The following is a 72,089-nucleotide window of genomic DNA, read 5'->3' on the forward strand; positions in this document are numbered from 1 at the left end:
AGTGTACTTACAGCAGGTTCCTGTGTACCTCAGAGCTAAAATCAGACGCTCCTCCTCAAGGCTGTGCTGTCCTACTCTGTGGTGAGACGTGGATTGCACGTGCTGGACAAGGGGAACATCACAAGACATCTAAAGGCCCTATTCCATGGAACGATGATCGTCCGATATCGGCCGCTAATTGTCCCGTGGAATAGAGTGCAACGATCAGCCGACATCGTTCATGTCGGCTGATCGTTGCAGTCGCTTGTTTTTCAACATGTTGAAAAACAAGCAACTGATATAGCAGCGACCTGCTGCCGTCGCTCCGTTGAATAGGAGGTTGAATAGGAGCGTCGGCAGCAGACGCTGCTATATCGTATGGGCTGCCCGGACGATCAGCGATCACCCGGGAAGCCCTCCCCCCCACAGCTCCCCGACGCCCCTCCCGCACTTACCCGCTCGCTGCTGCTGCGTTGAATAGCGGCGGCAGCGAGCGGAGAATGAGGAGCAAACGAGCTCTGAGAGCGCTCATTTGCTCCTCTAAACGACCCGTGAAATAGGGCTTTAACTCTGCCGAGCTCCCCACCATCTGCCTGACCAGGAGACATCTCTTCCCTGGTCTCTTCTTATGCATGTTTATCAGCAACATCTATCAGTGATATACACCAGTAAGTTCCAGGCATCCAACACATGCATCATTTTCATCAATTATATGGCAGATACCTGGACCACTTGTACCTAACCACTAACTGCAAAACTACTATCAGCAGTACAACAAACTACTAACCAAGATATCTGTTGTACCTATCCTGGACCTGACTAACGGGCTACAAGCAATATCACTACTAGCTCATATCAGGACCTGCTAATATGGTTATCATCGTTCCTCCACCTATATGAACATGGCATCTGTCTAGAGATCTCCTTACTGAGGACAATATTGACAGCATCTCCACATCATTCCCTAATGAACCTATGCACGCCACATAGGGGAAAAGCGTCGGAAGTGGAAACCTGTGAAGGATCTCAGTTATCTTGCATTGTAGAAATAAATATACTCACTTGAGCCACATCACCTCATATGTGACTCTCTGACGTATACTTACCAGACGGAACCATTCAGATCTTCTGATCACACATCTTCAGACAGTCTGCACCTTGACTCCACGACTGTCTAGTATAGGGCCAGATACCGCCTGGCTAAGGGACGCCTGACCCAGCGGTCCTCGATATACGTTAGGTAGGGTATAACAGGGCTACCTCACCGACAGTACCCTAGCCTATTATAATCTTTTTGTACTTCTACTGCACAAATTTGGAATAATTATATATATCACTTCATTGCACTTTATGCTTATATTACTAAAGTCGTTTTTTTGCATCAATTAGGTCTACCACAATAGTCATTTCTCCTGTTCTTTCTTGTTTGTATACTCAACTTGTGGAGATCGCCACCATATCCATACAGCTAGGTACTCTTATTCTTTTCTTTTACACGACTCTGTGGTGAGTCTGTTCATAGACATGTGACCATGCCCCCCACCCAGGCTCAATGTTAGACACAGGGCATGTTCACATGCTCCTCCATGTCGGCCATCTTATGGACAGACTCACCAGAGAGCAGGACAGCACAGTTTGGAGGAGGGGAGCCTGATTTTAGCTCTATAAGGTACACAGGGAGCTGCTGTAAGAGCAGTGAGTACACTTACTAATACTGTATATTGAGCAATTTTAAATAAATGGGTTAAAAAAATGCCCATAGGACCCGCTAGGACTAGAGCGGTAGAAAGCCACTATTTGGAGGAAAAATACTCACTAAAACCCCTTTAACAAAAATCAATAGGTTGTATCTTAAAGGGGTTTCAGTGCAAAAAATGATTGTCTATCCCCTGAATTGGCCTTTTATCACTGATTGTTGGGGAGCCAATAACAGGTATCCCCACTGGTCAGCTGTTCAGTGGGACTGCAGCAGCAAGATCTGAGCAGTCAGTGGGGCTGGAAGCACTAACTAGGCATGACCACTATTCATTGAGAAGTGTCTACTGCTTCCTGCCCTGCCAGAGGCACAGCTCTCCTGAACAGCTTATTAGTGGGGGGTTCTGGTGTCCAGACCCTGCCGATCTGCAGTTGACAGAGGATTCCCGAAGATCAGCAATTAATCCTTTTAGCCAGGAAAATTTACATATATAGCAGCTACTCTCCATTAATTTCAATAAAGAACATGGTAGATCTGAAATTGTGAACGGGAATCATGGGACTCCCAGAGGTGAGCTCATTCTGAGTTCCACACAATCTGACATGACTATCAGGAGGTGATGACATACCTTATCTATATGTAATCTCTCCTACTGGGAGTAAATACCCTCTAAGATATTACTATTTGTGCAATACTCCATCATAACATTGAACAAATGAGCCAAGGCTTTATTATCCAACATAAAATAAATTAGTAGTGAAATGTATAAACATCAGTACGCGGCTCACCTCCCTTATCATCACGTCTGACAACCACAAATTAGAAGGTTTTTAGGTCCAAGTCCGGAGATGGCCGGTCCATGAAAAGGATTTCCTTTCTAAACAGTACACCCGCAAGGCCAGGAAACCTTAGACTGATCATGGAGGTTACACATTCATATACGGCTGCTAACATTCATTTAAGGTTGAGAGGGGTGCATGTAATGATGAAAGCAGCTTGTCCTCAATGTATATATCCCTTAGTAAGAACATTTTAAACAGTTTTGGATGAGGTCCATGAGAAACACTGAAGACTTAGTTATAGAAAGCAGTAGGTCACATTAGGATCTTTGACAAGAAACATATTTTTGCAGCAAAATTAAGTAAAACATTACAACAGCAGATTCTGGCGGAGGATTTATTGGCCACCAGACAAGCCTTTTCCTGACTCTCAAATCTCATGTACAAATTAAGAAAGAAAAACAAGCAGATTTATAACATTACAGAATCGACAAGAAAACCTAACAAACACGTAGAGCGATAGGTTTCCAGGCTGCGGTGCCGCTGTAGTAATGGAGAATAAAAATTATGAAATATATTGTACAACTTGCACAACCCTTGTATAGTTGAGTGTGTACAGTAAATCTCTATCTATACATGTGGACATTTTGAAGGCTGTTATGATAAACGTAGCCCTGAGATGGAAAACAAAGTGCAGTTAGGGTAAGACAGTGGAAAACAGTTACTGTCATTGACTCAGTATTCTTAAAGGGGTTGTCCACTTTTGATAAATACTACTTATTCGAATAGCTCCTTGTCACTGTTAACCCCCTTTATGCTCAGTGCTACCTGAGGAGAAACCTGCCAGTAAGTGCTCCATTTCCCTGCAGCGCCACCACAGGGTTAATTAAGTATTGCACACAGTGTTCATTCAAATGAATGGTAGTTCATGAACAAAAAGCCCTTTGTAGATGCTCTCTATTCTGGCCAAGAGATAAGGAACCTTAAAAGGGAACCGGTTATCATGCTGTATGATCCACAAGTCATTAGGGTGGTCCCTGGTTGCTTCTCACTGCCCTTAATAGATCTCTCCTTGTTGGGGGTAATGGACATTTAAATGTAAATATCCTCTACCTAAATCAGGTAATGACCCTCTATGCTCTAGTTCCTACTGCCCTCTTCTAGCAACGCTTCTGGTCGATAATCAGCCTGTGTAAAAGGCCCTTTACTATGTAGGCAAATCTAGGGAAATTTAAGAAGTTGGACCTAATCTTCAAGGTCACACCTTCAGCACAAACGAATGATATAGTGTGAACTCACTTTTGTTACATTTTTTTAAGGCCCCCCCCCCCCCCCATACACCTTAGGCTTTAGTGAGCCTTACACACCACTAGCGGCCAATTGGGGTGTCAATCTAAGGAATATGGGGGGTCTCCTGACTATCAACCAATATATATCAAAAAGGTGGAGATCATGCCTGACCCCTTTGTTTTGGGAAAGTTGCGGCAAGTGCACTCTCTCTCTCTCTACACCTTACCCCTCCCCTCCCTGTACAGAATACAGGAATACTCGGCCATGCTGAACGTTCCTGTATGTGGGGAGGACAGGCACCAGTTGGGGCAGATAACTGACAGCCAGACAATTGTTCAGCCATTAGTTATTGATGGTGTATAGGTGCCTATATACTTGTATACTGTACTTTACCAGTCTGGGTTACGCTCAGATTCTTTCACAAGGTCTTGCCCTCTTCTGCAATCATACCAAATTAGCGTTGTTGCAAAGGGGGAAGGATGCTGGGGGTCCTGCAGTCCCGAATGCAACTATGTACTTTTGGCTTCGCAGTTGCAGAACCTAAGGGGATGGCATGTGACAGATGCTGGGGATCCTAATAAGGACCTTCTTAGGGCCGTATTAGACAGCCCGATATTTCAGAGAAAGCAGGCATCAACCTGTCAGGTCAGCCTTTACTTGCTCCTCCTTCCCTACTTCCTGTCATGTGCCTCATGGGGTTTTGGCCTCTGTCGGATAACGTAATGGTAAAAAAAACAGCTATGTTTGGTAGCATTCTGTTTATGGAGCCTATTACACAGCTCTGTATCAGACTTGAAGGCTTTATCATATGGAAGAGGTCCAACAACATATAAAAAATCTTTAATGCTTTATTGAGGAGATCAGATTACATAAATATGATGTTTCAACCCCATGCAGGGTCTTTGTTGAGACTTGACAAAGACCCTGGATGGGGTCTAAATGTCGTATTTGTGTTAGCTGATCTGCTCAATAAAGCATTGAAGATTTCTTTTGGATGCTGTTGGACCTCCTCCATATAATATTGCCTATACCCACTGGAGGGATTGTGGGTTCACCAGCGTGCATCCTACTTAACAGGCACTCCTGGGTCCATTGGTGCTCCTGTATGTATTTCTTACTATTTAAAGGCTTTATCAGACACTCATGTATTATTACACTGAACGATGGGTGGGCAGCAAACAATGATTTTTAAACCTGTTAAATGTGAACAGAGCCAATAACCAGTCACAACCGCTTATTTATCACACTCATAAGAAACACTACATCGATGAAAAGGGATATATTTATTTCAAGTGATATAGCCAAATGGTGCATTGCAGGCACACTAGCAAGGAGAGTTGTTTTCTTTATAAATTAGAACCCACCACCCACATATAATATATTAAAAAAAAAAACACAACAAGAACTTTGGGATTTGTCATATTGTAGAGTCACAGATGGAAGCACATGGTTACAGCAGACTTGTTAGTATCAGCAGTTCACAAAACAGTCTTACACCACATGAGATTCAGCACAAGGAATCAGCAGGCACTTGAGACATGGAGACAAAAAACAGTGCAGGAACAACATGGTCTCCAGGAAAATTCACGGAATAAGCCATCATACCTTGACTACAGGCACGGTGAGATTAAAGTTCACAAACAGAGATCTCTAAAAAGGTAACAAAAACGGTAAAATCCATTCCAATGCTATAGTATTTCCCCCAAAAGTGGCACTGAAAGTAAATGTGCAATATATGGCAGGGACAAGGAATGGTGGCAGGAGGTCAGGATCAAGTTAACTCACAGTGGTCCAGCTTTCTTTGCTTGCAGACAGGCATTTATTGCATTGCAGCAAAGGTTTTAGACATGAAAATACTGTATTTGCAGAATCTTAAAATCAGATAAAACACCAAATTGTATGTCTCACTAGAGGTGTCTGTGCAAGCTGTAGCACAAGAGCTCATATTACTTTGCTAGTAAAACCGCTATAAGGGCAAAAAAGGCACTCCATGCCAAATGTGGCATGCTCTCGTATAGTGACTGGTGTCACAAAGTTCCAGAGAACGGGCAAAAGTCAATCCTCTCTCACTTTGGCTGCAGTAGAAGAAAGTTCTTGACTTCTTTTGGGAATGTGTTTCAACATCTTACTGCATTGGCCCTACAGACCTGGTGGAATAAAAATTAAAAAAAAAAAAAAAAAAAAAGGAGGAGGTTGTGCATTATAAGACATGAAAACTAAAACGGTAAAGCTGTATGCCTTCCAGATTTCCTTCCGCAAATCTTTGCGTTGGCCTCAGACATCAGTGACAGGCAAACTGGCATCATCTAGGTCAACAATCCCCGGCTCAAACAAACCAATGGACATGGTGCTGGGCACAGAATGAGTCATTTTGCTAGCCTGGTTTCCTGCAGAGAGAGACGAGATCTTGGGGTGTCCTGGCTGGTTCTTGTTAATGGGGCTAGAGTCATCCCTGCTCCGATAAGGTGGCCCGGGGTCAGAGTGTTGAGCTCGGGCGGTCGCGTGAGGGAGACTGAAGGAGCGAAAAGAGGAGTTGAGCTCGGAGTATGAGGTGGGGGTCTCCTGCAAACAAAATGGAGTAGGTGATGACACAGTAAGAGTTATCAAGTACATGTTAGTAATAGCCATCAGCAAATCAGCCAGAACGTGAGTCAGCAACTGTAAAATGCATGGTCGGCTGGTGCATGGGCCAGATTACTCTCTCCGGTTCTTACAAGATGTGGCTGCAACACTTGCAAATCTGCAGAAAACACTTTTACAGACATGATGGAGCGTAAGACACTGAACTGTTCTGCAAACCTTTAACTTCCAGTTCAAGGCACCCTGAGGCAAAACTGCAAAAAGGCAGGTTAAGGTTATGAGTAACAGATGACTATTCGCATTTCACTCTGTATTTTCACAGGATGAGGCATGCTCTGTCACTGTCTTAACACGCGGCATGCAAATGTTCTGTAACAATACAATGCAGTATGGAGCTATGCACAATGTGCACCTTGGGGCTGATGGGTTTTAGTGGGTGAAGTTATGTGGATGTGAGGTGGGTTACATGGTAAGAGGCAGCTATTAGTATTGTGGGCATGCTCTGCTGCCCATGTACCTCGGAATACAGGGATTTGAAAGCCGTCTGACCTGTCGCATCTGCGGGGAGACAGGGCAGGGTGGGAATTAAAAACACCTTAAAGAGAATGAGAGTAAGGAAGAAAAACAAGAGGAAGAAGAGATGAAAGAAAAACTGATACAAAGAGGCGAAAGTTGCAAAGAGATAAAAGTAAAGCTCAGAGGACAACTACAAAAGAGAAAGAAAGTTAAATTTACTAGAGACAATTATTACTTTCTGAAAATAAGAAAAAGATTTAAAATGACATGTTTACAGAGGTGGGATCTTCCTGAGCAAACCAGAAACTTCTTTTAAGCAAGTCTACCGAAAGACTCATAGAAACAGAAGATTGTCATCAGAAAAAGACCACTTGGTGCATCTAGTCTGCCCTTTTAGTATTTCTCTTCTTATCATCGTAGGTCAAACATAGGTTTATCCCAGGCAGGTTTACACTTGTAGATTTACCAACCACATCTGCTGGAAGTTTGTTCCAAGCATCTACTACTCTTTCAGTAAATAATATTTTCTCATGTTGCTTTTGATCTTTCCCCTGACTAACCTCACATTGTGTTAGTTCAGTTTTTTTTTTTTCTAAAACACTTCCCTCCTGCACCTTATTTAGGAGGGAAGAGTTTTTAGAAGAAACATGAATGAAAAGTTCAGAACAATAGTCCTAAAGGGTCTGTCCACCATTGCAACTGATTCCATATATTTAGTTTTAATGCATGTATTATGATGCAATTTTGCAACAGTTGTGCTGTTTACAGCTGCTACGCAAATCTATTTGACTCTAAGGTAACAGACTACAAACAAACCCAGTGCAGTCAGGTCCTGTTGTCCTATTGTTGACCTGTCCTATTACTGATAACCTAGCAAACGTACATTCACAATATTCAGTATGACTGAATCATACTACACAGGGTTTGTATTCTGTCACCATCGGGTAACAGACATTGAGAAGTTTCTTAGGTTTTAATTTTAGATGACAACCCAGTTCACATGTCCCTGCTAGAGACTTTGAGTCAGAGTAGGGACCTGCTGTAAAGAGCAACTCCTACACTGGTGGGCTTTATGCAAACAAGTACTGCATGTCACCCATTCATTAGAACAGACATGTCCTTTATTTGGCCGCCGGCAGCTTCCTATGCATTATCTGCTGAACTCTTGGATTTCTTCATTTTAGAAAAGTCTTGTCCATATTCCACGACCACTATAAAAAGTGCAAGAAACACATGCACACAGTGCAACTACCATTTTTGCATCTGTATTCGTCCAAAGTCCTGGCCTGACCACACGTCTACTGACACATACTGAAAACATCATCAGGGTTTACGATGCTTTCAGTTTGAGTTATTAGACATAAGACTGAGCTGGGGGTGGCAACCTGCACAATACTGCATACATAGTATGATATCAGCCTTGGTTGACTTCTTTGTGATGCCCACAAGGTCATGAGGTTTTATTTCCTCATAGGGAAACACTGAGGTTGTGACACCAAAACAACTTTACTACATCAATGCCATATCAGTGTGTCGTCATAGCTGTATATGGCCTTAGGACAAACACATTCACACAAGAGAAAATATAACAAATATACATGCTACTACTCCAATAAAACCCAGAATCCTGTGACAGACTGTAAATTAATAATAGATGACTAACGCCACATCACAGAAGTACCCACTTAAAATACTAAACCAAACTCCATGACTTCGAGCCAAAAATTCAGAGAACTGCCGGTTTCTAAAGAGGCTGCAGTGTTCCAAAAGACGACCGCACAATCCACTAGAAATTCTTGTAAAGTAATGAATAATAGTGACCTCGGCAGATCAACTCCACCCACTGAACTTTCATTCCCAGAAGACCCAAAAAACCATGACCATTTCAGTAACTGACACAGCATTGTGGGTATCTGTAGGTTACCATCTGGCCAACCGCAAAATAACTACTAGATTATAATTTTTCACACCCACGGGCACATGCTTGGGAAGACTGGCCATGGAATTTTCTCAAGACTGTAAGAGCCGTACTTGCAGTGGAAACAGAGTTACACTTCATGGCTATAAGTAACTGTGTGTTCTGCCTTCTAATCTAACAGTAGCCCCCATGTACTCCAAGAGGATGGAACCTACAGAGGCTGCAGATCTGGCCGGACCCCGCTGTGCTACAATGGCACCAGATATGGCTCGAATCCAGCTGTGCATTTCTTCAGGGCTGTCTGCCTGTTGGAAAAGTAACAGAAGAGAGAGAAAAATAAATAATAAGTTAAAATCAATGCAATAACACAATATTATACACTTGTAAATTTCAAAAAAGCTAAATAAATCAATCAATCAATCATTCTAAGAGCTCTGAATTCTCTCCATAGACACCAAATGGAATGATAAGATTATTGATGTCAGCCCCCACCACTAGGTGAGGCATAGGTGGTTACGGAATACTGCCTACAAATATAGTTAAGGTACCTGATGGGTACTTATTTTTGTTCCTTTTGCTCCAAATCAACTCCTGCTCCCCTCAGAATTCAGCTATATGGCCGCCATCTTCTCACCCTTTTGGATGAATGCTGAGGGGACCATTTGTCGGCAGAGCCACAGCTAAAGAACTAAAGAGGAGCACACAGTTGTTTTAAACAAATTCTCTCCCCACTTGATAAGTCTATATAAAAACATATTTGGAAATTAAAAACTATCGCAAATTGAAAGAAGGGCACTCACCGTTAAAACGAAAAAATGTATTCCATATTCTCTAAAACATCCACGGTGTGTATACCATTGTGTATCGTGTGGATCAAGTCCATGTTTTAAAGAATATGAAATAAAGATTTTTTTTTTATGGCGAGTGCACTCCTTTTAATTCTCTATAGTTTTGGATTATGCACATAGTATGACTTTCTAGGAGTGGGCACCCCGTAATAATATTTTTACTCCCTGTTGTAACCATGGCTCCAATGTGAGTGTATCTCATTTTTAGTATATTTGGAAGTCACTTCTCAAAAATGAGTCTTTTTAGCCCATAAAAGCATCTTCAAAATTTTGACCACTAGGTGTCTCCCTTCCCTCCAATCTGCTGTCTGACCACTGAAGATGATCCACACTGTGCCTGAAAATTAAATTCATTTAATCTCTAACCGCCCATTGAGTTCAGGGCAGCTGCCCCATATGTAAACAGCAGTGTACCCTACTGTTGTATATGTCCACAGTGCCAGAGAAATAAGAGGGGAAAAAAGTCCTGTATATGTACTACTAGCAAACACTCCATCTCTAATTCCACCCCTGAAATGGAGAAAAACAGAAATATCTGTGCACCATGGAGAGGACTCTCAGGGGCTCAAATGCAGCTTTATAAGCACTAAGATCACCCTGTCACCCTGGATTTAATAATATCACACAGGCTTTTAAATATACTTTGAAACAACAGGTATGCTGTAACTATTTCCCCACCTAATTAAACTTTTCCCTCCCTTTTTGTTGCTCTCTATGGGTTCAGCAGGTTGTCACTCCAAGGACTCTGAAGGGGGGGGGGGGGTGTTACAGATGTATTTATGAGATGTGCCCCTTCAGCTGATGACTGACAGCGTTACAAGGCAAGTAGCAGGGGGAGGGCAGGGGTGAGCCACATCTTATGAATACAAGTCTCCTCCTTTATAATGCTGGAACTGGACTGCAACTATAAACTACTTTATGAAGCCCTAAGAGAGCCCAACAGAAAGGGACTGAAACGTTTCCTCTAGTAGCGTGGCTGGAGGTAAATATACAAAAAATAAAGAGGTGAAAACGATAATTATAATAATATTATTAAGGCAATAAAACAGACATTGTTGTAACTTAAATGTAAAAAGTAAGGTAAACATTATTTGCATTAGACTATGCAACATACTAACATAGGTTAAGTTGCCAGACTTGTTTAGCAGTGATGGTGGGGGAACAATGAGGAAGAGCTCTGTACGTTGACATGCCACAAACCCAAACCAGAGGACAGACACCTCTGTGGTGTACACAGTCATTTTCTATTGTACACTACAAGAACGTGACCTTGGGTAATTTGTTGCAGGTGGCTGAGTGTTCTTTGTAGACAGACATGGTAACTCCTACAGTATATTATTCTTTTGCATGTGCGCAAAGTCAGGCACAGACCCCATTGGCATTAACCAGTGTTGGCAGCCAATTTGGGATGTAGGCAGCATACGTAAGTGGATGGAAGTTTAAAAAAAAAATTGTTCCACTGTTCTACTCCTGATTCAAATTCCACTGCATATATAAAAACGAAAGGTAATCAACCACCATCATATACCCTGGACATTGATGACATCTCCCAATCCCTTATACATTTTGTAGGGTGATCTGTGTACACACACTCAACTGTAACTCCCCTCCCTCTATAGGTTTAACTTGAATAGAATGTACACCGCCATGTTTTCAGGTCCATTCTGTGCAAATGACTTTCTAGAAACTTTTTTAGAGTGTTCACAGCTGCATTTTTCAGAATCTTGAAGTCCACTCTATGAAGCAAAAGAGCGCCCAGCTGGCTGGGGAGTGAGGTGTATTTCACCCAACTACAGCTCATCAGCTGGTCTCAGGAGAGAGACCCAATGTAATCGTTAACTTTTGACACATCTGACAACAATACAAAAGTAAGTTTATCTGACAATGATTAAAATGAAATAAGGACAACTAAAACTCTCCGAAGCTTATCTCTGATTATACTAGGGAAAAAGACTGATACAGACCCGGATTTCTCCAAGTGTGTAAAACGGAAGTGTAAACTACCCACAGCAACCAATCACAGCTCAGTCATTAGCTCTGGTATATTGTAAGCCAAGTTGTGATCGGTCACTTTAGGCAGTGTACACCAGTTTCAGCTTAACACACTTTGATAAATCTGAGCCATTTTTTCCTTATTTACATAAAATCTAGCTTGGTCTATAATGATATTCTTAGGCCCAGTAATATTTCCAATAGTTCTATAATTTTTAGCATGTTATCAACAGAAAAACATACCTGTACATAAAACGTCCGAGAAGTTGTCACTATCTCAAACAAGTTGTCCCTCATCATTATGTCGCTGCAGGGAAAAAAAACAAAAAACCTGTTGTCATACAACATGGCTTATGTTATAAGACTTAAAGGTATTTTACTATGAAGGAACACAACATACGGTAGGTGCTACAGGTAACATCATGACAGCGCAATAAGGTGGGCCAACAGGGGCGTAACTAGGATTCATGGGGCCCCATAGCAAAAAAACTGTATGGGCCCCCCTTTCCCAACATACTCACCTGGTGCAGCGCATCACTCGAGCGCCAGGGAGCTGTGAGAACAAAGGAACGCTGCATCGGGCAAGATAAATATGTGTTTGGGGGCTCTTATGGCTGTAGGCGCACAGCTGCTTGCGGCAACGTGTTCTCAGACCTACAGGTACACATGTACCCACATGGCCGCTAGTGTACTGTGCCACCTTCTCCCCCTCGTGTACTGCATTATCATCTTATCTGTTGCAGAACTACAACTCCTATTATGTGATGTAGTCTTGTATATTACCCCACACACCATACTGGGAGATGTAGTCTTGTATATTACCACACACCATGCTGGGAGATGTAGTCCTGTATATTACCACACACACACCATACTGGGAGCTGTAGTCTTGTATATTACCCCACACACACACCATGCTGGGAGATGTAGTCCTGTATATTATCACAAACCATGCTGGGAGATGTCCTGGGACACTGCAGGGGGGGAAGGGGGCCTGGGACAATGCATGGAGGGTGGGGCGGGTGAACAGTGCCGCCGGACCTGGGGGAAAGGGGGGGCGCTGCTGTGGCTCGGCACTTGCAGCACTCGGGAGGCTTTAGGCTGAGCACCCCCCCACATGCACAGTCCACCGAGTATACATGTTTTTTTGAACGGCATTAGGCGAACTCCCTCCTAACATCAGCTACCGCAGTAGTGGAGAGTCACGAGGCCCATATATATTTATATAAAATGGTTGCTTGGTTCTGCCGAAATTGGCGGGTTCAGATTATTTTCTCTGAGTATAGGGCTCTATTACAAGGGAAGGAGTATGGAATGGTTATGTCACCTTTGCTTGCACTCCTGCACCTTCTGCACCTCTCTCAGCTGTATCATACGAAGTGGATCTCTATCCTAGGAGAAAAGCAGAAAAATTTTAAACTACCAATTCATAGCTCAGCAAAGTAGAAAAATATTTCAGCCCAAAGCAAATGTCACATGGTTTTATTCCTACCATATCAGACTTAAAATATCCTATTGTGTTCTCATCTAGAAGAAAGAATCTTCTTTTCCAGGTCTTCATCTATATTGGAGACAAGAAAGGTAAAAGAAAAAGCTGTTTTATGTCATTTTTCTGCTTGAAAAAAAGGGTATTTTGCACCATAAGGTGTTACCCAGGATTAGAGAAAGCACAGCTATTTTATTTATTTTTGCAACATCAGCACCACGCCTGTACTTAGGTTGTGTGTGGTATTACAATTTAGCTCAATTCACTTCAATAGAACAAAGTTGCAAAACTACACCCGACCTGAAGACAGGAGAGGTGCTGTTTGTAGAAGAAAGCGGACATGTTTTTCTAAGCCTGGATAACACTATTAATGGCACATCAATAGGGATCCCCACTAATCTTAATGGCTGGGTTCTTTATTCAGAATCTTGACCACATTATATTAGGCTAGGTTCACACAGCATTTTGACATCTATTTAAAGTATCCATTTTATGGAAAAAAAGCAGATAGCAAAAATTTACATTTTAAAACGGATCTGTTAAATGGATGGCAAAAACGCAGTGTGAGCCCAGCCTATCAGTACAGTACATTGGTGGTCATTTACGTCAATGTAACACTACAGTGCAATAAATCACATGCTCCTAGAACTAGTTCTCTTCAACACAATCTGCATCTTACCACAGCTCCTTGCTTGACACAGTACCCGGCCTTTATAATGCCACCTTCTGAGAGCCGATAAGGAGATGACAGCTGACTCTGAGTGCGTTTCAAGTTGCTTCTGTCACAAGTGTTGGCACATTCACTTATATCATGCTATAAGTAAAAACAAAAATACATTTTAAGGATTTCCAAAAGGTATCAAGGCAGCCATCTGTAGGAAGGAACAGAGCATCTGATGGTTCAGAATACAGCGTCCTGCAATTGTACTTGTACTTCAAGGGTGAAAGTTTTGACAAGTTCAAAATAATTGTCCAGAATTAGAAAGGAATCTACTTTTTCCTTTATGGTTCAATAGTTTTTATTGAATTTTTTGACAAATTTTCAAACAAAGCACCATGGTAACTAGTACACGCAATGGAAGTGTGCATGATCAGATACTTAGGGCAGCACTCAAAAGGTTATACGCATGTGACGGTGACCAGCATTAACATAGCAGAAAGAACAAATTAACAGAGACCTATGTTTTTCAATAAATGGGGGAAAAAAAAAAAAAAGTCACAAGTAAACAAGTCCTACTTTTTCTTTTCAAGAACAGCACCACTCTATTGTAGGTCATTTCCATAATAAATATATGGATGAACTGTGGATACAGGCCACGGAAAAGAGCGGCACTGCTTCTATAGGAGATGGACTATTGCTGCTAACCCCTTTAAATAGGTTGAATGTCCTTACAATAATGCTCCATTGATTTCAATAGGAGGCTGTATGCAGATATGAACAAATGTAATTTTTATCTTTCTGTGCAATTTTTTTTCGACTTTTTTTTTAAAATCAGATATTTCACAATGTGGGGCCGACGTCAGCAGGAGATTTTTTTTTTTTCAAGCCAAACCATGCTGATTTTGATATATAGAAAACGGCATGGAATTCAGTATCAAAACAGCGTGGATTTTAGTTGTGTGAATTTGCTCTTAATATGGTCCGGATTAAAGATGGCGGCACTCCATGAACAGGTGACAAGATGTATACTGTGCCCATTATAACAAATGCTGTAGTACATATTACTACCTGCGTTGCGGTGATAATAGGGACACCGCCAACTATCTCAGTCTTGTATGAGATCTGCTTCTTGCTGCTTGAATACTCCAGTTGGTTGTGCGCACTGTCGGCAGGACACTGTTGGTCACTAGGTTTTGGTACCTACGGAGGAGTCAGAAATAGTTTTGTTTATTACCAGTATCAGACAGAAGACAACAACAACATGAAGAGAAATACATTTTGATATTTTTGTTATTCTATTTGTTATTTTGATTGCTTTTGTGAGATACCCTTTGGAATGAATACAGTTTTTGCAATTTTTGCAGGGTCATCTCAAAGAGGTCTCAATGTATATACATATGTAGACATTAGCTTTTACAATTAGATGCATCATAAAGATGCAATGTATGAAGCTCTAGCACTGAGCTCCACCAACACTGCAAGGTCTTGTAAGGTATTCTACATGCTGCATTATGATATAACAATAATGACTCAGTTAAGACACGTCTCCACAATTTAACATCTCACAAGAAAGTGTTGATTTGGAAGCCAATCACATTAGCTTGGGAGGAAAGATGGTTTCTGGCAGGAAACCAGGCCTCCCACGTCTTTGTGCTTTTTATAGGCATTGCTACATCTCGAGATGGGATGTAAATACAAGAAAAACCATCCTCTACATTAAAGAAGGCGGAGGAGGCGGCCACCCATGGCAGAAAACCTTCCACCAGTCATTTCTAATGTAAGATCAGACAATCATTAGTCAGTCAATAATATACATTATATATAGTACAGAAATATACTGTATTTATAAAATCGCAAAAGGTGAGTCGCTCCATCAGATGAAAACTGCTTCTTAAAAAATTATTAAGGTCTAGTTTCTGGTCGTGTCTCTCACTAACACCCGTCTAGTCTGTGTATTCCACTGTAACCACACTAATGTAATGTTCTGCAGCAATACTGCAATGTGACATTATGGGGGACATTTATGAAATGTCCGCCCGAGGCGTATGCCAGGGAGAAGATGCAAATTTGCCCCTTCTTCCTGGCGTACACCGGCCGTATGCCCCACTTGCCTGATGGGGGCGCTGGGGGAGCTGTGACAAGGCAGGGAGGAGGCGTGGTATCCTCCTGTGCCACACTTATCATGATTTAGGCCTGCTCGCAGGCGTAAATCATGATCCAAATTTACACCTGCTGGAAGTAGGGATGGACGATGCACAGAAAAAAATAGATTCTACTATCGATTTTCAGGGCATATTATCGGTTAGATACCAGGATTTCCTGGTATTCGATACTTTATGATAATAGAGTATACAGCAGAATACATGGCACGCAACAAGCGGAGTGCCTGCCATGTCTTCTGCGTGGCCCCCCCCTGCTGTCTCCTCCTCTCGGTAAGGAGGAGGGGGGGCTGTAGCCTGCAGATTACCCTGCCACCCAAATCCAGGTCACCCTGCCCTGACAGCAGGAATAGTGCAACTTCAGCCCCCATCATCCCCCTGATAGCTGGTGTGTGTTACATGACTACAGCCCTCACCATCCCCCTGATAGCTGGTGTGTGTGTTACATGACCACTGCCCAAATCATCCGCCTGATAGCTAGTGTGTGTTACATGACTACAGCCCTCACCATCCCCCTGATAGCTGGTGTGTGTGTTACATGACCACTGCCCAAATCATCCGCCTAATAGCTAGTGTGTGTTACATGACTACAGCCCCCATCATCCCCCTGATAGCTGGTGTGTGTTACATGACTACAGCCCCCATCATAGCCTTAAATAGCTAAAGTATTACTGTCCATACCTTCCTGATCACGCACGGTAAACAGAGCAACCGCAGAAACCACCAAATTCAGTACCACACAAAAACATGGTACTAAATAAAACTACAGATCACAGCGCAAAAAAAAAAAAAAGCCCCCTCACCCCCAACCAGACAGGCTAAAAGATAAAAAAAAGTGTTAGGAATCAGAATAGGGCAATTTTTTTAAGCCCATTTATTTCAAATAATGTAAATTTTATTTTTTAATAAAATTAAAGGAACATAAATTAGTTCGTACGGACCTGATAGTCAAGGGGGGGGGGGGGAAGCATTTTCTATTCTTGTGTTTTATTATTTTTTTTTATATAATTTAAGTATCGAATTGGTATCGAGCATTGGAAGAAAAAAAAAAAAAAAAAAAAGTTTGTATTGGTATCGAACTCAAAGTTCTGGTATCGTGACAGAGGCGTGCGCCTCTTAGTGAATCCTGCCGGGGAAAAGGGGGCGGGGCCTAATATAGGACCGTCGTACTTGTATACCAGTCTTCATAAATCCCCCCTACATCATTAACATCAAGCTGTCCATGAACTATGGCTGGTTCCACTCAAATGAATGGGATGATGCTGCAGGTCATTACACAGCTAGTTGACCAGGAGCGCTGCTGTGCAAGGAGAGAGAGAAAAAAAAAAAAAGGAATGGGGAACAGTACCAATACAGTGCTGCAGCCCATTTTCAGAATTAAGGGGCTCGAAGGTCAGACCTCAGTGATCACAGTGATCTGCCATCACTAGAACCTGAAATCACTTTCATGCTGCCTGAACCACAAATCAGGGTGGTCCCTGGCAGCTTTTCCCCATCCCACCATCCTTGACTGATCTTTTCCTGTTCGAGTGTAGGAACAGATCCATCAATCAAATCAATCAATCAAAACTGGTGGGCAGGCAGAAGCCACCAGGGACTGTCCCAGTGTTTCAGGTAGCATGACAGTGATGACAGGTTCACTTTATTAGCAGATAAAAAGAATACATGGGACTCAGGAATTTACAGCATTCATGAAGAGTTGGCACCAGCTTATACGGGACGCTATATTCTGCTTTAATAAAAGAGAATGAACCACAAGAAATAAACAGAAAGGGGGCTCACTGTGATTTTGGTAGCTTTGTTGAGGACGTTCACCCATTCTACTAGGTCTTGCTGATCGTTGGCTTGGAGGAAGTATTTTCTCATGCCGGCATTTATTACTGCAAGAAAACAGACAGCATGTAACACAGTGCCAAGACTTCTAACCATAAGGGTGCTGTGCAGGACAGGTACACTGTATGAATATATAACCAATGCTGTTGTATGGGAGCTCAAAAAGTGGATCGTCACTTGGTTTTACTGAAAAGCAATTTACAGGATGGGTCCCAGCCATAAGGAAAGGAGTGCCCTCAATAAATCATCCCTGTATTTCACAGACAGGTGCATTCCTCCCTTGCATCATATACAATGCAGAAGTCCTGTCTGCCAAACCTTTACTGGACTGCAGCACAGTGACAGGGCCAAGACATAAATCTGAGCCAACAAGCAATCTTTATATGAGCTCAGCCTAAGAGTATTAACCCTTACTGATCCTACAGGAGAATAATAAAACATAAGAAAAGCAGATGTTAAACATAAAATGCACAAAAAATGCAAAAAAAACCCCAACATATAAATGAATGAGATGTCACCGCATATAAACTGCTGCCTTGGTGACAAATGAGATGGATAAATGTTTAACAGGAAGGCATGTTAGGAATGGAGAAAGGAGGGGGAAAAAAAGCAGGAATTCAGAGGACATGTCGGGATCTGTCCTCGAGGGACATGCCAATTTTGCTAGGAGACACAACACAAAAATACCATGATACCACATATAAAACCATAAGGCTACATTCACGCAATTGGCAGTTCAGGTCATCAGACCTGCGGTCAGGCTAAGACCTGCGACTGTAGAGGCTTCTATATTATACTTCATATCCCAAAGTTAAAATGTATTCTCCAAAACATGAACACAGTTACATTTACAAGACCCATCAGTGTGGTGACAAGGTGATTTAGACCGTTGAGAGTCCCGTCCGCAATGCATAGCTGTTTCTCTCTCTCAGGGAGTTGAGACCAGAGCTGGGCTGTTTGCCTGCAGTACTCACACAAGGACTTCCTTTGCCTTACTTCTCTGGTCAACCATAAGACAACACCACCTCTTGCAAACTTTACTGTACTGACCAGTGTTGGGAAACGATTGGCAGTACAGGAACATAGATGGTATGCAGGGAGAGAAAGTGTTATTGAGGCACTGACTTTGAAAAGTGTTGAGAAAACATGAGAAGAAAAAAAAACAAAAAAAACAGAACCAGTGTCACAGCAAAGAAGGCGGTATCTGACAAAAGCACCTGTCCAAGTAGTGAACTGCTGATAATGACAAAAAGAGTGCACAACTTTAAGAGTGGTCAGAGGTAATTGGGAAGCCTCCATTTTACCTTTCAAGCACAGCATGGAGCCTCTGAAGGGTTTAATTTACATTCTTCTGCTCTTAACACTAGCAAAGCGTTAGTTCACTTCCTGTGTTATATCTTAATCCCTCTGCTGCTGCAGAAGAGTGTTTCTCTCTGGAGTAAGGTGTAATTTTTAGTAAATTAGGTGATTTGCAAATGTTACAAATCACCTAAACTATTTAAAAGGGGTTATACAGAATTAGAAAAAGCACAACTACTTCCTTGCAAACACAGCACCACCCTTGTCACCAGGCTGTGTGTGGTATTGCAATTCAGCTCCATTCAAAGCAAAACCACACTCAAACTGAGAACAAGAGAGATGCCGTTTCTGGAAGTGGCAAAGTTTTAGAAGCCTTGATAACTAGAGCTGAGCGAACCTCGAGCATGCTCGAGTCCATCCGAACCTGAACGTTTGGCATTTGATTAGCGGGGGCTGCTGAAGTTGGATAAAGCTCTAAGGTTGTCTGAAAAACATGGAAACAGCCAATGACTATATCCATGTTTTCCACATAGCCAATCAAAGCTAATCAAATGCTGAACGATCGGGTTCGGATGGACTTGATCATGCTCAAGGTTCGCTCATCTCTATTGATAACCCCTTTTAAAGGAGGCAAGTGGTTTCAAATAAGAATGACCATTCACGCTACTAATCTTGCTTATGTTTTTAAAAGAATACACCCCACTTACAATGGGAACTGTAAGACCCTGTTGTTGTACATTTCCATGTGGAATAGCAGAAAGAACAGCACAACACTGAGGATGGAATAGATCAATGCTTTCACCAGAAAAAGCTTTTGCACAACGCACAGAAAAACAGTACACCAAAACCTACACAAAAAGCATTGTTAAATCCTCCCGAGTCCTCGGTAACGGCACCCCAGCATTGTCATATCATATGTTTGGTGAAACAGACATATCAGGAGTCTTCATTGGTATGAGGAATGAACATGGGAGACAATGGATCAGAAATGAAGTGACCAGACGTGGGAGGAAATAATAGGTTCCCAGCTAAATTAACCAGCAATTAGAGCGAGGCAGTAATGGGGATGAGTCAGATTTCATTTTCAGCTTTCAAAGAGCGCTTTCAAATGAGAACCACTGCTAAATATAAGCCTGCCCGTGTCCTCCTCTGCCTTCCTTTGTACTTCTACAAGTTCAGAAATGCAAAGCACGGTTTCCTGTACCCATTAGGTTTTCAATGCTAATTTCGAATTGGGGAATCTATTATAAAAAAACATTAACAAGGCCTCCATGCACAAATCTCTCATCTATACAGGGATGCAGACAGTATTACAGCTCAGCATCCCTGGCCTGGGTCACCTTGTCATTCACTCCTTTCCAAGGGAAGGGCTGCAGCAACCTGTCATACACTCTATACAGATACATTACTCAACACTTCTAAAAAAGCCAGTGTCTCCTGCAATAGGTGAGGACACCAATACACATGCTGTCATTTCGAAAAGATAAAGAAAGAATAGACATAGTATATGGCATTTAAAGGATTAATAGCAACTTAAAAAGAAAAAAAAAACTTTTTTCACTTGTCTGCTAGTAGTTTCTTCCGCTGCAGTTCTCTGGGGGTTAGGATCCCAATGATCACTAGAGTCAGGAGAAACGCTCGAGTATGTGCTTTCCTCCAAGTCATGCTGCTCATTGTAGGAAATGGGCCCCATAGACTTACCAGAGAGTTCATCTTATGCAGCGAGATAAGAAGAGAAGCTTTCAGCCAAGTGCTTATCTGCACTTGTCCTAGCAAATCGGTGGGGGTCTATAGATCCAGAGCAATCAAAACTTTTGACATGTCTGTGTCATATAAAAAAAAAAAAATATATATATATATATTTAAAGTCTTGAATTTTTGGAGGGTTCCTTTTCTCAATAGCAAATCTCAGCTCTCTCTGAAGATGTTCAACCTTATTGAGACAAGGTCAGCAGAAACAGTCCACTTTTTACTTCTTAACTATTCTCATGTTGTTTGGGCCCTTGTCCTACTGTAAGAGCCATTTTGACAATTCACCAAGGTTTCTTACCTTTGTAAACTGTATTTGTACATGTAAAATACTCCGATTTCAATGTTTCTTATGCAAGGCTTCCAGTGTCACAGGTAGCAGTGCAGCCCCATAACATTTTGGTTGGGTACACTTTTCTGTTCACTTCACAGTCCATAAATATAATGCTAGTATGCATCGCTGAAGAGCTCTTAGTCTGGTTACATCCATCCATAGAACCTTTCCCCAGGGATTGTGATTTGTCTATGTAACTTTTGGCTTTAACCTTTGTACAAATTTTGTTAAAGCGGTAGGGTCCTCCTTAACCTTCACTACAGAGCCCTGGTGTATGGTACGGCTTAAAATCCATCCAGATGATGCCAGATCAGGATAAAATTCTTCGGATGTTGTACAGGATTTTTTGCCATATATTTAGGGTTATCTTATCAATTTTCATCTATCACATCCTGGAACATTATTCACTATTACATGAGAAGAGTATTCTACAGGAGCCTCATCCAACAGACCAACAAAGTAATGCCTGGGCCTCACCCTAATGATAGTAATTACATTCAGTGGATATCCTAAACAAACTTAGCTGTGCAGGACTCAAAAACGTGGTCACCTGAGTCCAGCACATACAAGTTATACATACAGGAACTGGGTCAAACTTAAAGGGGTTATCCAGCGCTACAAAAACATGGCCACTTTCCCCCTACTGTTGTCTCCAGTTTGGGTGGGGTTTTGAAACTCAGTTCCACTGAAGTAAATGGAGCTTAATTGCAAACTGCACCTGAACTGGAGACAACAGTAGGAGGAAAAGTGGCCATGTTTTTGTAGCGCTGGATAACCCCTTTAAGCAACAAATTATATTCAGCCCAATAAAGCCAATGGGTCTGTTGAGAACACATGACAGAATACACCAGCAATCCTTTTTTTGACAGTTTATGGACATACATCTGTGACAATATAGTCTCTTATGCAACACTTCAGCATCACCCTGTTGGCAATGTTTAAAATAGCAGCAGACAAAAATAGAGCTTATCGGAGCAAAAACTAACCATGTCTGGTTCACACATTTACTATGAACTGAACTTGACTGCGACTATTTCAGTGACGGGCAGCAAAGTTTCGGCAGTGAAAAAAGCAGCAAGACAGCAAGGAAGCCACTCAGGAAGAGAGGAGAATGAGGCACATCTATACAGGAAGCTAGGACTCAAAATAGCCATCTCAAGAGGGTCGGCTGGATAAAATACTGCATCCACAAACTACACAACAGCAGTCAGGATGCTGCTCGTCCACAGCCTGATCAATGCGCATTATGCATCTAAGAAAATAAACCTTTCTGCTGAATGACTTGTTCTAAAGGACACAGCAACTCCAAAAATAGGCCCATTTCTCCGTGAAAGGAGAGCTCAGATTTTCCAACCATCAGCCTCCATCCAGGAAACCAATGCCGAATAGATGCTGAATCAGAAGGCCACTTATTTGGCATTACAAAATAGAATTTATTTCTCTAAAGTGCATATGCTGCAAGTAAATACACTATTTCTAAAAACATGAAATGGGTTTTAGATTTATGGCATAAAATAATAGGACAATGAGCTAAAAATACTTTTTTCCTGATAATTAATATAGACTAGAAAATGTACCCGGCGCTGCCCGGGTATAAAGTGTCAGTGTGTTAATTAGATTTGTTCTAAGGTGCCCAGGAGGCCAAGCTAAAGGTATTGTTTCATCTGAGTTAATCAGTGGAATTAGTGTATACCTGTAGTCCATAGTTGGAGGGGTTCTGTATACCCACAATGTATAGTTTTTAGGGGTCTCGCATATCTGTAGTGCATAGTTGGGGGGGCTGTATACCTATAGTGTATAGTTGAGGGAGGTCCTGTATACCTGCAGTGTACAGTTGGTGAAGGTTCTGTATACCTGTACTGTATAGTTTGGGGGTCCTGTATACCTGTAGTATATAGTTGGTGCTGTATACTTGTAATGTATAGTTGGTGGAGGTCTTGTATACCTGTAGTTTATAGTTTGAGGGTCCTGGATACCTGTAGTGTATAATTGGTGGAGGTCTTGTATACCTGTAGTATATAGTTCGGGGGTCCTGTATACCTGTAGTAAATAGTTTGAGGGTCCTGTATAACTATAGTATAGAGTTGGTGGAGGTCCTGTATACCTGTAGTGTATAGTTTTGGGGTCCTGTATACCTGTAGTATATAGTTGGTGGAGGTCCTGTATACCTGAAGTATATAGTTGGTGGAGGTCCTGTATACCTGTAGTATATAGTTTTGGGGTCCTGTATACCTGTAGTGTAAAGTTTGGGGTCCTGTATACCTGTAGTATATAGTTTTGTGGAGGTCCCGTGCACTTGTAGTGTATAGTTTTGGGGTCCTGTATACCTGTAGTGTCCTGTATACCTGCAGGGTTGTATTTACCCGTATGGCAGTGTTATTCAGTCACAGTGTGTCGGTATTGGTCATGTCTGGTATGGGGGTGTTATCCAGTCACAGTATGGCGGTATCGGTCAGGTCTGGTGTGGCGGTGTTATCCAGTCACGATATGGTGGTATTGGTCAGGTCTGGTATAGCGGTGTTATCCAGTCACAGTATGGCGGTATTGGTCAGGTTTTATATGATGGTGTTATCCAGTCACAGTATGGTGGTATTGGTCAGGACTGGTGTGGCGGTGTTACCCAGTCACAGTATGGCGGTATTGGTCAGGTCTGGTATGGCAGTGTTATCCAGTCACAGTATGGCGGTATTGGTCAGGTCTGGTGTAGCAGTGTTACCCAGTCACAGTTTGGTATACCTGTTGTGCCCTGTATATACATGTACTGTATAGATGGAGTAGGGGGTCCTGTATATACATGTACTGTATAGATGGAGTAGGGGGTCCTGTATATACATGTACTGTATAGATGGAGTAGGGGGTCCTGTATATACATGTACTGTATAGATGGAGTAGGGGGCCCTGTATATACATGTACTGTATAGATGGAGTAGGGGGCCCTGTATATACATGTACTGTATAGATGGAGTAGGGGGCCCTGTATATACATGTACTGTATAGATGGAGTAGGGGGCCCTGTATATACATGTACTGTATAGATGGAGTAGGGGGCCCTGTATATACATGTACTGTATAGATGGAGTAGGGGGCCCTGTATATACATGTACTGTATAGATGGAGTAGGGGGTCCTGTATATACATGTACTGTATAGATTGAGTAGGGGGCCCTGTATACATGTACTGTATAGATGGAGTAGGGGGCCCTGTATATACATGTACTGTATAGATGGAGTAGGGGGTCCTGTATATACATGTAATATACAGATGGAGTAGGGGGTCCTGTATATACATGTACTGTATAGATGGAGTAGGGGGTCCTGTATATACATGTAATATACAGATGGAGTAGGGGGTCCTGTGTATACATGTACTGTATAGATGGAGTAGGGGGTCCTGTATATACATGTACTGTATAGATGGAGTAGGGGGTCTACCAGTTATTACTGTGGATGTTGTGAGGCAGCTTCCCTAGCAACCATTGCTCCCTGTGAAAATGAAAGCAGTAATCCTATTGGTTGCTAAGGCTCCAACTGCCGTGTCTGCTGCAGCTAATTATATCACCTGTGTTTGCAGTGCAGGGCTCCAGATGGCGACCAAAATGGTCGCCAATGCGACTGATGTTTTGCAAATGGCGCCCAGATTTATTAATCTGGGCGCCATTTGCGACTGGCCCCGGCGGCGGCGCGCTGTCTCTTTAAGATGCGCGGCTGATGCGCGGCTGTCGGGGGTGTCCCGTCCTATCCCCGGCAGCGCGGTACATCAGTGAGCTGCCTGGGGCCCTGACTTCCGGCACAGGAAGCGCACGTCAGAGACGCTTCCTGTGTCAGAAGTCACAGCCCCGGCGTACAGGAGCTCACTGATGCGCCGCGCTGCCGGGGATAGGACGGGACACCCCCGCCAGCCGCGCATCAGCCGGGGACAGCGTCCGAAGAAGAAGAGGATCGCCGGGGGAGCGGGTTGTCAGGTGAGTTTGTGTGTGTTTTTTTTTTTTTTTAAATATTGCTTAGCTTAGAGGAAAGGGGGGGCATCTATAATGGGGGGAGAAGAGAGCGCCATCTATAATGGGGGGAGAAGAGAGTGCCATCTATAATGGGGGGAGAAGAGAGTGCCATCTATAATGGGGGGAGAAGAGAGTGCCATCTATAATGGGGGGAAGAGAAGGGGGGGCATCTATAATGGGGGGAGAAGAGGGGCCATCTTCAAGGGGGGGAGAGGGGGCTAGCTATAAGGGGAGGGGGTATCTATAAGGGGGGGAGAAGAGGGGGCATCTATAATGGGGAGGAGGAGGGGGCATCTATAATGGGGAGGAGGAGGGGGCATCTATAATGGGGAGGAGGAGGGGGCATCTATAATGGGGGGGAGGAGGGGGCATCTATAATGGGGGTAGAGGGGGCCGTCTATAAGGGGAGGGGGTATCTATAAGGGGGGAGAAGAGGGGGCATCTATAAGGGGGGGAGAAAAGGGGGCATCTATAATGGGGGTAGAGGGGGTCATCTATAAGGGGAGGGGGCCATCTATAAGTGTAGGGCAAACTGGCTGCAGACACTGGGAGATAGATATATGCACAATTATTATTATCAGGGCCCCTCAGGTGTCTGTATTGTAGGGGGTCACTTGCATTAGTCACTAGGTGAGAGATATATCTATCTATATACACATCTTGTGGGGGTCACTATGGCTGCAGTCATAAGTCTAGCTCAGTATGTATAGACTGTTGCAAGCTTTTAAAGGGAACCTGTCACCCCCGGTGACGGGGTGACAGGCTCCCAACCCCCCGTTAGAACCCCCTATACTCACCTCATCGCGCCGGGTCCCGCTTCTGGAGGTGGTCAGGTCACGGAGATCTCAGCCGCTGCAGCCCGGCGCGCACACTGAGAGATGAGTCCAACACTCATAGAGAATGACGGAGCGCTGGACTCTCCCGTCATTCTCTATGAGCGTTGGACTCATCTCTCAGCGCACGCCGGGCTGCAGCGGCTGAGATCTCCGTGACCCGACCATCTTCAGAAGCGGGACCCGGCGCGATGAGGTGAGTATAGGGGGTTCTAACGGGGGGTTGGGAGCCTGTCACCCCGTCACCGGGGGTGACAGGTTCCCTTTAAGATCAAGTTCAGAAGAGTAAGCCTCATTAATAGGCTAGCCAAGTGAAGCTGAAGTACTGAGTCAGACTGGATATGGTTGTCAAGTTGCAAGTTTCCATGTTGAACATTTTTAAACTAAGAAAAGAAAGAATCTAAAGGAGGAGGAGGCTGCCGCGGCCTCTGCACACAGTAAGTCCCATGTAACATAACATTTATTTTACATGGTTTAAAATGTTGGCGACCAAATATTCTATTTGGCGCCTAAATTTTTCAGGTTAGGAGCCAATGGCTCCCAGGTAAATTTTTTAGTCTGGAGCCCTGCAGTGAGGAGATTTTCCCATTCATCTCTATGGGGCGCTCTTTCCCCTCCCCCTCCCCTCCCCTCCTGTACATATGGCGGGGACGGGACTTTCGCTATAACCTTCCCGGGCACCCAATGTATCTGCGGGCCAAATTTGGGGTCAAACGGTTCAGGCGTTTGGAAGTCTATAGAGGACAGACAGACAGACAGAAGGACAGACAGACAGACTTTGATTTTTATGATATAGATATGAGACCCACTGTGCAGATACATAATGCTCTGCCGAGTGCAGAGCATGTAATACCACAGATCATGTCCAGTTGCTATACCCTGTAAAGTGTCCCTGTCATTTATAACAAAAAAAAAAAAAAAAACACGTTTGACATGTCTTGGAGACATGATGTCAAAAGTTTTTATTGGTCAGGTTCTGGGATGCTGACACCCCCACTGATCGCTAAAAAAACAGGGGAAGCAGGTAGCTAGGTGCTTAACTCCCAGATCTCAATCTTTCTGCAGAAGACAAGCTCCACAGACTTGGGGTCATATTACACAGGGCTGATGGGGGCCCAATAAATACTGTAAACGAGCGCCGATCTGCTAGATCGGCGCTCATTTATTGGGCCTATTACATGGCCTGATAATTATTTAGGGCTGCACAGACATCAATACCGATGTTCTTGCAGCCCTTGCTTAAATATTACCTGTCCATGCTCCAGGGCTTCTGTTGCGGTCTGTTTTTTCGGGTCCCACACGTTGCAGCTTCAGAGGGGCCTCGCTGAGCCGACAGGCCTCTCAGCCAATCAATGGCCGCAGTGGTCCCGGAGCATGGACAGGTAATGTCTATTGTTTGCAGAATTGTCAGCCGTGCATCACTATTATACATAGCGATGAGCGGTCGGCGGCCGATGATTTTAGGCTTGGACATAAAGCAACGATCAGCCGATGATTGTTTCATCGTCTGATCGTTATCTCTATTACACTGAGCCATAAATGGCTGGATCGGGCTGCTTCAGGCCGATTATTGCTCTGTGTAATAGAGCCCTTACTACAACAAGATGAAGTGAGCCAGGGAGTGAATGCACTTCCCCAGACTCATTCATCACTGGGGGTCTGAAAAGTCACAACAGGCCAATTAAACCATTTGACAGGTCTCTCTGAGAAATATAAAACGTCTTTGCACAATGACAGGGAAATGGTCTTGACTTGAAATGGTCTTGTATAAACCATATAAATCCTCTCCCATGTTTAATAGAGGGTTAAGAGAATTGAGATTGGTAACTTACCAAAGCAAAACTCAGCCTTTGGTCGAAGTTTGGTGGCATCGCTCACCTAGGTATAAAGAGGATTAGGTAAAGTAAGACTAATGGAAATTACAGGGATCAGTGGTTTGGTTTCCTTGTAAAAAGAAATTTTTACCTTTGAAATGTAGGTGAGCTTAAGACACCCTACAGAAGGGGAACCTGCAGGGAGGTTCTGTAAAAATAAAAGGAACATATTAGACAGAAAAATCATATAAAAAGTCTCAGCAAACAGGAAATCCTTAACAGAAAACCACATTCTTGTTAACATATATTTGAATGTTGAAAAATATTTCCATACTGAGTAATGGGCACGGTGTGTCGGCCGCTGGATACAGTCTCACCACATTCCAAGTAGAGGCTGAAGTAAAGCCACCATGGAACAACAAGTCTGATGGGACGGTCTGGGAGTAATAGATGACCGACGCCGCGGCTCACCTGTGGATTGTCCATGTACCATAGCAGATTATTCTGGCTGGTGTCCAAGATGAAATATCTACGAAGAAACTTTCCGCTGTTTTCATGTTCCTCGATGTCCAGGAAGCCACAAATGCGGTTCTGACGATCCACGTAAGGCATGTCTGGACTGGAACATTACCCTGTGTAAGAGGAGGCACAGCAATGGTCAACACACTATGGAACCTTATTACGTAAGGCACAATAACATATACAGGCCACACTGTGATTCCCGACTTTATTAAAAGGAGGAAAACATAAAAAATATATAGACTTTCAAGAACCACCAATCATTCCAACCTCAAAGAAGCTTGATGTCATTCTACACGTCTTACTAAGTTGTCAATCTGCACTTTTCTCTTGGGTGTTCTGGGACAACTGCTACTTGCCATAAGAATCACTGACAAATAAGCTGATCACAAAGTGTCCTCCTTCCCCACTGGCTCCCGCAAGCAATTATACAATTAGTGGAATACTTGCAGTATTTGTTCAATTAAACTGCAGCGCCACCACAGGGGAAATGAAGCATGACACAGTGTAAATAAAAATCAGTATACAAAAAAAACAAAAAACAAACAGTCTGTGGCGCTTCATTTTAGAGCCAGAAAACACAGGACTAGCCAGATATGCCTCTGGGAAGTGCCCAGCCGAGGGGTGGCTCCTGTAGGGAAACCACCAAAACCACTAAATTAGGTGGCCCTATAAGCCAATATAATGACAAGGGAAAAACCAAGGCCAGGTATCCATCCACAGACAGCTGTTTTAGGGCATTGCCCCTCATAAGTGTGGGGCAGACTTCTGGCTAGGTGGGAGCAAAGCCTAGTAGAGCCATACGGGAAATAGATCACTGCACCTAGGATTTCACTGTATTAAGCGCTGTAACTGGCAGCAGACAGGGTTTTCTTTGGCTGGTCTCCCTGAGATCTGTGATCTGTTTCCCATATGAATAAAAATCAATAGCCTTTTTAGGTAAAGAAGGAAAGGGGGGGGGGGGGGAAGGGAGACAACTTTTGAGGCTCTTGAACAGGGGAATAAATTCTATTTCTGATGATATGGAAGGTGCCTGAATAAAGGACCCTCTTTTATATCTTAATAGGGTCTTCTTGAGACAACCCTTTAAGGCTGGGTTCACACTACGTATATTTCAGTCAGTATTGTGGTCCTCATATTGCAACCAAAACCAGGAGTGGATTAAAAACACAGAAAGGATCTGTTCACACAATGTTGAAATTGAGTGGATGGCCGCCATTTAATGGCAAATATTTGCTGTTATTTTAAAACAACGGCTGTTATATTGAAATAATGGCCGTTATTTACTGTTATTTGGCGGCCATCCACTCAATTTCACCATTGTGTGAACAGATCCTTTCTGTGTTTTCAATCCACTCCTGGTTTTGGTTGCAATATGAGGACCACAATACTGACTGAAATATACATAGTGTGAACCCAGCCTAAGACTGCATCCAGATTCTAGCTACAGCTTTGGTGGCTTATTCTGTACTTGTAGTTACATGAATTAAAAAGATTGTCACAAAGCTAAAAGGAAGCTTGCTAACAAGCAGCCCAATACAATAAGAGAAATAGCTTCTAACAAGATATAGAATAATAATTATACTGTAATAAAATATAACTGAACCTAAATCACATGGTTATAAATGGCTTGCTATTAAGCATCTACAGGGCACACAATGACTCAGTTGAGGTGTGCTCAATAACGCTAAAAGATGCCTAAAGGTACTAAAAGAAATAATATATAAAATGAAACAGTAATTAAGGAAGATGATCCCATTAAAATTCTAGTTCTGTCTGGCTTTTTAATATGCAGGGTAATCCTAGGTAGGGCGACAATGTATTTTTTATGCCCACACTGTAGCGAACACCTATGGACAGTTTGAGGATTTGTGGCCATGGTTTCTTCTCATTTTGCAGTGGAAGCTTTCTTCCACGTACGCGAAGGGTACGGATTTACTAGAAGTCAGGCCATACCCTTCAGAACGGATTCCTATCAGGAAGTACTGGGCCTAAACAAACAAGCTCTATCATAACCAGCTCAAATATTTGCAGAGCTGATAAGCATTTAAGACTTTTACATACAGCACTGTTAACATTCTTGGAACGTTGTTCTATAAGTCTTAAAGCCGGATCTATATGCAGAGAAAAGCATCTGCGGCGAAACTTGCAACAATTACACAGTAGGATCTGCATGTGCAGGTCCTAAAAATTTGCATTTTTTTTTGCCATTTTGTGGTAGGTCGATGGTTGAACAAACGATCATCAGATGAATAGTTTCCATCCATAAGCACTGTACTCTATATTGGCCTTTAAAGGGGTATTCCTGGAAAAATTTACTTTTCCCCTATGCACAAGTTAGGGGAAAAGTAGGAGATTTCAGGGAGGTCCGACCCCTGAACTCCCCGGCAATCTCCGTATCAGACCCTGACGGCTTTGTTATGAATAGAGCCCCGAATCAGCACATGACCCGTGGCTCTATTCATTCCTATGGAGTGACTGAAAGAGCCAAGTACAGAGCTTTTTTCGTTGCTCCATAAAAATGAATAGAGCCAAGGGTTTCAGGGGTCAGAACCCCCACAATCTCCTGAGGATAGGGGAAAGTTAATTTTCCCGGAATACCCCTTTAAGTAGTTAAAACTGGTAATCCATGATCAATGACATTAGGTGAAGGACAAATGATTTGTCTGGGGATACCCTTTTCCCAAAATTTCCATCATGGCTGATTTCTTTGTGGACAATACTGGTCACTTTCAGACATTAAAGGGGTAGTGCGGCGCTAAGAAATTATTCACAAAATAACACATGTTACAAAGTTATACAACTTTGTAACGTATGTTATGTATGTGAATGGCCCCCTTCCCCGCCCGTGGACCCGGAAGTGTAGTGCATTATACATACCTGATTCGTGTCGACCCCCCGTCTGCATTTCTTCTGACAGTGATGTAATCTTCGGGAGGGAGGCCGGCCGACCCGCTCCTGCCGGCCCCCCTCTGCCGCGTCATAACTGTGCTCAGCCGCGATTGGCTGAGCATAACTGTGCTCAGCCATTCGCAGCTGAGCAGTTATGACGCGGCAGAGGGGGGCCGGCATGAGGGACGGCAGGAGCGGGTCGGCCGGCATCCCGAAGATTACATCACTGTCAGAAGAAATGCAGACGGGGGTCGACACGAATCAGGTATGTATAATGCACTACACTTCGGGGTCCACGGGCGGGGGGCGGGGAACGCGGGGAAGGGGGCCATTCACATACATAACATACATTACAAAGTTGTATAACTTTGTAATGTGTGTTATTTTGTGAATAATTTCTTAGCGCCGCACCACCCCTTTAAGGGTACATGTGCACTACGGAATTTCCACAGAGACGTCATGTAGATTCCACCGAGCGGCCCCTGTTTTGTTGGTTTTGCCCCATCCGTAAACTCTGTCCGTCTGCCCGCCCATAGAATTGACATGTCATGTTAAACAGGGTCAGAAGCAGCTGGCTCCTTTCACTGTGTAGTGGTGGTGACATTTAACTGCACCCATTCAAGTAATCGGCAACTGCAGTAATCAGGCCTGGCCACTACACAGTGAAGAAAGGCAGCTGCTTCCTGTACCGTTCACTGTGTAGTGTGCATGCCGATCAGCAATGACCTATGCCTCTGGATATTTTATGCCTGGAAACCCCTTTAATATAAGGTGCATGACACCTTTACTCTCAAATGATAGAAAGCACTACACCAATTACTTCTTCCACCACCAATCTTGACACCAACAAAATCGTAGTCTTTGCTTTCATGATCTGGATGACGACTGAAGTAAAGGCCCTATTCCACCAACAGATCTGACGACAGTTTATCTGCCAAAGATTTGAAGCCAAAGCCAGGAACAGACTATAATCAGAGAACAGGTCATAAAGGAAAGACTGGATTTCTCCTCTTTTCAAATCCACTCCTGGGTTTGGCTTCAAATCTTTGGCAGATAATCTGTCATCAGATCTGTTGGTGGAATAGGGCCTTTAGGGTCCCAGCAGCCAGACCCCTGCAAATCTAATTGTTAGGACAAATTATAAATAGAGATGAGCGAACGGGGTTCGGGTTCGAGTCCATCCGAACCCAAACTTTCGGTATTTGATTAGCTGGGGCTGCTGAAGTTAGATAAAGCTCTAAGGTTGTCTGGAAAACATGGATACAGCCATTGACTATATCCATGTTTTCCACATAGCCTTAGGGCTTTTTCCAACTTCAGCAGCCACCGCTAATCAAATGCCGAAAGTTCAGGTTCGGATGGACTCGAGCATGCTCAAGGTTCGCTCATCTCTGGTTATAAACAAGGTCCAGCAGACAGGCAACCAGTTTCGGGTCCATTCACATCAGATGAAGGAAACTCTTTAAAAAAAAAAAAAAAAAAATCTTGGAGTCTCTGCAACATCCCCCGTTCCAGTTTCATCGAATTACAGTCTGATTAAGAAGTAAAATGTGGGAAGATTATTTATATCACATCAATCGTGTTTTTTACATTTTTTCTAAAACCACATAGCCCCGCTGACATCAGCCTGGGTTCATATCCTCGCCTCCTGAGCCACAACCCTTAACACCTGCTGGACACCACTACGAATATAAATTCAGTATTATGAAGGGAGAACAATCGTCCATTTTTCAAGTCTCACCACACCCACTTCCTGTACTACAGACACGTTCTCTCTTCTTGGACTATTACCACTTCTATCGTACAAGACATTTGGCTTAGCCAACACATTGAGTAAGATACAGTGACTAATGTCATAAATAAGGAGTGCATGGGAGGGGGGTCGGGGGGGGGGGGATCAGGCGGCATAAAAACAGGGACCGCCAAAATGTGTGCATGTGGAAGGCAGAAAACCTCCTGGCACTAGATTGGGTGAATCTTCTCTGGTAGTAGCTACAAAAGCAGAAATACATTGAATGCCATCACAATGTAGTCATCTCAGTTCCACACGTCTATACCAATAAGATAAGTTCCAGCTTTGTATACGATATGATCACCTTGGAGCTGTAAAAGGGCTCTTTAGTGCCCTTGTGCGCAGCCATATGAAACCTGAGGCATAGAGGTACAACAAAGTTTTTTCTGCTGTTTTTGCACAGGACAATTTCTGTCATGCTCCAGTAGAAGCTGTTTGTATACATTTATATATGGAGTATGTCTTTCCTATACGCATTGTTGGAAAGCACATGAGGCAATATGGCTACACACTAAGACTTGGTGTACCTTCACTTCAAAACTTTTGGCATGCCATAGAGACAAAGTTTGGATCAGTAGGGCCAGGTGTTTAGAGCAAAAGAAACAGATTTGGTCAGCTCTCCTAGAACACCATTCACACTAGGCAGGAGCATGTTGCTATGGCTGAAATTGCAAACACACAAAAAAAATAGTGAAATGAAAATAGTTAAGAATAGCCCAACCACTGCTAACAAAAATTCCCCAAATAATGAGGCTCTTGGATACCACCTGCAAACAGTGTAAACCACCCCACAATAAGGTGGCCTCATGATCAGAGCAGACCCTACACTGTACTATGGCCTCTCCATGGCATGTAAAAAGCCGAAGCTCTGGGCATGCAAGATCCGCCTTATACCGGCAAAAGAAATTACACCACCTGGGTGGGATGGGTGGAGTGCATGACCAAGTGGCTGCCTCTATTTGGTCATGCACTCCACCGATCCCACCCAGGTGGTGTAATTAGTTGTTCCGGTATAAGATGGATCTTGCATGCCCAAAGCATAGGCGTACCATGCCATGGAGAGGCCAAAGTACAGTGTCCTGAGGCCACTTTATCATGGTGGGGTGGTTTACACTGTTTGAAGGTGGTATCCAAGAGCCTTATTATTTTTGTGGGAATTTTTTTTAGCAGATGGGGGGGGGGGGCTGCTTTTAATTATTTTCATGTTTATAGTGGGTCTGTATCTTGCCATTGCGGTGAGCTGTTGCATTTTTCTTTGTTTTAGGTGTTTAAAGCCCCACTGAGCTTAGAAGAGAAAGCTTAGTACACATTTCTCCCTACTCATCCTAATGAATTGTGGGGGTAGTGGGGGTCTTAACCACCAAACCCCAACCCATCAAAACTTTGGATATGTCCATTTAAAGGTGCTTTCCAAGTCAAAACATAATGATTGTGGAGTGCCAACTCCCAATTCCACCCCCCGCAGTCAGCTGTTCAGTACACTGGAAGCAACTGGCTTCATTCACGGTATTGCTTCGGCCAATCGGAACTCTAGCTCAGCTCCCATTTAAGTGAATGACAGTAACCAGGTCACACCACTACAGTGTGAATGGAGACAACTGCTTCTGGCCACGTTGACTGTGTACTGCCGGTGCTGAAAAATTGGTAGTCAGCGGTTGGCACCCTGCCTATCCGTGAATGAATTATTCCATTCCCTGCTTTTACTATTTGATTTCCTACAGGACTCAAAAAGGTAGAGGACAGCAAGTATACGTAGGAAAACTGACAACACTGCTTAACACAATGACCAAAAGCTTGACAGAAGACGACAGCTCAAGAACATCTTAACAGAACGTTGCCTAAAGCAATACAAGACTCAATCATACAAGTCGGTAAAATCCAGGTAAGCCTGATGCTGGAGGCAAAACGCAATAACCTGTTCTGCTGTTGTAAAGCTAGCCACACATAGACATGACAGAGTAAGACCTGGGCAGGCAGCTAGAGGACATTTCATTCACATCAGAGGGTAATAAAGGGCAAATTTAGATGTTTATTTAGGTAAATGGCTACTTTCCACTTCAAGATAGTCCAACCATGCCAACTAGATACTTGTATTTAATGCTGTATTCCCATCTAAGGACATTATTTCCTATCCACAGAACAGGAGATAAGTTTATCTCAGAAGTCAGACCACCATTGATCCAGAGAACGAGGGCAAAATTACCCCTGGAGTGATTGGTACACCTTTAACAATGCCATCTTTGTTTTCTCTGCCGCAGTGAGGATGACTCTCCCTTGTGCATCACAGGCTCTCCCTTCACTACCGACAGCTTTGACACGGTGCCCATACCAGTGTGTGGGGACACTTTCTGAAGAAAAGACCTTTAAGCAATAGAAAATGGTAAAGAAAATTAACAATTCATGTCTATGGCCAGAAGGTTTTCCAGTAAATAAAGTGCAGCGCTGGCTACTGTACATACAGTAAGGCTAGATCCACTCCCTACGGTTGCAGCACTTCCTTCACCTCCACCTATTATTCACAATAAAGAAGCCTTGCAAACGTCTGTTCTACAGAACTCGGCATGACCCTGTATTACACGGTCACATTCTGACTTCAGTGGGCATTGAGTAACCTATGTTTCTCCACAGCAGCTCTGAGATGCATTTTGCATGCGTTTGCTTATGGACCTGCAAGGAGCTGCAGAGAAGCTGCAGGAAATGTCACTTCCTCGCATCTTAAAGACAGCTCATGGACATAAGGCTCTTAAAGAGTAACTGTATATTATTTAATGCTGCCATTATAGAATCACATTATAAACAAATTTTTCCATTGTGGCTGCCCTGAAGTTGACACACAATGGTGACTCCACAGAGCCCACCTTTAGGCCTCCTGCACACATCTGTAGTGGTCTTGCAGTGTGCGGAGTGTCTACAGGCTGCCTGCAATCCCAGACCACAAGACCAATAGAAGTCTAGAAGCTCATTACACTGTCCAAATATGTTGTATGGTATGGTGTTACTTTAAGGCCATGTTCCCACACAGTATTTTCGCTCAGCATTTTGCACCCAAAACCAGGAGTGGATTGAAAACACAGAAAGGCTATGTTCACACACTGTTGAAATGGAGTAGATGGACACTATTTAACGGCGAATAACAGGCATTAGCCTTTCTGTGTTTTTAATCCACTCCCGATTCTGGTTGCAAAATACTGAGCAAAAAATACTGAGTGGGAATGCTTCGGTCCTCCCTGACACTTTTGCAAAAAAAAAAAAAAAAAAAAAAAAGAATTCACCTTTAAGAACAGAGATAGGTTTTTGTCACTAATCACTGATGAGACTCCACCCCCTCTGTGTTTACAAAGCCAGAGGCATCATGGGAACTGCTGCCAGCATTAGTAGAGCCACATAAGGGGGGAATAGTAATCAAGATGGCAGACAACCCATACATGCCTCATGAACTTAAAAAAAAAAAAAAAAAAAAAAGTATACACAAGGATACTCCTCTAATAGTCTACGCTGCACTATACAAACAGTTTTCTACAGTGCTTCTTTAGTACCTTGACAGTACCAAAAATGTCAGCAAACAACTGGGCTACACAGACAAAAAGAGACAGTAAAGACTAGGGCATATTCATGCAAGCAAAACCTGCGTAGGACTGTGTACAGTGCTACACCAGGGCTTTCTCTGAGCCGAGGACAGCATAATGGTGTGAATGAGAGCTTCACAGTGGAACAGTAGTGGCATGTCATTTCTTTTCCAAGCAGTTCCCCATCTATTGAACTCAAAGGCAGCAAGTTTTTCAAGGTAACATCACATGGTTTTTGACATGGAAATGGTGTGGTTTCTGCGCCAAAAGCATGGTTATAAGAAGAAGAAAAAAAAAAATATATATATATATATATATATTATTATTATTATTATTATTATTATTATTATTATTATTATTATTATTATTAATAATAATAATAATATATTCATTTATTTATAAGAAAATTATATAGAAAAACCTGGTAAGAAACAAAGGAAAAAAACAAAACAAAAAAAACGTTCTACTGTCTGGAACTGTATTGCAAAAGTAATATTATACTACTTAACTACTTTTTATATATTTACCCCATGTAGTCGTGTGTTCTTCCAGGAAGATGACATAGTAGCCAGTGACTTTTACATTTGTTAGTTGATAAAGATCTTTTGGTTTTCTGTGTCATCTTACTGAAAAACGCCTATTATTCTGAAACCCTTGCGTTTTAAAAATTTAGAGATGTAAGGGCCGTATATTACCATATAACCTGCATCAGAAAGGGCAAGGCTCCCTCATCCACGCCACTGCAGGCAAAGCTTTGATCTGGCAAAGGCCGGAAACAAACTCAGTCATCATACCCAGCATCTGTCTGCAGCAATCCCAACATAGAAGCCCATGTACAGAATATATACGGCCGGCAATGGTGCATGGTCTTCAGCATGTGCCAAGTACAATATGAAACCAATAACTTGTTCAGTGCATTCAAACAAAACCATTAACATAGTAGATTTTGTAGGGAGAGTTGGGTTTACAGACATACTAAGTAAACCACAAGCTAACCCCTTATAGACATCTCCTACACGTCTTATATCCAATATAATAAAATGACGTAATGCTCTTCGGCATAAATACCAATGAAGTAAGCTCATGATAAAAACACTAACTACAAAGCAGGTGATACACCTACATGACAAACACGGGAGAAATAAAGTTTCCTATTGTGACTATTTAGTATGTACCAAGGACTGACCTGAATACACATGCAGGAGCCGTAGTGAGTAAGTAATACTGTGCAGAAGTAATGGTGGCGTCACCCCAGCTCCCACACCCTTCATGTCTCATGGGAAGATAGTTATCAGCCCCTCCAAATGGAGAGAGGAAACGGTTTAGAAGAAAACTCTTGGTTTAATATGTGGGAAAACAGCTGGAAAGGGTTTTCATTCAGTGTCCCCTTCCCACATCTAAACACAGCTCTACTGTCCAGTGGAAATGACATGCAGATTACACAACAAAAGACTTGAACCTATAAGCTCCCAAAAATAAAATATAAAAATCTTCTATTTAAAAAAAAAAAAAAAAAAAAAAAAAAAAGGGGAATAAGCCGGCTATGTCTCTCAGAACAAAAGGATAGAACACTTGAGAGCGGGGAGGCCTGCACACACAGACAGACAGCGGCCAGGTTGGAACACTGGAAGAGGGGGTGAGCCATAGATAGTACTGTACATAGGAGAAAGGGAGAGTCTGGGCTGTATCCCTGCAATCTGTCAGCCTATCTGCCCCTACAGATGATCCACACTGTCCCTAAAAGGTAAATTATCCCATCTCTGAAGACCCATAAATCTCTAAGCAGTTGTCCCTTGGTTCCTAATACTGTATGTCATAAACAGGGATGCTAGCATGATTTATGATCTTCTGTATGAACACTGTGTACAGTTGTATACTTATCTAAACAGTGAATTCTTCCGACGACTATGTTCCCACACGATATAGGCTATGTTCACGCACTGTTGAATTTTTATTTTTTTTATATTTAATGGTTGTTTTTGAGTGGATGGTTGCCATTTAATTGCAAACAATGGCCGGTTTTAAAATAACTGCAATTATTTGCCATTAAATGGTGTCCATTCACTAGATTTCAACAGTGTGTGAACATAGCCTGTGTTTTCAATTCACTCCTGGTTTACCAAAATACTGTGTGGGACCATAGCCTACTACTGTAGGTACACAGTGCTGCTTCCTGAGTGTAGTCATCACCATCATCAACAGTTTAGCGGTTACTAGAGATAAGCGCAACTCAAACATATTTGAGTTCGTTAGCCACTGGTATTTAAATGCCCCCGCGATCAGACTCAATCATGCTCGAGACAGTCTACTTTAGTGCTTACTATAATTGCTTCCTTGCTGTGCTGTTTTCTCCTTCTCTCCCCACATGCCACCTATAGCAGAGTACTGGAAATCATTCCCCAGCACAGTACCAGCCTGCCCTGTGCCCCACTGTGTACTAGTGGCAAAACGGACCAGCTCTGATCCTGCGCTCTAAAATTGAGTGAATGAGAATAGCTGTGCACCATGAAGGAGATCTTCAGATGCCCCACTACTGATCATGACAATGAAGAGTTAATTTAATAGACAATTAAAGTTCTTCTGCAATTACTGATACATTTAAAGTGTCCCTGTCATTTAAAAAACCAAAACTATTTTGAAGTGGCAAAGAGACATGTCAAAACTTTAGATCAGAGTCTGGGCGTTCAAAAACCCAATCATCATCATAGATAGGGCCAAGAGAAGCATGCAGCTCAGCACTTTTCTGTTTTGCTGCAGCAGTCAGATACTATAGTAAGGGCCCTATTACATGGAGCAATAATCTACTGAATCAGGCCGATTTGGCAGATCATCACTCCGGGTAATAAAAACAACGATCATCTGATGATTGTGTCTTTAGGTTCTTACCTAACATCATCGTCTAATGCTGCATTTACACGGAGGATTCAATCGTTATCGTGCAAATTCGCACGATAATCGTACGTGTAAACGCAGCGAACGATCAAACGACGAGAGAGAAATCGTTCATTTTGATCTTTCAACAAGTTCTCAAATCGTCGTTGATCGTTCGCAAAAAATACGCAGATCGTTCCGTGTGAACAGTCATTCGCCGATTTAACCAATGTGTGACATAAGCTTTAAGCGTTTGCAAAACCGTCTAAATGATAGTTATGAAAAAAAAAAATCTTTACTCCGACATCGTTAATTGTACGATCGGGCGAATTATCGTTCCGTGTAAACGTAGCATAACAACCATGCATCGTTTCGTGTAATAGTGATGTATGGCTGACAGCTAATGAATCTGTAAAGAAAATAAACTATACATACCTCTAGTGACAGGCCGCTCAGCCAATCACCAGGGTTTGACTGAGCGGGCTGTCACTTCAGACACTGCTGAGAGCAAGCCAAAGCCAGTAGGACATCAGGGAGTGCAGAGAGGGATGTAGAGTTTATTATTGTACAAGTGCTGCACGGACATCGCTAACGATGGGACCTGAATCTTTGTGGAGTAGCGGTTCCAAGAAGTGACAATGGAGAGTGGAGCGTTAGCTGCACATGTCCATAGCTTTCCAATAAGCGTCCACAGTACCAATACCCCTTTAAGGATCTAAAACAAGTGTTTGAAACAATACAATACAGTCTCATAGAAGTAACAATATTGCTAAAACCTCACAGGGTATATCACAGACATATAGCAATGTGCCTCATCCACAAAAGTGTATCATAGGCTTCTTTGTGACTGAGAACTAAGAGTTCCCGTGCAGGAAATCTATGATAGAGCAGCAAATGGCCTCAGTTTCCCTTGTACTACAGCTTATAAAACTACGCTTTTCTTCTCTTTCAAAGGTTAACTTCCCCTTGTTAAAATGATAAGTATTTTATATAGTCAGAACAATTGTGGCCTCAGTCTGCCTGCGGGATAAAGGGCCTATGTGTACACTAGGGGCAGAGGGGGGCCGCTCTCCATTACAGGGTGTAGTTATAAGGGGCCGCATTAGGACAACAAGACATAAATCGATCAATTCATTTCTTTCTGCATCTGAACGTGCGACAAACATTAGGGTCATTGTTCTGCCTCAGGGAAACAATTGCAGGACACACAAGGTCCCCCCTTACGCTCAGTCTTTCTTCCGACACGGTTACATTTCATTACCCCTTGGAGACCAGGGCTCAAGACCGGCAGTCCATGCTGGAGAAACTGTGGGCGCAGCTAGGAACTGGATGGGTTTATGGAAAACAGGCACACACTCACTTCCCTTCATTCTGCGGCAGACCCATTGGGAACAAAAGCGGTCTTGAAAAGCCCTATGAATATTCAGAACATTTACTATTTCAGCTAAAAGGACTGTAAAGCTCAGATCTTGATCCCAAGTACAGTACTGGAGAATGAGACAATGATTCATTGAGGACAGTCGGTGCTGGATGGCACACAAGACACTGGTCCATCTAAACTTTCCATTTCATACCATTACAACTCTGGTATAAATTCGTGACTTCCAGGCATTAATGGTAGAAGACTTTAAAGGGGCTTTGTGCTTTCCCAAAAGAAGGCACAGGAAGCAATTCAACAAGCCGATCACCAAAAGGCCAAATCGCCATTTCCCACTCTCAGCACTGCTCTTGATCAGCTGTCTGAAGGGGTCGTTCATGTACCACATGCTCTGCAATATTTTCCAGCATTCGAAACGTACTATTAGCGGTGGAGCAAACAGTGTAGACCCCCCAATCTGATATCGATTGTGTATTCTGGGAATGGGCCATCAATTTTAAAAGGCCTGAGAAAAAAACTGGTTTGGTGAAGATCCGGCCTGATCTTTGGCCGGCAATGTTATAGAACTAAAGGGCCGAGTAGATCAATACATAGATTTGTGAGAAAATGTCCAGTATAAGGCATGGTGTTTGCGTCTACATATACATTATAATATTAAAAAGGTATAAAATCATGCGTTAAATGAATGCTAAAAACTGATTTTTTTTTCTTTGCGGGACACTATGGTGCAGGCTACTAAGTTATTCTATATACAGCAAAAACAACAGAAGCACTGAAAGGAGCACAAAACACACTAAGCCGAACTTGTAACTTATTGATCTAAATCCCTGCCTATTAGGAGCTTACGCGTCCAATATAAACAGGTTCAATTGTGCCACAGTTTTTGGTCAGTGGGGGACTAAACGCTTAGACACCACCAGTAGCAATAATGAAATAGCTGCGATGTTTGCAGAATCACTGTTGTGTCTGGGTAGACAGAAGAGCTGGGGGTGATCAATGCAGCCCCCCTTATTCTGCTGATCAGGTCTGTTATAATATGTCACAAATACAAGCGGATGACGACAGGCAGATACTACAGAGAAAACAGGAACAATCCCCTGATAATCTGCTCTTGATGTAAAGATATTTTGCGTATAAATGATCAAGATCAGATGGGAGATGAAGCTTTAGAGCGGAATCTATACAGGGCTCCAGATGGCGACCAAAATGGTCGCCAATGCGACTGATATCTTGCAAATGGCGCCCAGATTTATTAATCTGGGCGCCATTTGCGACTGGCCCCGGCGGCGGCTGTCTCTTTAAGGACTTCTGCACGCTGCACCGAAGCACGTGGCGCCTCTGCGGCCGTCCGTCCAATGAATGACGGACGTGCTGGATGACGTGTGCGGGGACACGCTTCTCCAGTGACATCATCCCGCACGTCCTTCATTCATTGGACGGACAGCCGCAGAGGCGCCACACTCCTCCAGTGCCTCTCTCCCGCCTCTCCTCACCCGGCGGTTCTTCAAGTGCACCCCAGCGGCACCAAGATTGTGGATAGTGTGTGTGAGTACAACCGGAGGGACAGCAGGGGTGGCGGCCGGCCACTAATCTGTGTGGGGGGACCGCGGCCTGGGCGGCTGATTGGTAGTGTCTGTTGTGATGGCGGCCAGGTGCGGTAGTCAGTGCGGGGGGGGTGTATGTATATACACTGCACAGTACCACTTCCCTCAGTGTCTGTGTGTATATACACTGCACAGTACCACTTCCCTCAGTGTCTGTATGTATATACACTGCACAGTACCACTTCCCTCAGTGTCTGTATGTATATACACTGCACAGTACCACTTCCCTCAGTGTCTGTATGTATATACACTGACTCAGAACCTGACTTGTAGACCACCTCACACATTCTAGTGGACTGTATATTGTTGTCAAGTTGCAAGCTTTTAAGTTCAAGTTCAGAAGAGTAAGCCTCATTAAAAGGCTAGCCAAGTGAAGCTGAAGTACTGAGTCAGACTGTATATGGTTGTCAAGTTGCAAGTTTCCATGTTGAACGTTTTCAAACTAAGAAAAGAGAGAATCTAAAGGAGGAGGATGCTGCCGTGGCCTCTGCACACAGTAAGTCCCATTTAACATAACATTAATTTTACATGTTTTAAAATGTTGGCGACCAAATATTCTATTTGGCGCCTAAATTTTTCAGGTTAGGAGCCAATGGCTCCTAGGTAAATTTTTTAGTCTGGAGCCCTGCTATAAAGAGGGCGACACCTGTCTCATCCCCACGTAACACATGTACCATCATGCCCGAGCCTGGCACAATGCACATTTACAATACCACCATGGACAGCTTCCAAGTAGTGTTCAAGACATAAATAGCCCTTGTGATTTTATGGGGCTTCTCGGCTAATCTCACAGCTCGTGTGTCCTCACAATGCAGCAGTCTTATACGTTTCACAACAATCACTGTGCTGTGATAAATGTATTATGTATGGCTAGATTCATTGTAGCTTCCGTGTTACTAAATTCAATGCTCACTGGATACATAGCCTGGCAAGTTCCACCCAATAATGGGTATAGAGCACCAGATCATGGCAAGATAGAGTAGGGAAACATTGGCTAAGGAAATAGACCTTATACCTTGCACAAAAATCCAATTCTTCATATGATAAAGGCAGCATACAGGCCCGGATATAGAAACACTGGACACAGGGGCCCTCTATAAAGTAGTCATTGCCTGAAAATGACGCTAGGGCAGCACTTTTATTTCACTAGCGTAGTATTTTATAGTTTACCGCCAACTATATAAAAAAAAATCCATAAATCAATAGTACAAGAAAAGAAACTTTCCTGCTTCTAGTAAGTGATGTGTGGCCTTACATCAGTATAGTCCTCGGCATGTCCGCCATGTTGCTGCTTGCAATAACGCCTGTCCCTCTCTGAAGCCGCTCCCTACTCTCTCCACAGATTACTATGGGCCTAAGTTATAACCTGATCCCTCAGTGAAACAAACAAAAAACCCACAATCTGTAGCTCTGTGTACCTATTCTATGGTTTGGTAATGGAGCCCTCTGGGCATGTTTAGTGTGTGTGTCTCCATGCACAAACTAGTAATACCTAAATATGAGACAGAAGATTTTAGTTTTTTATTACTATGCTTTATAAATCCTTTACCACTTATTCTACTGATTTACAGATAGTTATATACAATTGCATATAGCTCTTTCCATTCAGCAATTACTTTTCAGGATAAAAAACACTCTCCCTAGTAGGCAGGGTAATAGAAAAAAAAAACTGCTTTTGTATCCAGACGCCATGTAATCTGTCCCATGTGGGTGAAATCTGCTGCCATTTCTACAAACCCTCCATGGGAACACTGCCCCAGGCTCTCCAAAGAGCAGTAAATAACACGTCATCGTGGGAAACAAAGTTCCTTTAGTTTTCCTAATATTCCCCTTTCTGCACAGCTTACCCACGTCGTCCAAGTGTCTGGAAGTAAAGAAATAGGAAGATTTTGTTGTGTGTAACCCAATTCTAGATTAGCTGAAAAAGAGGGTCTTCTGAGCCAATGGACCTGGCAGGGAACACCATGGTATACGTTGGCACACCTTGGACATATGCCAATGTAGCTTAAAGGCGTTATTCAGAGAAAATCTTTTTGTTTCAAATCAACTGGTTTCAGAAAGTTATATAGATTTGTAATTTACTTCTATTTGAAAACCTCAATTTATCAGCTGCTGTATGTCCTGCAGGAAGTGGTGTTTTCAGTCTGAGTGCTCTGCCGACATCTCTGTCCCAGACAGGAACTGTCCAGAGTAGCAGCAGATTCCCATAGAAAACTTCTCCTGCTCTGGACAGTTCCTGTCTCAGACAGAGATGGCAGCAGAGAGCACTGTATCAGACTAAAAAGAATACACCAAAATACAGCAATCACTGAGCTCAGAGCTTTTCGCATATTAAAATTTATAGGGGGCAATGCATCAGTGGAGACTCTTGATTGAGTACTCCATTGGATTTTTTGTCACTGGTCTCCCTGAGCACAGTGATTGCTGTGTTTTGTTGGTCTATTTTTCAATGCCCCTGTTAGCCAGAATCCTACTCCACACTGACGAGGGGCAAAGAAAAAACCACTTCCCGCAGGATATACAGCAGCTGATAAGTATGGGAAGACTTGAGATTTTTAAATAGAAGAAAATTACAGAATCTATATAACTTTCTGAAACCAGTTGATTTGTAAGAAAAAGTTTTCCGCTGGACAACCCCTTTAAGCAGAGGTAGACAACATGGTTGCTTTTCAGTTCAAAAATTGATCAGTGTTGTGATTTTAAGAAGGTGACTAGAGGACTATTCATCCCTGTATTGCATAGTCCTGGCCTGCCTGAGGAGGACTTACCCTAATGTGCAGCTTCTTCCTAGTGTATATAAACCAGTTCTACCACATGGAAGCAGTCTATAGGCGAGCTCACCAGCTCACTGCAGTTTTCGCATATCTTCGTGCATGCCCATTCATGATTTTTCTGCCTCCGCGACTAGGAATGAACAAACAGCAAACAACATTTCTGACATAGTGAAGCCTTGGCTGTAGGATGAGCTATGTGCACAGCAGACCTGGCACATACCCTGCACACTCACTGCGCTGTCTCTTTCCGCCTATGAACCTGTGTGTTTACACCTTTCTGGTTTATCTGCCTGCCAATATTAAAGTGTAGATCCATCTGTAAGGCTCACACATACATGAAATACCTTTCTCACTTAGGGGTTTTCCAGGTAGCATGCAGGCCTCTCCTTGGTGATGGCATGGCGGATACCAGTTTCCATGCCCTGGGGATCTGCTGTTGCTGCTGGCACAGAAACGACCCACTGTTGTTGCCCATTTACCGCGCGGCAGGATGAATCATGGCGGCTTTCTTAGGCCGGGGAGACAAAGACGCTTCACCACTTTGACTATCTATGCAAAGCTTTAAGATTTCACAAACTACTACTCAGTTACACCACCACTTCCTTAACAGTGGGGTCTGCACGCTGAGCCCACCACCCATCCTCAGACTATGTAAGAGATGTGGCTTCATTACAGAGTCTTCTTGCACATCTTAGCTGTGAGTCTATGGAACAATACAATTGTCAAACTGATGCATTCACTACAATAAAGCTGCAACTAGCTCTCAGTTAGGGGGGTACTACACGACACAATGACTACTGTAAGCGAGCGCCTATTACATGGCTCGATAATCATGAAGCAAGGGCTATATATCTCATAAGCGATGTCCATGGAGCCCTTGCCTATAATAAACTATATACATACCTGATCGCACCATACCCTCCTGCAGCTGTTGCTGGAACTTCTGAGTCAGTCTCTGAAGTAAATGGCCGCTCAGCCAATCACTGGCCCTGGCACTGTCCCGTTTTGGGCAATGATCGGCTGAGCATCAGAAGTTCCAGCAGCGGCTGTGGGGACAGGGCAGAAGCTAGAAGAACATCAGGGAACATGGTAGGTGTGTATAAAGTTTATTATTTTTATAAGGTACAGCCCTTGCTGCACAATTGTAAAGCCATGTAATAGGCCCAGTGGCAGATTGGCACTCGCTTACACTCTAATATGGCCCGTGACAGCACACTAATCTCTACCTGTAACACCACACTGTATTCTCTACCTGTAACACCACACAGCACACTGTATTCCCTACCTGTAACACCACACAGCACACTGTATTCTCTACCTGTAACACCACACAGCACACTGTATTCTCTACCTGTAACACCACACAGCACGCTGTATTCTCTACCTGTAACACCACACAGCACACTGTATTCCCTACCTGTAACACCACACAGCACACTGTATTCTCTACCTGTAACACCACACTGCACACTGTATTCTCCACCTGTAACACCACACAGCACGCTGTATTCTCCACCTGTAACACCACACAGCACGCTGTATTCTCCACCTGTAACACCACACATCATGCTGTATTCTCTACCTGTAACACCACACAGCGCTGTATTCTCCACCTGTAACACCACACATCATGCTGTATTCTCTACCTGTAACACCACACAGCGCTGTATTCTCTACCTGTAACAGCACACTGTATTCTCTACCTGTAACACCACACAGCACACTGTATTCTCTACCTGTAACACTACACAGCAGGCTGTATTCTCTACCTGTAACACCACACAGCACACTGTATTCCCTACCTGTAACACCACACAGCACACTGTATTCTCTACCTGTAACACCACACAGCACGCTGTATTCTCTACCTGTAACACCACACAGAGCACTGTATTCTCTACCTGTAATACCACACAGCACGCTGTATTCTCTACCTGTAACACCACACAGCACACTGTATTCTCTACCTGTAACACCACACAGCATGCTGTATTCTCTACCTGTAACACCACACAGCATGCTGTATTCTCTACCTGTAACACCACACAGCACGCTGTATTCTCTACCTGTAACACCACACAACACACTGTATTCTCTACCTGTAACACCACACAAACTTTTTTTTTCTTTTCATTTCCATGCAAATATTATGATCAAGCATCTTTTATCTTTGAAGTTGAGCCCCACAATAAGGCTCTGATCCTCTCTGGCATTTAGCATCATTTACTTGTGTTACTGCATCATTTTTGTGAATACGCTGCAGTACTGCAGTGACACTCCAACATGTGTGAACACAGCCCTAATTTCACTGCACTTTTCTGCACAATTAGACAAATCAGTGCTGCAGCTGCTTCTGGCCGGTCAGAGATGGTGAATCACTCAGGGGATTGGGGGATCCAGCCAAGCCTCCTGGGACATCACGCCCTGCCCCCTGTCTGCATCATCAGCCTGTACTCAGCAAACACACACAATCTGAGACACAGGCATGGAAGATTTGTCTCCTAAGGAGGATAGCAGAAGGAGCAGGAGACAATGTGGATTTGCACAGGGCCATTTTTTCACTTCCTGGATTTCTATCAGCTATCAGTGTGGCAGAACCGTACAGGTACAGTAATACATTGTATAGACACATATTTAACTTTTAATGTACTTTTTATAGAAAACAAGTTTTTCTTATCCGGAGTTCCCCTTTAATCTCTTCTCTCTGCAGAGATTGATTCTAGAGAAAGTTTCTGGCACCAGTCTCCTACAGTAAGAAGAGAATTGTGCTAGGCCAAGTACTTTTCCCCTCCTTCTACTGATCAGTGGGGGGTCTCAGCACCCATCAAAACATTAAGGGTGAGTTCACACCTACAGGATCCGCAGCAGATTTGATGGTGCAGATTTGATGCTGTGTTCAGTTATTTAAATGAAATCTGCTGCGGATCCAGTAAGTGTGAACGTACCCTTAGTGTGTCAAATGCTTAATAAAAATTATGCTAACATTTTAAGTGCATTTTTCCATCTACAGACTTTAATCCAAACAGCACTGCCATTCATGGACTCTGTCGACTATCTGGTACTGCAATCAGCATTAATTATCTAAATGGTTCAGATCAACAATACAGTGGTCCCTCAACATACAATATTAACCCTTAGAGGACCCAGCCAATTAAAATTTTAGCGTTTTCGTTTTTCACTCCTTGTGAACACTTGCAGTTTTTCACCTAGAAACCCACATGAGCCCTTATTTTTGCGTCACTAATTGTACTTTGCAATGACAGGCTGACTTTTTTCATAAAGTAAACTGTGAAACCAGGAAAAAATTCAATTTGTGGTGAAATTGAAAAAAAAAAAATGCATTTCTTTTATTTTGGGGGTTTTCGTTTTTACACCGTTCGCCCTGGGGTAAAACTGGCTTGTTATGCATGTTCCTCAAGTCGTTACGATTACAACGATATGTAACATGTATAACTTTTATTGTAGCTGATGGCCTGTAAAAAATTCAAACCATTGTTAACAAATATATGTTCCTTAAAATCGCTCCATTCCCAGACTTATAGCGCTTTTATCCTTTGGTCTATGGGGCTGTGTGAGCGATCCACCCGACTAGACACCAGGGACGGCTGTATCAAGTAATCGGATGCAGCTGTCAACTTTGCGATTCCGATTACTTTATTAGTGGGCACAGCGATCAAACCGTGCCCGCTAATAGCCGCGGTCCCAGGCTACAAGCGGCACCCGGGACCGCGGCGGTTCATAGCGCGGACCCGCTCTGAACACATGGAGGCGGCCCTGGACGTACGGGTACGTCCAGGGTCACCTAAGGTATTAATTGGTTCCAAGATGACCATTGTATGTTGAGACCAGAATTCTATGCAGTACAGGACATGTAGTATCACACTATACTCTGCAGAATCACTACTAGACAGCCAATCAGTGCATGCATTTTAGTAATACTGTGGTTTTATCAGTAAAATGGCCAGTTTCATTGATTGATCATTAGTCATTCACATGTGCCACAGATCCTGACTGTCCATAGCATTGTAGGATGAGTCTGGTCTCAAGTTACGATGGTCCAAAAAGGACCATTATATGTTGAAAATATTGTATCCTGAGGCCATTGTAATTTGAGGGATCATCGTATTTAGCTTGGCCCAAAAATAAAAAATTTACCCTTTTTTTCTAACTGTTAACAACCCCCTTTTCTTATTACATATTGGTGGAAGCAGAATTCCCTTTCCTGAATCAGGCCATCCATACACATGTACAGTAACTGCAATGCCCCAGGTTCACAGGGTCAAACACTAGCAGAGGCTGGGTTTTGACCTGACAGCAATCAGGACAGCATTATATGCCATAAAACAGACTGAACTTCTTCAGTCCATACTTTGTGCAGGTACCTCAGTTTTCTAATGTGAACAGAGCCTTAGATGTGTGGCCATGCATGTACTACATAGACAGCACGAGTCAGACACAGCAGTAGTATTTTGTGTTTTGTGCACTTCTTAGCCGTTTTCAAAATATTTTATTTCAAACAAGCATGTTTTAGGACAGACAATACTGATCCAAAAACTTCTCTTAAGGCTAAGTGCACACAGAGCAAAAGTGGCAGAATGCTGAGAGCCTCCCTGTCATAATGGGAGTCTATGGGAGGCTTGCGCACCTTCTCTGTCCACGCTGAAGAATGAACATGTTCATTCTTCAGCGCGGGGAAAGAAAGGCACGTGAGCCTGTCATTATGACAGGGAGGCTGGCGGCATTCCGCCACTTTTGCTCTGTGTGCACGTAACCTAAAAAGGGGGAAAAAAAATATATACAAATTCATTGCAGTTCTCAAATAAATCAACAGCATGAGAACAATTTAGCAGATTCCCCAAATGACAGCAATATATGACTTCAAGAAGAAGAAAAAAAAGCCAATGGATAAGAATTAGATAAGAGCGCAGATTCTTCTAGATTGGAACAACTTTACCATGAAAAACACTTCCACATGTGGCGATCACCAAATATTCCAAACACTGGGAGCGGGGGGATAATCATTGAATAAATAAAAATTAAGGTTTAGCAATTTACTAACTTATTAATCTTGTCTAATATTTGGACAGAGTGGGACCAGTCTGAACATATGCTGTATGATACATTTGCTGGATCTCGTTGGCCATGATTAAGGGATATTTTCCTGAAACGTGTTGGCGTGCTTTTAATGATTTGTGACATGTATTAAGACAACCAGAATATTTATTTTTATATTATTGGAGCGGTGGATATCCAAAGTCTTTTTCTTGACTGTCCATAGTCATCTTTGGCATCTCACAGACAATGAATAAGGTGTCAGTGTGTAGATGCAACCATCTCTTTGTTCTAAAGGTCCTAACTAGAGATGAGCGGATCTACGGTAGCAACAAAGCTCATCAGTCTGTGGGGCTTTGAAGTCTACTCCGCTCTGTGCTGGGAAGAGATGGATCTAGTCCTGGGAAACTTCTCCCACTTTCCCAGGACTGGATCCACATTCTCCCAGCACCCGGAGGGGAGCAGCACAGAGCGGAAACGACTTCAAAGCCCCACAGACTGATGTGCAGAATGCAGATAGGAACAAAGCAATTTGCTCCCTGTTCATTCAAGCAATCAATGGGCATCTCAGCATCCAGACCCAGATGATTTAAAACTTTCGACATGTCTCTATTGTAGGTCATGTTTTTCTTTTTTTTCTTTTTTTAAATGACAGCGACATTCAGAGGCTGAATACCTGTACAGATCTCAGACTTGTCACAGCTGAGGCTTTGTTCTTATGTAAAAGCTACCAAGCGGAGGACGCCATACAGCTTGATATAGCACTGGATTGCATTACAGTATGGTTTTGACTACTACAAGAAAACCCAACCTGCAAGCTTGCTACAATTGCTGTCAGATGGGGTCATCAGACCTGCGGTCAGGCTGGGACATGTGTCTGTAATGGTGTATAACCGGCCTTATACAGATACACTAGAGCAGGACAGGAGGCTGCTGTACAGATGCACCATACCCACTGCATCAATACTAGGGCAAAACACATGCATCACCGCTGCTGCGGCTTCATCTCAAGGGACGATGCTAGTAAAACATCTAGAGGAATCACACATGCGGGTGGAGCCTGAACACTCATTACCTTGTTTCTCTATACATCTTTATAACCATATGGCATTTCTGGCATTAACCATATGACATAACAGCTTTATGGTGGTGTCCCTGTCAGGCTGCAGTGACAGGTCAGAAGTTCAGTGAGGCGGCTTTGAACACTCACAGATCTCTAAGATAAGCTGGGAGAAGAGCATGGTTATCTGCTTCACTCTCCCGCTCAATGTGTTCTCTATCTCACTGCAGGAGATGGGCTCCCTTATAGGTCCTGCACACTTCTCCCACCCAATTTTAGAGATTGGTAGGGTAGGGATCTGTTCACTCAGACCCCGACAAGTTTATGGAGCTTATCAAGAAGTTTTTTCCTCTAATATGTGGCTGAAACCAATCTTTCCATTCAATGACAGCAGATGATGATGAAAGAGTTGGAAGGAAAAGTATGTTAGAATGGGAGAGGTGTATTCTCCCTGGCTGCACCAGATCAAAGCTGTCACTAGGCCTGGTGTCATGCCTATAAAGCAGTCATCACCAACCTGTGGCAAAATTACAATTGCCACCATCCTCAACCAGCCAATAGTACCCAGTGTCCCCATCTGGAACAGCCATGGATCGTTAAATATGTGAACCCCACCAAGGCTATGGCTGCAGCTCTGACATATTGGCGACACCATGCCTACTAGTGGTGGGCAACCAGTGAATGGTCTCGCTGGTAAACCCATGGTAATACTGGCCATTCCATCTATGGGTCTCCATCCATGTGACCAGTTAGGAGATCATCAACTCTTTTCACTGACAGCAAACAGAGATCTTGAAACTCAACGCCTAATATAGGGACACAGAACATCCCGTAATACAACAAAGAAGATTTATAGCCATTACACTGAAAAAACTATGTACAGCAACCAGACGATGGATATGTGAGAACCCTATACAGTAGCTGCGGTGGCCCCATGGCGGTCACTGACTGCAGGCACAGCTCAGCCCTGGTCACTCTACATCAGTGCCTCTCCAGCTGGTACAAAACTACAAATACCAGCATGCCTTCACCTGCCCGGGCATGCTGGGAGATGTAGTTTTGCAACAGGTTGGAGAACACTGCTTTACGTCACTACTCTGCAACCAGTGGCTCTCCTGCAGCTGTGACTATAACTCCCAGCATCCCTTCTCTGCACACTGCTGGGGTCAGTAGTGACTGTAGTCCGGTCACAGGTTGCAGACCCCCGTCTGTCTCCCCCCGCAGATGATGCCTCCAAATACAGTTACTGTACACTAAGCTTGTGCATAACGCAGCCTGTGACAGTGCATGCGGTAGGTGTGCGGTATCTCACCTGTACAGAGCTGTCTCATAGCTGTGCGGCCAGCGTGAGTCCTGGGAGGCGGTGGTTACACTCTGTGCACTCTACACACTACTATACTAGTGAACTCCGGACATCACTTCTCAGCCGCTCCCTCTGTGCGCCTTCCAAGCCTCGCACTGACACTTCAAAGATGGCCGCTACTGACAATCAACGAGCCAATCAGACGGCCAAGAATGCATGACGTCACTCCCGTCTGCCCGCCCACCTGCCTCCTCGCCACCTCCCGTACAGAGCTGCGGATGACGTCACCAGACAGCTCGCCTCTCCACATAAAGTGCATTTATAGAAAGTTACGTGATAAGTGTGTCTGCCTATCTATCTATCTATCTATCTATCTATCTATCTATCTATCTATCATCTGTCTATCTATCTATCTATCTATCTATCTATCTATCTATCATCCATCTAATTTATTATCTCATTATTTATCTATTTTCAATCTAGCATCCATCTATCCATCTATTATGTCTATTTATTTTTTTTATTTATCTACACTACAGTATTTATCTATCAATAAGTCTAATACACAGATACAAACTCATATTTTACTTTAACCCCCTAATGTTGACATCAATTTTCATTTCCCCCCATAGCCTCTAAAAGCCATTGGAATCCTGAGTTTTTTTTTAATAATCAATACTTTTTAATGGCACCTTTCATTTTATATTAAAAAAAAAAATCAGGAAAAAAATTATAGCATTAAATTCTAGCCCAGTACAATTACAGAGAACCCCAATTTATATGGTTATAGATTTGTATTATTTTTTACTACACAAGACAGGACCAGCTCCTGTCAAATAACCAGCTAAATGCCACATTTAATTTTCATTACACCAACTGGGGGTTACACTGCCAATATAGAGTATCCCCCACATACAGAGTTATGTCCTCACTGCTTATCCTGATTCTTCGGTTTCTTGCTGAAAACAAGGCATTTACCATGAAAATTTTTCCTTACCAGCTTAACCGATGCAAAAAACAGACGCAGTTGTATGCCAAAATTTATACCTACACTACTGTTCAAAAGTTTGGGGTCACATTGAAATGTCCTTATTTTTGAAGTAAAGCACTGTACTTTTCAATGAAGATAACGTTAAACTAGTCCTAACTTTAAACAAATACACTCTATACATTGCTAATATGGTAAATGACTATTCTAGCTGCAAATGTCTGGGTTTTGGTGCAATATCTACATAGATGTATAGAGGCTAGGGATGGTCCGAACTGCCGAGGTTCGGGGTTCGTATGAACCCGAACGCTCGGCATCAGATTCCCGCTGTCTGCCCGCTCTGTGCAGCGGGTGGATACAGCGGGAGGAACGCCTGGAAAACTGGGATACAGCCTATGGCTATGGCTGTATCCCAGTTTTCCAGGCAGTCCTCCCGCTGTATCCACCCTCTCCACGGAGAAGGTAGACAGCGGGAATTATTGCCGAGCGTTCGGGTTCGTACGAACCCGAACCAAACTCGGTTCGGACTGTCCCTAATAGAAGACCATTTTTAGCAACTATCACTCCAGTGTTCTAATGGTACAATGTGTTTGCTCATTGGCTCAGAAGGCTAATTGATGATTAGAAAACCCTTGTGCAATCATGTTCACACATCTGAAAACAGTCTAGCTTGTTACAGAAGCTACAAAACTGACCTTCCTTTGAGCAGATTGTGTTTCTGGAGTATCACATTTGTGGGGTCAATTAAACACTCAAAATGGCCAGAAAAAGAGAACTTTCATCTGAAACTCGACAGTCTATTCTTGTTTTTAGAAATAAAGGCTATTCCATGTGAGAAATTGCTAAGAAATTGAAGATTTCCTACAACGGTGTGTACTACTCCCTTCAGAGGACAGCACAAACAGGCTCTAACCAGAGTAGAAAAAGAAGTGGGAGGCCGCGTTGCACAACTAAGCAAGAAGATAAGCACATTAGAGTCTCTAGTTTGAGAAACAGACGCCTCACAGGTCCCCAACTGGCATCTTCATTAAATAGTACCCGCAAAACACCAGTGTCAACATCTACAGTGAAGAGGCGGCTGCGGGATTTTGGGCTTCAGGGGAGAGTGGCAAAGAAAAAGCCATATCTGAGACTGGCCAATAAAAGAAAAAGATTAGGATGGGCAAAAGAACACAGACATTGGACAGAGGAAGACTGGAAAAAAGTGTTGTGGACGGATGAATCCAAGTTTGAGGTGTTTGGATAACAAAGAAGAACGTTTGTGAGACACAGAACAAATGAAAAGATGCTGGAAGAATGCCTGACGCCATCTGTTAAGCACGGTGGAGGTAATGTGATGGTCTGGGGTTGCTTTGGTTCTGGTAAGGTGGGAGATTTGTACAGGGTAAAAGGGATTCTGAATAAGGAAGGCTATCACTCAATTTTGCAACGCCATGCCATACCCAGTGGACAGCGCTTGATTGGAGCCAATTTCATCCTACAACAGGACAATGACCCTAAACACACCTCCAAATTGTGCAAGAACTATTTACAGCAGAAGCAGCAGCTGGTATTCTATCATAGGTAATGGAGTGGCCAGCGCAGTCACCAGATCTGAACCCCATTGAGCTGTTGTGGGAGCAGCTTGACCGTATGGTACGCCAGAAGTGCCCATCCAACCAATCCAACTTGTGGGAGCTGCTTCTAGAAGCGTGGGGGGCAATTTCTCCAGCTTACCTCAACAGATTAATAGCTAGAATGGCAAAGGGGTGCAATGCTGTAATTGCTGCAAAAGGTGGATTCTTTGACGAAAGCAAAGTTTGATGTAAAAACAATGTTATTTCAAATACAAATCATTATTTCTAACCTTGTCAATGTCTTCACTCTATTTTCTATTCATTTCACAAAGTATGGTGGTGAAGAAGTGTGACTTTTCATGGAAAACACAAAACTGTTTGGGTGACCCCAAACTTTTGAACGGTAGTGTACCTCTCTACTTTCCCAGTGTTCTCCTTGCTTTTGCCCACAGTCCGAAGCTGCCGGTGGAATCACTAGCCGAGATGCCACGGCAGAGCAGCCTTTTACTTCAGAGACCGCCTCTGAATTTCCAGAAGCGGCTGTAGACAGCGCACAGAAGCCAGAAGAACACCAGGAGCGTGGAGAGGTAAGTATAAACTTTCTTATTTTACACTTAAAGCAAGAGCTGCACAGACATCACTAACGATATATCATCAAGCCATGTAATAGGCTCAGTTTGCAATACTGAACATGTCGTGTAATAAGGCATGATTCCACTGTCCTTCCTGACCTTTTTATAGAGCTCTCAGCAGTTTTGGTAGCTTAGATTTGCTGACAAACTCCCTCTAAATGCTTGTTAAAAATATCATGCATTTCTACCATTTCAAACAATTTTCTGGTGGCATTTTTAATCTGTAATATTTAAAAAATTCATTTATTTCAACGCCTTCATGACTGCTATACATACATATATGTTGGAAATCGGATGGAGTAATATGAAGCAGGCTCAGGAGCTCAGCCCATTCTATCCATGGAGGGGTGCAGCTGACACCTGCCTCTAAAGACTGACATCAGTAAACACTCTGATACTGTTTGTTTAACCCCCTTGACAGGTGTCCAGCCTGCCAGACCTCTGGAAGGAAGGCCTATGTGCTTGCCATGTTAACTCTACTTAATAGACTTAGCCATCTAGGCAGATGGTACTAGCAGAGTGCCAATGTCACTCACAGCTCAATGTAATGTGATAGCATTGAATTGAGCTATAAAAGCGATAAAAAAAAAGTAAACATGCACCAAAAACTTCAAACTATAAAATCATCTTTCAAAAACAAAACCTAATGTATAGTACTTCTTGTGCTTGTCTCAACAAAAACTTCTTTAAACCTGTGTGATTCCAACCTAACAGCCCAGACTGGTGACAGTCATCACAATCTGGTTATACCCAGCAGCTCTGTCAAAAACAACACAGGTATTACTGCTGTCACTTCAGCCATTGTATTCATGGCACCCAGATGCAGGGACAACAATTTGACCCATGTCTCTATGTAAACAGGGAACTTGCTGCCAACAATGATGTGCGTGAACGGCTGCACATACGTCCCATCAATCATTTGTGCAGACGTTCACTGTGGATTATTGGCCTGTTTAAAAGGCCCTTTTAGGGAGCGGCCATCAACTTGTACACAGCAGGCAGTTATCTGTCTGGGTAAACAACCCTTAAAGGGGTATACCCATTTGATGAAGTTAATTCCCTTTAAACAGAATACGAGATAACACACTAATTTGGGTGCTTAACAATGTTTGCTGTCCCAATAGAAAATGAATAGAGTGCTGTTGGTGCATGTGTACCATTCATTTCGGGAACAATTTTGTCTCTGTTCACAGGATCAGTAGAGTTTCCAGCAGTCAGGCCCCTGACAAACAGCTTGTTACCCCTATCCATGTAAACCATGACACTCAATTGATAGGACCGCTACATCTAATCTTATATGTCATCTCATCTAATAACTGTTGGCCGAACAATCTTTCAGTCAACAGTTATCTCTCCCATTTACTGCCCCCCCCCCGACCCGTGCTTCCCTTAGGGTATGTTCACACAGAGCAAAAGCGGCGGAATTTCGCAATGTCTCTTTGGGGGGGCTCGACCGCCTCCACTCACGCCACTCTCCACCCAAAGAATTGACGCCTCACTTCTTTGAGTGGAGAGTGACAGAGGTGGAGGTGTGCAAGCTTTCCCATAGAGACACTGGGGAGATTTATTAAAAGGCTAAAATGCCTTTTTAAGGTGCAGATGTGCCCGATCTGTGTAAAAATATTCGCAAACGGTCTATTTGCAAATATTTCAATTGCATCGGGCCCATCTGTGCCTCCTGCGCCAGTGGGGCGGGGAGGGGGTGCGGCATCACGCAGAGTGTGTGTGGCCTCAGCGTGCACCGCATTTATCAGTTTCCCGGAGGAAAAATTATAGTGAAACCTACACCAGCTCTGAGCTGTCGTAGGTTTCACTTTGTCAGTGCGCACAGGATTTATGTAGAAGCAATGCGCCTCTACATAAATACTCTGAGCTCCGGAGCTGCGGTGACCTTTGTAAGCCTGGCGTAAAAAACGCCGGACTTAATAAATGTCCCCCACTGTGTGACACTGAGGCAGGCGGAATTCCGCCACTTTTTCTCCATGTGAACATACCCTAACATAGGAACGTTTGGCAAGGCTGATTACTGATTATTCCTGTGTTCTCTATGGGCTTATCTCTGGCTGTTGCTTTTCTCTCTGAGAACAATGGGGTCGGTGGTGATTTTCTATCATGCCTGCCCCCTATCTCGAACAATATAATTAGTTGAGCATCCGGAGAACATACACTGTATACTGAGGAACGGAATATTAGACTAAATGCATACTGAAAGTGAAGGCTTATTAACCCCGCAAAACCTTTATATGTAATCTAATAATGACAAGGATGTCGCTCCCTTTTACAAACACTATTACATTTAAAGGAAAACTTCGGCGCTGATAAAAAAAAAAACTGAACTGAAGCTCCGGTTGGTGTCTTTATTTTTTCTTCACTTCCTGGTTTGGGCTTTCCCATAATGCACTTAGTCTTCTGTGATGTCTAACTGACTCTGTAGAACTGTTAGATGGCTTACAGCTTACTCAACCAATCAGAGCTGAGAAACCTGAGTCATCTGACAAAGGGAGGCTGGCCTAACAGGGCTTAGACCAGTTTCCCTCTTGATTATGTCATTGTTAGAGATGAGAGAACCAGCCTGATTTCTGGTTCGTATGAATCCGAAATCTCGGCGTCTGACTCCCGCTGCCTGCTCCCTCCGTGCAGCGGGTGGATACATCGTAAGGAACGCCTGGAAAACTGGAATACAACCATTGGCATTGGCTGTATCCCAGTTTTATAGGCGTTCCTTATGATGTATCCACCCGCTGCACGGAGGGAGCAGGCAGCGGGAGTCAGCCGCCGAGATTTCTGATTCATACGAACCAGAAATCCGGCTGGTTCTCTCATCTCTAGTTATTGTCACAAAATGGCTGCCACAGAGCAGCCTGGGGTCAACAGTCATTAGGTAAGAATGAGTTTACTTCACTTCCTGGTGAGAGGTTGAGGATGGAAAAGATAGGGAAGGGGGGCAGATAGGTGATCGAAGCATATTACAAAGTTATAATACTTTATAATGTGTTTTTATTACTGGGCAAAAACTTTTCACCGGAGAACCCCTTTAAATCCAGACATCCAAACCACTTACACGTCCATTTTGGGGCACATATGAATAACCTTTGTCTCTTTTAAAACCTGTTTTGCAGGCAAATCCAGTAAAAACTGGATGGCTGGAAGGCATGTATTTATTGCTGTGACCAACTTTTTTTAGGTTCTGATGTTTCCGTCTTCTTACAAGTAACCATGGCAACCCCATAGCAGAACTTGGAATGCTCCGCAGTTACTACTTTCGCCAAGGCCAGAACATCAAATGATTGTGATTATTTTAATTTACATAAAGATAATAAGCAACGCTATGTCATTACAGAAGTATAATGTGCAGAGTGATGTCACAGTACTGATGACACAGCAATTATTTATACGATTATATCACAGTATGGCTATGTTCACACAGTATTTCTGTCAGTCTTTTGGTAGGATTTCAGACCAAATCAGGAATAGAACTGACAGGGCAAAATTATATGGAAAGATTAGCTCAATTTCTGTCTTTTCAGTCCACTCCTGGTTTTAGTTGAAGAAAGACTGACGGAAATACTATGTGTGACCATAGCCTATATTTATAGTTCTAAATATGACACCATGACCATATAATAGCACATATAAACCACACACACAAAAGGACATCATATACACTGTGACATCACAGCACAGGAAAGAAATATTGATCATGTTACAATGCAGGGTGTCACAGTTTGGCGATATATGAGTGATGTCACAACACAGAAATAATGCAAACAGTAGTCTTTACTTGCATCATCCATTGTAATTATTAACTGCACATGACCAAGATTTACAACTTTTCCTTTAACAGATGTGATATAAAGCAAGTTTGAAATTTACATTCATTATTTCTTTTTTTTTTTAGATGACCTCTATATCACAGGGATCTGGCATTGTTAGCAGTGTTTCTGTGTGTATGGTGAATATTTAGTTTGAAACATAGAAGATTGTCAGCAGGAAAACACCACCTGCTCCATCTAGTCTAGTTGTGAGTAGTTCAGGACGTGGAGGCTGGAGACTGGCTGCATCCACTGCACACACAGGAGAAGCTGCTTTATATCTTTCCTCATTCCCTCAGAAGTCGCCCCAGGATCATGTAGGACATTAGGGAGAAGCTGCTGAGCCAGTGTGATAAATAACTCCCCTGGTATATGACCGGCCATTTATAAGGGGTTGGGAGTCGGAGTTGAAGTCGGAGCTGCGGCTTACCGACTCCACAGCCCTGGTTATAATGACAGGTACACCTTAAAAAGATTGTGCTGAATCTCCTCCATGGACAGCTATACAAAAGGTACTATGTCTACCAGGGCACTGTCATCTGTATCTTGGGTCGGGTCCGGGTCCGAGGGCTGACACATTCCCTTTAACCTGAAAACAACCTTTGTGTGTAGCATGCACCCTATCCACTTTATATTAATAAATACACAGTAGCACCAGCATAACCTAGTATTAACCCCTTGCTGACCCATGTCATACACTTGCATCATGGGTTGGATGGGGAAGGATAATACACAGATACTTGTGTGTTGGTCCATTGCTCCCTTGTGTCACCGGTGTGACCGTTAATGAGCGCTACAACACAACTTCCTGTATTCAGGAACAGGAAATCTGTTTTGCATAGGAATACTGTTACATTCAATTGTGTGAATACATACTCATAGTCGTGCTCCGGAATGGCTACTCTGTCAGGGAATGTAGCAACAGAGCAAACCTTCCAATTTACAACCAGGCAGATTTCTTCTTTCTATTGGGTAAAATAAGTGACAGCTTTTTAAAAAACATAGGTATAAAAGTTTTTTTATACAATTTAAAGTTTCACTGTCCGTATAACTTTCAAAATCTAAATCAACAGTAGATGTGAGATAAAGCAAGTTTGCAGTTCACATTATTATTATTATTTTTTTGTTATCATGGTTTAAAACAAAGCTATACTTGAAATCCAGGTCCATTCTCCAGGCAACTTTTTACTCTTCCACTTGTTGGAAAAAAAAGAGACTAAATGCTGAAAGTACAGAGTGTCATGGCAAATGATTGATGCCTTTTCTATTAGTGCTCAGATGACAGGGACTTAGACCACTAACCAGTCACTAACCGGCGCCCCCCCCCCCCCGGAAGTAAAAAAAAAACCCTATACTTACGTCATTTTGTGACAATATCGTCACAAGCGGGGGGCGGGCCTGGTCTTCCTCTGCTTCCCCGTCTTGCTTTAGAATGAATGGGAGCAAAAAGGCTGCCAGTGCGCACCAGCAACCTTTTCATTGGCTGGAATGCAACATATTGGCTTCCAGCTAGCTCCGCTCTGATTGACTCAGCAAGCTGGAAGCCATGTAATGCGATCCAGCCAATGAAAAGGCCTTACTAGCACGGCCTTACTAGCTCAATGTCATCCAACTTTTCTAAGATTTCAGAATGACAAATATATTTTCTGCATTGATCCTGTTCTACAAAGCTGCACAGATGCTATTGAGGCTGTTTTGATGTAAGGAGGAGTATGTCGTATTCTAACACACTGTTCATGTTCCATCGCTGCTAACACTGTGACATTTAGTGTATTGTGGTGTGATCATCATTCAGCAGACAGAAGTAAATCTAAACCAAATGCGCACTAAGCAAAATCCAGCCTCCATTAGGAGAGGATGACTGGGAGCAGATTTATTACCAGCCAGCACATACAATGACTTTGAGACCTATAAAATGGATGTCAAACTAGGAAGCACAGTAAAGGGGTTGTCCAGTTTAGAAATTTCCTTCTCTTATACACTCTTGGGGAATATTAGATACTAGATGGGGTTACCTGTTTCAGAGTACAAACTGTAATGTCAGGGAGAGGGATGTGCTGCCCTAATCTCCACCTACACCTTAGTCCCAGCCTACTTAGAGTATTCGTCTTAGGGCCCTATTACACCAACAAATGATCTGACTGATTATTTTGAACCAAAGCCAGGAATGGACTATAAACAGAGAACAGATCATGAAGGAAAGACTGAGATTTCTCCTCTTTTCAAATCCATTCCTGGCTTTGGCTTCAGAAAATCTGTCAGACAATTTGTTGGTGAAATAGCCTACAGCCCTTACCTGGGTCATGAGGGAACATCAGGAGCAGAAACAGAAGTAGAAAACCATGGAAATGAGCCAGAGTTCAAAACACCCTGGCACCCTGCTTCCTAATAGACTAACCAGCCCCTCTGTCACCTGCAAGATTGTGGTACCCATTTACCCCTTGCCGCAAAATGACGTTTGAGAAACGTCATGTAAAGCAGGTAGTTCCCGCAACATGACGTTTCCCAAACGTCATGGTTTCCCTGCCTCCCCCCGCTGTCCCTAGGTGAGATCGGGCAGCAGGAGGAGGCTATGTCACACAGCATCCTCCTGCTGCCTCTGCCCGGAGGGGAGCCGCGCTCCCCCGGGCAGTTAACCCCATAAACGCCGCGGTCAATGCGACCGCAGCGTCTATGGGGAGATTCAGTGTCCCCCGCCGATCGGGCGGCGGGGGGAGGCTGCAGAACGCTGCCTCCCCCCACCGCCACTCAATGTGTGTCCCCCGGCCCCCTGCCCTTGTCCCCCGATACCGGCGGATCGCCGCTATTACCGTTATAGCGGCGATCCGCTGGTACCGGGCATTACCGGCGCCGCCTATAGCTTTCATCTCCCCCCAGGGAGGTCTGTCCTCCTCGACGTCCAGGCTGATTCTGAAGTGCGCATGCGCTCCAGAATCAGTTATCTCGGAAAATTTAAAGTGACAGAGACCAATTTGGTCTCTGTCACTGAACTATGATTACTGTGATAGAAAATATCACAGTAATCATAGTAATACAGTGAAAATTAATGTATATAAAGTACAAAAAGTGAAAAACATACAAAAAAATAAAACACACACTTTTTATTATAGTAATAATTGCAGTTTACTCCCAGATTACCCCTAACCCCCCCAAATTACCCGTAACCACCGCAGGTTGCCCATATCCGCCCCAGGTTGCCCATATCCGCCCCAGATTGCCCGTATCCGCCCCAGATTGCCCGTATCCGCCCCAGATTGCACGTAATCACCGCATGTTGCCCCTAACCACCGCACGTTGCCCATAACCACCGCACGTTGCCCATAACCACCGCACGTTGCCCATAACCACCGCACGTTGCCACTAACTGCCGCACGTTGCCACTAACCGCCGCATGTTGCCACTAACCGCCGCATGTTGCCTATAACCACCGCACGTTGCCTGTAACCACCCCAAATTGCCAGTGACCCCCTCCAGATGGTCCGTAATCAGCCCCGATTGCCCATAACCCCCCATATTGCCGTAACCACCCAAAATTACATATTGCCGTAACCACCCACTCCTGATTAACTATAAGCACTTCAGTTTATCCGTAACCACCCCAGATTGTCTGTAACCACCCCATGTTGCCCGTAACCACCGCAGATTGTCTGTAACCCCCCCAGGTTGCCCCTAATCACATGTAATTCCCCCCAGATTGCCTCTGACCACCGCACGTTGCCTCTGACCACCGCACGTTGCCCCCGACCACCGCACGTTGCCCCCGACCACCGCACATTGCCCCTGACCACCGCACGTTGCCCCCGACCACCCCAAATTGCCAGTGACCCTCTCTAGATTGCCCGTAACCAAGCCAGATTGCCTGTAACCACCCCAAATTACAGGTACCCATCCCAGATTACCTATAAGCACTTCAGTTTATCCGTAACCACCGCACGTTGCCCGTTACCACCCCACGTTGCCCGTAACCACCGCAGGTTGCCCATAACCACCCCAGATTACCCGTAACCACTGCAGGTTGCCCGTTACCACCCCACATTACCTGTAATCTCATTTTTTTTATTGTATTTTAGTAACTGCACTATTCTAATAACTATTACTAGCTGCGGTTTTGCTCCAGCAAATTGGCGCTCCCTTCCTTCTGAGCCCTGCTGTATGCCCATACAGTGGTTTATGCCCACATATGGGGTACCGTTCTACTCAGAAGAAGCTGCGTTACAGATTTTGGGGTACATTTTTCTCCCATTCCTCATGAAATTGAGAAATTTTAAACTAAACGAACATATATTGGAAAAGTTCGAGTTTTTCATTTTTACTGTCTTATTTTAAATACTTTCCTCTAATACCTGTGGGGTGAAACCGATCACTGCACCCCAAGATGAATTCTTTGAGGGGTGTACTTTCCTAAATGGGGTGACTTTTGGGGGGGTTCTCTTCTGCTGACACTACAGGGGCACTGCAAACGCACCTGGTGCTCAGAAACTTCTTCGGAAAAATCTGCACTGAAAATGCTAATTGGCGCTCCTTCCCTTCTGAGCCCGGCTGTGTGCCCATACAGTGGTTTATGCCCACATATGCGGTACCGTTCTACTCAGGAGAACCTGCGTTACAGATTTTGACATGCGGCTTTTCTCCTGTTCCTCGTGAAATTGAGAAATTTCAAACTAAACGAACATATTATTGGAAAAATTCTAGTTTTTCAATTTTACTGTCTTATTTTGAATACTTTCCTCTAATACCTGTGGGGTCAAAATGGTCACCACACCCCAAGATGAATTCTTTGAGGGGTGTACTTTCCAAAATGGGGTGACTTTTGGGGGGGGTTCTCTCTCTGCTGACACTACAGGGGCACTGCAAACGCACCTGGCGCTCAGAAACTTCTTCAGCAAAATCTGAACTGAAAATGCTAATTGGCGCTCCTTCCCTTCTGAGCCCCGCTGTGTGCCCATACAGTGGTTTATGCCCACATAGGCGGTACCGTTGTATTCAGGAGAACCTGCGTTACAATTTATGGGGTACATTTTTTCTCTTTTTCCTTGTAAAATTGAGAAATTTCAAACTAAACGAACATATTATTGGAAAAATTCATGTTTTTCATTTTTACTGTCTAATTTTCAATACTTTCCTCTAATGCATGTGGGGTCAAAATGCTCATCCTACCCCAAGATGAATTCTTTGAGGGGTGTACTTTCGAAAATGTGGTGACTTTTGGGGGGATTCTATTCTGCTGACACTACAGGGGCACTGCAAAAGCACCTGGCGATCAGAAACTTTTTCAGAAAAATCTGCATTAAAAAAGCTAATGGGCGCTCCTTCCCTTCTGAGCCCGGCTGTGTGCCCATACAGTGTTTTACGCCCACATATGGGGTACCGTTGTACTCAAGAGAACCTGCGTTACAAATTTTGGGGTGCGGATTCTCTCATGTTCCTTTTGAAAAGGAGAAACTTTAATGTAAACATATATATTATTGGAAAATTAAAATTTTTGATTTTTTTACGGCCTAATGGTGAACACTTTCCTACAGCCCCTGTAGGGTTAAAATGCCCATTATATCCCTTGATTAATTCTTTAAGGTGTCTAGTTTTAAAAATGGGGTCACTTATGGGGGTTTACAGCATACAAGCTTCCTAAATCAACTTAAAAAAAGAACTGGTCCCTAAAAAAAAATCAGTTTTGGAAACTTTCACAAAATGTGATAATTTGCTAATAAATTTCTAAGCCCCATAACAGCCTAAAAAAGTAAAATATGTTTCCCAAATTATGCCAGAATAAAGAGGACATATTGGTAATGTGATTTAGTAACTAATTTATGTGCTATGACTTCCTTTTTTAGAAGCAGAGAATTTCAGAAGTTCATAAAATGCTAAATTTTCAAATTTTTCATGATATTTTGATGTTTTTCACAAAAAACACACAAAGTAGTGACCAAATTTTGGCACTAATATAAAGTGCCATATGTGACGAAAAATCTATCTCAGAATCGCTAGCATACGTTAAAGCATCACTGATCTATAAGCGCATAAAGTGAGACAGGTCAGATTTTGAAAAATAAGCCTGGTCATTAAGGCCAAAACAGGCTTTAGAGGCAAGGGGTTAAAGGAGAAGTCCAGCGAAAATTTTTATTAAAGTATTGTATTACCCCCAAAAGTTATACAAATCACCAATATACACTTATTACAGGAAATGCTTATAAAGTGCTTTTTACCCTGCACCTACTACTGCATCAAGGCTTCACTTCCTGGATAACATGGTGATGTCACAACCCGACTCCCAGAGCTGTGCGGGCTGTGGCTGCTGGAGAGGATGATGGCAGGGGGACACTGAGGGACACAGGGCACTGGAGGGACACTGAGCATTCCTCTGCCATCATCCTCTCCAGCAGCCACAGCCCGCACAGCTCTGGGAGTCGGGTCGTGACATCACCATTTTATCCAGGAAGTAAAGCCTTGATGCAGTAGTAGGTGCAGGGTAAAAAGCACTTTATAAGCATTTCCTGTAATAAGTGTATATTGGTGATTTGTATAACTTTTGGGGACACTACAATACTTTAATAAAAATTTTCGCCGGACTTCTCCTTTAAACATTTACATAGTCTTGCTGATTCTTGCACTGGGGCACCAGCAGGGGGAGTCTTTGCAACCAGTGGATTTAGTGATGCCTCCCTCCACAGCAGCACTCCAGTCTGTGATGAGTACTGCTGCATTACTTTATCCACTTTAATGGGGCAGCATTACATTTTACTACACTGCAGGTGGCCAGGCACTGCTGTGCAGGGTAAAACAGTGAAGAGGACACAGCACTCACTCAGTGCTATAGTCCCCTCATAATACGCCATTTTTTTGATAAAGTGAAAACTAATGGCCATTTTTTGGCCATAAAATATGTGGGTGGTTAAGGCCTTATTTACACGTTCCGTGAAGTTGTCCGGGATCATGGATCCGTGATCGCGGACAATATTATAGCCCATTGCTTTTTGCTGATCTATTCACATGTTCTGTTTTTTTATACGGATATACAATTTGTTCTGTGAAAAAATAGTACATGTCATAACTCGGATGAGATGACGACAGAGATTCCCCAGAAGTCTATGAGACACTGATTACATCACATCCGCGTTTTTCACGGATTGCACAGATGTCAATCAGATCGGTGAAAAACCTAGAAACGCATGCAATCATGGATGTTTTTTTAAGGATCACGGAAGTAGAGTGCAGACTTCATCCACAGACCTTGAAAATCACTGAAAGTGTGAATAAGGCCTAAAACTTTAGCTTTGGCTGTCCCAGGCATGATGGGAATAGTAGTTTTATAACAGCTGGAGGGCCTGAGTTTGACACCTGTGGCCTAGACCATAATCAGAGGAGATTGTTGTTGGACCAATCCATTGCAGATTAGAAAAAAAAATCCAAAGCCACGGATTTGCTCTCTGATGTGGTGCTGGTTCACATGATGCTCACTATTAGCCAGAGTTCATGCAGATTCCACAGAAGTAACAAGCAATTCTAGAATCTACCTGGATGAGCAGACTAGAGATGAGCGAACCGGGTTCGGGTTCGAGTCCATCTGAACCCGAACTTTCGGCATTTGATTAGCGGTGGCTGCTGAACTTGGATAAAGCCCTAAGGCTATGTGGAAAACATGGATATAGTCATTGGCTGTATCCATGTTTTCCAGACAACCTTAGAGCTTTATCCAAGTTCAGCAGCCCCAGCTAATCAAATGCAGATGGTTCGGGTTCAGATGGACTCGAACCCGGTTCGCTCATCTCTACAGCAGACACTTCTTTTTTTGCAGATCTTAGGAATCTAAATCACATGGATTACACAGGATTTTGAACCTGCCATAACCCTCAGTATTATTGAATACATTTTGGGAGATGTTTCTTGATCTACCCAGATACTTCTGCAAAAGATTAGCAGCTTCAGTGCTTCTGCCGGTTATTTCCTGTTAAACGGCCTCATAGCATTGAAGTCATTGCTTAGTGAACTGTTTTGCAGCTCTCTTTCATACCCTTTACATTTGAAAACACCTAAAGTTTTATTTCTATAGTGATATATAATGCATTTGGAGAGTCAACAAGATTCAAGTTTTCCTCCATCATTCTGCACTCATTACCCTATATTGAGATTATGAAAATGGAATTTTCGAATTTTTTGTTATTTTATTAACACCTTAATGACTTGGCGCAGGAGGACATAAATGTACACCCTGGCAGGATCCCGGGCTATGGAGCGGGCTCAGGAGCTGAGGCCGCTCCATAGCTGTTGAGGACCGGCTTATATCTGCAGTCAGGCCCTCACCCTCAATGGTGGGCTGCTGCGATCGCGTAGCCGCCCGCCATTAACCCCTTAAAAGTCACGATCGTGCTGCGGCGTTTAAGTGTAAGTGACAGGAGCATCTCCTGTCACTTACCGATCGGGACCCCCACAGCATGTCTGCGGGGGTCCCGATAGCATGGCCTGACTGCCGGAGGTCTCTTTCTCCGTGCAGTCAGGTCTTCAGTCTACTGATACAGTCTGCCACTGGCTTGTGTCCTTCCTCTACAGAAACCAAAGTAAGTTGCACTAAGTGTGCCTTCACTTCCTCTCCCCAACTTCATACAGCATATGTAATATGTGCTGTGAGTGGGTAAGAAGAGAGTGCAAGAGAAGAAAGGAGAAAGGAGATAGGTAGAGAAGAGAAAGGGCTCTCATTAGTGCACAAATCACAGAAACAACCCTTTAGTTACCTACAGCTTTGCAATACTTACGCATACAATATGCATACTAGCGACATCTAGTGGTAAAACTTAGGTACTACTTCACTACTACTACTATTTTAAAGTACAGGCTTTTGCAAGGGGTGTATAGACAAGTAACACCCGTGGTGGGACACTACAATTTCAGGCCCAGTTCTTAAGGAGTTAAAAAGGAAAAACTATAAAGTATTCAGACCCATTGACACTTGTGTAGCTCTGGGTTTTCCATTTTTCTTGAACATCTTTGGGATGCCTTCACGCCTTGATTGAAGTCACCTATGGTAAATTCAAGTGATTGGACACTATTTGGACACAGTGCTTCCTATATAAGGTCTAACAGGCGTTGAGAAAGCACACAACTTATGTGTGAAATGGCTTTCACCTATTTACCCATCCACACACCTAAGAGCACAGTGTGCATTCTAAAAATCGGTCACCCCTCTTCTCTTCTCCTCTCCTTTGTTAATATTGACGATTCATCATTATGATTGCTCAGAAAGAAGCTAATTGCCTTGATTATTGTGTATATGTGCCATCATTGGGCCATATTCACCTAGCCAGGAGCAGACGCCGGCACAGCCGGCTAAACAGCTTGGACTTGAAACCTATACATTGTACATAGCTAGTCCTGCTCTCAGCTGAGAAGTGGATACTACTGTATTTAATCTAGACAATGCTCTGTAAGCTTAATAGCCTGTACTCCAGACTGATACCTTGTACATAGGTAGCAGGCCGGACTGCAGATCAAGAAACCGGGAAAGATGGCAAATTTTTTTTAAAAATTCACTAAGTGAAGTGGTACATTTGCTTAAAGCACGGATTATGTCTGTGTCATTTCCGCAAGTCAGAAGGGGAGACTCAGTACAGTCTGGCTCCTCATACACCGGTCTAAGCTGAAATCCACAGGTAGAAGATGCTCCAAGTGTAATAAAAGCCACAAACCTCTTCATAACGTTATTACATCTGTGGCTGATACTGAATTATACCCCATGGGGAGATTTATCAAAGCCTGTGCAGAGGAACAGGGGAGCAGTTGCCCACAGCAGATTGCTGCTTTCATTTTTTTAAAAGGGCCTCTAAAAATGAAACCTAGAATGTGACTGGTTGCTATGGGCAACTGCTTCCCTGTTCCTCTGCACAAGTTTTGATAAATCACCCTCCATGTTTATTTCCACTGCCATGTAAATCAATTACAGCAAACATGTCAGGCCACGCCTCCTTCTGCAAAGCCCCACCCACTCCCCATGTTATTCTCCCTTTCAATATAATACACAGAGCAGCAGTTATGATGACATCACAGAGTACATGACATCACAACTGGCACTAACTGTAAACAGCTTCAATCCGGAATCTGCAATCTCTGGAGCCTGACAGAGGACGGGTCCAGGTATGTAGCTCTTCCCTAAATGCTGAGACCTTATCACACATCATGTAGCTGGGGGGGGGGGGGGTGTAAGAATTCCACCATTTATGCCCAAAAGAATTTAAAGATTGTTGTTGTCCGGCCCTACAGGAGTTGTCCCTCTTCTAGATAAGGGTTCTCTATTAGTCAGCTGTTATGGACACATGTGGTATTACAGGGCTCCTATAGAATTAAAGGTGTTGTCCGGCGAAACTCTTTTTCTTTCAAATCAACTGGTGTCAGAAAGTTATATAGATTTGTAATTTACTTCTATTTAAAAATCTCAAATCTTCCCATACTTATTAGCTGCTGTATGTCCTGCAGGAAATGTTGTTTTATTTTCAGTCTGACACTGTGCTCTCTGCTGACATCTCTGGCCGAGACAGGAACTGTCCAGAGCAGGAGGGGTTTTCTATGACGATTCATAGAAAACCGAGACAGAGTCTCCGCCAGAGATGTCAGCAGAGAGCACTGTGTCAGACTGAAAATAAAACAACATTTCCTGCAGGACATACAGCAGCTAAAAAGTATGGGAAGAATTGAGATTTTTAAATAGAAATAAATTACAAATCTATATAACTTTCTGGCACCAGTTGATTTGAAAGAAAAAGATTTTAGCTGGATAACCCCTTTAACTGCTGACATATTGACAGGGGTGCAATTTCATGGGGCTCCATTATTGGGTAGTTTGTACCATAATGTATCGTGTAACATAAATCTAATAGCACAATTGCTATAATTCTGTTATCATCTTTTTGTGGTCCTGTTGGATCAGGGGGATTTAGGGAGGATTTATGGTGTTGTCTTATAGTAAGATTCTTCTTGTTGTCAATAGCAACCAGTCACAGCTCAGCTTCCTAATAATAATGAGCTCTGGTTGCTATGGGCAACAAAAGACATTCTTATTATAAGTAGAAGACAATGGAAGTCAGCTCACCCCTGATACTTGAAAGGATCTCAAGTCAATGGTGGAGGGTGCACGGGTCCAGGGCTGGCCTAGCGATGTCCTTGCAGCCCTCGCTCAACGATCATTGGGCCGTGGAATAGGCCCAGTAAACGAGCGGCGATCTAGCAGATCGCCGCTCGTTTACATCGTTGATCGGGCCCTCCTCGGCCCGTGGAATAGGACCCTCACAGTGACCATGGTTAGTGTAATAAAGGCCAGTAATGTTTCATTACAATGTTGCAATAAAAAATTCTATTGTCTATTCTATTGTCTAATTCTATTCTATTGTCCTGTGTGTTTTATCTGGACTTCTCCTTACTCTGTTCTGTGATGGGTGCTGCTCAGAGTGTGATAGACTACACTTTTTCACAAACAAATCATATGCCAGTGTACACAGACACACCATGGTATATGCATAGTTGCCAACAGTCTAGAAAGGCTGCGACCCCGTGAGCGGTAAGCCGCCATGATGGGGTGTCCAGCCATGAAGGGGTTAATGAGGGTAGCTGGGGGCCGCAGAGCTGGAGTTGCTAGGGGAGGGGTTGGGGAGAGGGCTGAGGCAATATAGGGACCCGTCTCTCTCCTCATGGTAACACTCGGGAGGAGAAAGCAGTTAGCAGAGTCCCGCCCACCCTCCCTATTGTGTTTTTGAAGGTTGTGTGTGTGTGTGTGTGTGGGGGGGGGGGTTCCTTTTGTCATGGCAGCGGTGGCGGGTGTTGAGGGTCCTTGGGGTTGGTCTCACATACTGACTTGGAGGTACATGGGAAGCAATCCTCTGATGTACTGGTATCATCAGTGGAAGTTCTGGGCTCCTGCCAGTGTGGTGTCACGGGGTGCGGCGTTATATATACTGGTTATTTTAGCCATCTGCTGGTCATTTTATAGAGGGTGGGGCCTTTGAGCCGGTAGCGGACGGCTGGAGGCAAAACTGACGGGGGTGGAGCAGACTGGTTTGGAAGTTGAAGCCCAAAGGACCCTTCGGATTTAAAGGTTTAAATTGGAGTGTTTAGATGGTATGGGGGATACAGTATATTTGGGTATATATTTTGTATACTATTGTTTACTTTGTATGTTAATTTATGTTAATAAATGGCTGCTGTGGCCAATTTTTTCCAAACAGGTCTCTCTGTCTTATTCGAGGAGTGCAGGGGTTGGTCCAGTAGGGTGGGGAGAGTGGAGGTGAACAAGTGAGGTAAGGAAATGGTCGGGGCTACCCCCTGTCATGATATTGCTGGGTCTGTCACAATTTGTAAGAGACAGTCCTGGCAAAATAATGAAGCCCTGTCCCTTGGTAGCCCGGGAAGCTCTGCCCCCTAATGCGTTTACCCATTAGTACAGTATTTTGCCTCTGGCCACAAGAGGGTGTGCTCCCTATCCAGCTCCCAGCGTATGAGTGACATCACCAGAGAAATCTGCAGGCAGGTGAGTATAGCTATGATTTTTT

At 43.4% G+C, this 72,089-nt stretch overlaps 1 protein-coding gene across 3 annotated transcripts; it reads right to left on the reverse strand.

Annotated features, from left to right (window-relative positions):
* Positions 1-5,008: 5,008 nt before the first annotated feature.
* PLEKHA1 (pleckstrin homology domain containing A1) lies at positions 5,009-52,724 on the reverse strand. 3 transcript variants are annotated; one of them, XM_069980248.1, is made up of 13 exons: positions 52,584-52,724; positions 28,235-28,395; positions 27,915-27,971; positions 27,782-27,827; positions 17,687-17,784; positions 14,814-14,945; positions 13,764-13,898; positions 13,091-13,159; positions 12,926-12,990; positions 11,842-11,905; positions 8,974-9,063; positions 6,842-6,919; positions 5,009-6,306 (listed from the first exon to the last, which is right to left on the reverse strand). In XM_069980248.1, exons 2-13 carry the CDS (start codon positions 28,373-28,375, stop codon positions 6,019-6,021), a joined length of 1,263 nt encoding a protein of 420 aa, XP_069836349.1. In that variant the 5' UTR covers positions 28,376-28,395; positions 52,584-52,724; the 3' UTR covers positions 5,009-6,018. The 3 variants fall into 3 exon arrangements, with proteins under 3 accessions (XP_069836349.1, XP_069836346.1, XP_069836348.1); XM_069980247.1 differs by having other exon boundaries at positions 6,022-6,306; positions 6,842-6,882; XM_069980245.1 differs by lacking the exon at positions 6,842-6,919.
* Between the last annotated feature and the right edge of the window lie 19,365 nt (positions 52,725-72,089).

Source organism: Dendropsophus ebraccatus, chromosome 8 (genome assembly GCF_027789765.1).
Source record: "Dendropsophus ebraccatus isolate aDenEbr1 chromosome 8, aDenEbr1.pat, whole genome shotgun sequence".
NCBI classification, from domain to species: Eukaryota; Metazoa; Chordata; class Amphibia; order Anura; family Hylidae; genus Dendropsophus; species Dendropsophus ebraccatus.

Coding starts and splice junctions, on each gene's coding strand:
- PLEKHA1 (XM_069980248.1), bottom strand. CDS start 28,375: ATGCCTTACGTGGATCGTCAGAACCGCATTTGTGGCTTCCTGGACATC. Junction 12,991..13,090: donor GATATTTTAAGTCTGATATG/GTAGGAATAAAA, acceptor CTTTTCTCCTAG/GATAGAGATCCACTTCGTAT. Junction 11,906..12,925: donor GTGCAGGAGTGCAAGCAAAG/GTGACATAACCA, acceptor TTTTCCCTGCAG/CGACATAATGATGAGGGACA.